The sequence below is a fragment of the Humulus lupulus genome, chromosome 9 (assembly GCF_963169125.1).
Source record: "Humulus lupulus chromosome 9, drHumLupu1.1, whole genome shotgun sequence".
Taxonomy (NCBI): Eukaryota; Viridiplantae; Streptophyta; class Magnoliopsida; order Rosales; family Cannabaceae; genus Humulus; species Humulus lupulus.
The window spans coordinates 134019761-134091849 of record NC_084801.1 but is presented as its reverse complement, the minus strand read 5'-3'; the positions used below and the strand labels follow the sequence as shown (position 1 = coordinate 134091849).

Here is a 72089-nt window from a genome sequence, read left to right as displayed (position 1 = left end):
CTTGAAATCACATGATCTCGAAGGTTTGAGCCAAGCTTGAAGTTATAGTGACAAGGGTTCAATGCTTGTTTAATTTTCCTGGTCTGTTTGTATTAGCATCAGTCAAGCAGGTTCAAGCCTGAATATTGCAAGCTCAGAGGGGACGACCTTGATAAAGATACTTAATGAGATCGAGGGAAGCCGAGCTAGCAAGCTCGTGATGATTTGATGATCTCGAAGACATGTAAGCCAAATGCGTGAGATCGATGGCCAAGTGTGGACGCAAATACTGTTTAAAAAACCCTATATCTAAGGGATTTGTTGTAATCTATTAATAAATCTTGAATCTCATGTGATTTATACACATATTATATATTTAAATGCATTTAATTGTATTTATTTTGAGATTTGAATCACAACTCCCCGAAATGTGGGGGGAGAAATTCTGTAAACTAGTCTATAAATAGATTTGTGAAATTCATTTGTAGACAGACTGAAATTGGCACTGGGAATAATCTGTCGAATCGCTCTCTAAAAAGGCTTTGAGAGAATTCCATAGTTGAATAACATCGACTCGTGGACTAGGCAGCTTTTAACTGCTGAACCACGTAAAACATCGCGTGTAGTGTCTTTATTTTTTGATTTTGTGTTTAGTTCTCTTCATTTCTAAGTTGACGAAAAATGGCATCAATAGTTTGGTGCTTTCATTGAGAGCCATTAAACAAGACGTTAGCCTTTCTAATCAGAAAACCTCCTGAGTAATCAATGGCCGCCGCATACAATCCAAGCACTGGTGGGCGACCATTGCCCCGAATACCAGAGGAGCAAACACCTCGTACCGAAGACTATTCGCGACGACTTGGAAAGTAGCCCATGGCTGACCTAGGCCCTGAAGAAAGAAGTTATTCATCCGATTCTCAGGGGCCACCAGCTCCCAGGCTTGATGAAGATCTGTACTACAATCCTGAAAGGTATGTTCCTATTGTGGAACTTGAAAATCACCAACTGCGAAAGCAGTTGGCAAAGGCGACAAAACACAATGAGCAATTAGCCAGGCGATTGCGAAAGTTCAGGCACCTCCCTAGAGGCCTAGGAGACCTCCCTGTGGGAGCTCGGCCGCCAGGAGGGCAGAACAAGCACCACATCCGAATCACTAGAGGCCTCGAAGAAGTACCTGAACTAAGGCCACTACCAACCCGACTGTAGAATTATCAACAGGAATGGGTAATAACCGAGCCCCTCTAGTGGCTCGAAACCCGAATCCTGAATCTATAAGAAAAAATCTGGAGCTTGTCCAGGAAAACTTTGGGCCATCCAGGCCCAAAAATTGAAGGCATCCACCATCACCAATGAGGCTCCCTTCAACAGTCCAAGAGGTCCCTCGACCTGCACCAGGAAGACTGTAACGACCCAAAATCGTTAATAACGCTTATGGGCCTTGATTAGCATGCCGGGAGGGCATAATTGGTTTATGTGTGACTTAAATGATTAAATGCATAATTATGTGATAAGCATGCTTATATGATTATATGGATGTATGAAATGCATGTTTATGAGTATTACCAAGCATGTGGGCCCTATTTAGCTTATAGGGGAATATATGTAATTTTGGACAGTTGAGGGCATAAATGTGATTATTTATGGTTAATTTTTGAGACCACATTATTATGTGGATATATATGCAGCATATGGCTCAAAACGATCCTAGTGAGCGGTTTAGCAAAATAGTCACGGCGAGGGTTTATACCCGGCTCGAGGGAGCCTGGGCATATTTCTGGGAATTTGAGAGATATATTGGAGATTATTAGACATTGAGGAAAATAATTGGTGATAGATTAGATGATGGGATTTAAGTGGTAAATAATAGGGACACTCGAGGAATTAGCGGGAGTTGGGAGCAAATGACCAAAATACCCTTAGATTGATTAAAAGGTTTAGTTTTTAGTTGGGAGGGTAAAATGGTCTTTTGATTATTAAGAGAGATAACTGATATACTATGCTTCTTTAGACTTTTGTAGAAAGTACTGGAAAGTGTAGAAGTAGTGAAGGAAAAAGAAGGAAAACAGAACACTCAACTTACCCATTTTTCATCCCCTAACGATTTCTTTCTCTCTCACTCTCCTTTGAGAATTTTGAAGCTGAGAACTCAGAGAAAGTCTAAGCTAGGCCTTGGGACTTTGATCCTTGGAGTGGCTAAGGAGTTCAATTGGAATTAGTTTCCAAATTAAGGTAAGGTTTAAGGTTTTGTCTGAATTTGCTAAGCTTTGTGGAGAATGGTTTCCGAGTTTGGTTTAAAATGGAAGTTGAAAGGTTTAAACTTGGGAATTGGAGGAAACAAAGCTGGGAGGAACACTAAGGGCAACCTAGGGTTGGATTCATTCATCAAAGGTAACAATTTCTGATCTTGATTATCTGGGTTTTCTGGTTTTCAGATGAAGTTCTTGAGCTTCAAGCTCAATTTTGGTTTTATGTGTTTGCTGATGCTATTAGCTAAGTTTTTGATGTTGTTAGGTGGTTTTGGGTTAGATATAGTGAGTTATAAGTTTAATTTTGCGTTTAGTTGAGGTTTGGGTTAGATGTTTGGAGTTTTGGCTCAGGGAACTTCGATGGAAAAACCAATAATTTTTGCATGTTCGGGTTGCTGCGCTGTAGCTCTAGGTTGGGAGCGTTACAGCGCTAGGCTGTGTTCCTAGGGGGCTGGGTTTCTGTCTGTAGCGCTCTAGCACCCTCTTGTAGCGCTACCCTGCCTACAGAACTTGGTTTTTGGGAATTCTTTTAGGGTTTTTGCTTTTGGGCTCGGGGGTCGATTCCACCACCTAGTTTGGTGGAATTGGGCTTCTCGAGAGCTTGGGATCGGTCCCGAAGTTGGGTTACAGAATTGAATTTTAATAAGGGTTCTATTTTATGCTTGTGACTAGGTGTACGCTAGGGCTCGGAGCAGGATCGTGCTCGAGGGTCGTCTCTATTAACCAAAGCCCTCGGAATTAAAGGTAAGAAAACTGCACCTGGTTATGTGGCTATGTTGGGACTGAGAGTTCCCTATACTTGTATGCAATGTTGTATGATGGTATTATGCCACGTGAACATGAAATAAACGGCCTAAGAGTGCTAGAATTAATATTGGCGCACAGGACGTGGCTCAGTCATTGGTACCTGAGGTTAATTATATAGTCACTGAGCTCGGCCTAAGCGAGCCAGAGTTAGTGGGATAAAAAGAGGGTGCGGCCTAAGGGCGTTGACCCTGGATATTGTATAGTATGTTTACTATTGTGAATTTAATGATTATGGCATGATAATTACCTGAGTGATAGATTTTTGGTTTGATGTTTGATATCACTGATTATGTGAACAATGTGGTTTGTTGAGTATATGGTTGATGATTTGTGAATTGTTTGATTACTGATTATTGATTATGCTCTGCATTATGGTTTTCTTGCTGGACCCTAGCTCACGGGTGTTACATGGTGTAGGTAAAGGCAAGGGCAAGATGGACCAGTCTTGAGTTGGAGAGTTCTGGGGCAGAATGTACGTGGTCAGCTGCTCGGCCGCAATGGCCGAGGGATGGTACAAGGACAGGAGAACCTAAAGTTCCTATTTTTCCATTAGAGTGGCTTGTGGTTGTATATAAAGTTTGAAATTTTTTAAACTGTCCTTTAAAACCTGTTTTTGGGATCCCATGTACTAAACGTTTATTTAAATGAGAAATTTCCCCTTTATGACTAAAAACCTTTTAACCCTAACTTGATTATGACTTTAGGGTCACGTTTTCAACTATATGACTTGATTAGCAAGTTTTGCACTTTTATAATCACACAGTGTAATAGCCTTGGTTATCTAGGGTGTTATAAAGACCGTCTCGCAGTTGCAGTCGGGATGGAAATGGACAAGCCAGATCTGGATGAGGAAATGAAAGGGAGGCTACCCGAGAGCACAGAACTCCTCAAACTTCGGGAAGCCAAATTTCAAGATCACAATCTGCTGGGTTAGGGAGACCGACAGGGGACCCACCCCGTAATTATCGTGCATCACAGCCAGAAAGGGCTGCAAGCTACGGAAGCAGGAGCTCAGACTACACTCGGTCCGTAAGCACTTATAATACTGAGCCTAGACATACAAGAAATCGGAGGAATCATCCCGATTTGCAGGATCACCTGAACCATAACCGGGAACGAGTTGATCCCCCAAACCCTAATCTTCAAGACCATCTGATTGGTCGTAAGCAATCGGCACATAACCCCATGCCAAGACCAAGGGATGGAATTTTTATTAACGAAAACCAGCCCCATCAACTCTAGGCTCGACCCCCAGTGGATCTGGTCCAGGAAAGGATTGATTAGGTTGAAAGAGCATCCAGGCTCTTGCAAGACTAGTAGAGCAGGGAGAAGGCTGAAGAGTCCGATGAGAAACTCGAGCGTTTTGCCTCGCATATTTCTAGCACTCCATTTCCCCAAGGATTCAGAATACCTCACGTTGCACCATTCGATGGGAACTCAGACCTGTACAGTCATCAGAGCACCTTTAATACCATCATGCGAGCCAGCAATGTTGGCTACGAGCCAGCAAAGTTGGCTACGAGCTCAGGTGTATGCTATTTCCAGCAACTCTTACGGGACCAGCAAAAATCTGGTTTGAAAAGTTTCGGAGACACTATATCTCGTCCTGGGGTCAATTAGCAAGAGAATTTAAAAAGAAATTATAGGCTATGGTTGGCGCCAGGCTTGAAGCTTCGGCCTTTACCAATATCCAACTGCAGCAAGATGAGTCTCTAAAGAGTTACCTTACGAGGTTTAACCTAGAAGTGGCCCGAGCCCAAAATGTCGATGATAGTGGCCACCTGCTAGCCGTTAGTGCTGGTATTTTAAAAAGGAGTCACCTTTGGGAAGAGTTACAAAGAATGCCCATTAGGTCACTAACCGAGTTCAATCGGAGGGCCCAGAGGTTTGTCAATGTAAAAAAAGATGAGGTTAGCACTGAGCCTGACCTCTCAGCCCATAACAACAATGACAAACATTAACTCTGCCTAGATCTCAGCGGCCCCATCAACTTTGAAACCCTCCTGGGATAACCCATCTTAAAGGAAGAAGAACGAAGGGAATAGCCCCAAGGCTGATGGAGGGAAAAAGAAGAAAGAATATAAATATTTCTTAGTTTACACAGTATATACCGAGCTCAACGAGGCTCGAGAAAAAATATTTTTGACCAATGAAAATCAGGTCCCTTTCAGACGACCTGACCCCATGCGGAATCAGAAGGCAAAAAGGGACTCAAATAAATACTGTAGATTCCACATAGATATCGGACACACCACTGATGAATGTTGACAGCTGAAGGACGAGATCGAAGGCTTGATCTCAAGAGGATTTCTCAGACCATATGTTAGAAGCTGAAATTCCAACCAAGCATCAACAAGTTAGAGGGCAATAGCTGCACAACCTGACCAACTTAATAACCCCCGAGTTCAGGAGGATGAGTGATCCCCTTCGATTGATGGAGAGGATGTAGTAACCATCTTGGGGGGAACTCATATTGCAGGTTCGGGCAGGAATACCCAAAAGAGGTATGTAAATGAGCTCAAGATAAGAGACAATTCTCCCTACGAACCCAAACCACGAGATCCAAAATAGCAGAGGGTTGAGACTCATCCCATTACATTTACTAAAGAGGACGCATCACACATCCACTTTCCTCAGAACGACCCTCTGGTCATTACTCTCTAGCTCGCGAACAAGAGTGTACACAAAGTCCTGATTGATAATGGGAGCTCGGTGAATATCCTTTACAAAGCCACTCTAGAAAAGATGGGACTCACGCTTCACAATTAGAAAGCATGTGAAACAACATTGTACGATTTTTCAGGAGAAGAGATTGCCTGCATGGGATCCATTGAACTCCCCGTAACCTTGGGAGACTATCCAATCTCATTAACCAAGATGATGGAGTTTGTAGTGGTGGACCTCCCGTCGGCCTACAATGTACTGCTCGGGAGACCCGCCCTGATTAGGCTGGGGGCAGTATCGTCTGTCAGGCACTTGGCCATCAAGTTCCCGACTTCTAGTGGCATCGTGACGATGAAGGGAGACCAGCTCACAGTAAGGGAGTGCTACAACATTTCCATAAGAAGAAAAAATCAAAGGAGTGTGCAGACACTGGTAGTTGTTCAGGAGACAGATGGGCCTGTCTTGGAGATAGATGAGGAAATCGACCCCAGAGTGGAAGAAATGGACGACCTCGAACCTCTGGAAGAGCTCGAGGAAGTGACACTGGAAGGAACGGATGCCACAAAGGTGGTAAAGGTGGGGAAGAATCTTTCCGAAAAGGCAAAATATCAATTAATCTGCTTCTTAAAAGAAAACCAGGACATGTTCACATGGTTACACACGGACATGGTAGGAATCACTCCAAATGTAATAAGCCATGCATTGAACATTGACAAGAGCTTCCCCCCGAAGCAACAAAAACGAAGGCTCCTGGATGATGATAGAAAGAAAGCCCTCAAAGAAGAAGTCGATAGGTTAAAAGCAAATCAATTTATACGAGACGCCTTTAATCCGGATTGGATCGCCAACCCAGTGTTGGTCCCAAAGCCCAACAGAAAATGGCGAACTTGCATCGACGACTCAGATCTTAGCTTGGATAGATCAGCTCGTAGACGCCACTGCAAGTCATGGCATCATTTCATTCATGGATGCTTATTCAGGATATAACCAGATCGACATGCATGCATCAGATTAGGAACATACGAGCTTCGTAACCGACAAAGGGTTATACAGCTACAATGCCATGCCTTTCGGGCTCAGAAATTCTGGAGCCACATACCAAAGGCTGGTGAACAGGATGTTTGCCAAGCAGATAGGAAATAACATGGAATTTTATGTTGATGACATGTTGTTCAAGTTTAAACATAACGATAACCATGTGGATGTTCTTGCAGAATGTTTTGTTGTCCTTCAGAAATACAACATGAAACTTAACCCACAAAAGTGCTCATTTGGAGTGTCTTCAGGAAAGTTTTTTGGATTCATAGTTAATGCATGGGGAATAGAGGTGAATCTAGACAAGATTAGGGCATTAATTGATACGCCTTCACCTTGAAAGCATAAGGATGTCGAGAGCCTAACTGAAAGAATGGCGACTTTAAGTAGGTTTATCTCGAAATCTACAGATCGATGCCTCTCATTTTTTAATCTTTTGAGAGGGAGTAAAAAATTCAAATGGACAGAGGAGTGCGAGCTCGCGTTTCATAATCTTAAGAAGCACCTTGTCGAGCCACCAATCTTGTCCAAGCCAATCACAGGAGAGATTTTGTATATATACCTCGCTACAACCGAGCACGCAATTAGTGCAGTACTAGTGCGAGAATAGAAAAAAGTACAAAGACCTGTGTATTACGCCAGCAAAAGATTACTGGGGGCAGAATTGAGATATCCATTAATGGAAAAACTGGCTCTAAGCCTAATACATGCATCTCAAAAGCTCCGCCCTTAGTTCCAGGCACACCCTATTTACGTGTTGACCGACCAGCCATTGGGACAAGTTTTGTCCAAGCCAGAAGCATCAAGAATATTGTTAAAGTGGTCTGTCGAGCTCGGGTAATTCAAGATCACATATCACCCAATAATAACTATCAAAGGGTAGGCCTTGACAGATTTCATTGTCGAATGTACTGGGATCTCAGATGACGAAGTTGTAACCCCAGCCCATGAGCTATGGAAACTTTATGTCGATGGATCCTCTAATGAAAATGGATCGTGGGTAGGTATTATCTTAATTACCCCAGTGGGAAACTGATTCCACTTAGCTTTAAGGATCGGCTTCGAAGCATCAAACAACGAGGCCGAATATGAGGCTTTTCTTGCAAGACTTCAAGTAGCCAGAAGCAAAGGCTATACATTGCTATAGTGACTCACAGCTAGTGGTTAACCAATTCTTGGGTGAATATCAGGCTTGTGGCATCAAAATGGCTGCGTACCTAGAGAAAGTGAAAGCTGCACTCGGATAATTTGAATTCTATGTTGTAGATCAGGCCCCCTGAGAACAAAATTCAAATGCAGACGCATTGGCCAGGCTCTCAACAACTAATGAGGCCGATACACTGAATGTGGTCTCAGTGGAGTTTCTTCCGACCCTAAGTATTAACGAGCATGACGAAGAAGACGTATGCATGATTTACTCGCAACCAACCTGAATGACCCCAATAGTTGACTACCACGAAATTGGAAGTCTCCTAGCAGACCGGAACGAGGCTAGAAAGCTGATGTATCATATCCCAAGATGCACTATTATGGAAGGAAGGTTGTATAGAAGAGGATACTCTATGCCATTACTCCTATGTGTCACTCCACTCGAGGAAAATAAAATTTTGGGAGAAATCCATGAAGGATTTTGTGGAGACCACACTGGGGAGCATAGTCTATCCAAAAAGGTGATAAGACAGGGGTATTTCTGGGCCACAGTAAAGGTACACTTGTTCGAATATGTCAAACGATGTGATAAATGTCAACGGTTTGCCTCAGTTCCACGAGCTCCACCTACCAAACTCACCATGATGAGATCCCCATGGCCATTCACAGTATGCGGAATTGACCACATAGGATCATTGCCAACTGGAAAGGGCAGAGTACGATACGCTGTGGTCGCGGTCGACTATTTCAAAAAATGGACCTAAGCGGAACCATTGGACACTATTACCTCGAAGAAAGTCTTAGATTTTGTTGTCAAAAATATCGTCTGTCAATATGGGATGCCCAGAAAAATAGTATCAAACAATAGAACCCAATTCGACAATGACCTGTTTACCCATTTCTGTGAGAAAAATGGGATAATAAAAAGTTTATCCTCCGTGGCCCATCTCTAGTCAAACAACTAGGTCAAAGCGGTGAATAAAACCTTAAAGAGCTCCATAAAGAAAAGGTTGGAGGCGAAAAAATGGACGTGGCCCGAAGAATTGCCTTAAGTCGTGTGGGCTTATAGAACCACAACTCGGACTTCAACGGGACATACTCCCTAGCTCATGGATGCGAGGTCATGTTGCCTATTGAGGTCGAAATCCCGACAATATGGAGCCATGCATACAATCAAGCTTCGAACCAATCCCAACTCGAAGAAAGTATAGACCTTATTGAAGAAAAACAAGATGAAGCACAATTGAAAAATGCTGCATATTAGCAGCAAGCCACTAGATACTTCAACAAGAGGGTTCGAGATAGGAAGTTTGGATTGGGAGACTTGATACTGAGACGTGTTTTTTTAGCTACAGGATATTCGTCTGCTGGGGTACTTGGACCTAGCTGGGAAGGACCTTACTAGATCGAGTCCATCATTTGACCTGGGGTGTACAAACTGGCAAGGATAAATGGAGATTTGATGCCACAAGTTTGGAATGGAGAATATTTGCGACCTTATTATCAATAGTATAGGAACATCAAGCAAGTTTATTTTTCTGCATTTCATCAATAAATTCTATGTTTTGATAAAAAAAAAAGTTGTATTCTCTTTAAATGTTGTATTTTTTTGCAAACCCTCTTAATTTAATAACCTATGATCACACTCACAAGATATTAAGGGGGGCAGAAGTGGTATATTATCATACCATAGCTTGGAAAAAATAAATAACATAAATTAAAATGTCTGGATCATTAACCAAACATGAACGTTTATAAGTACACACACGCGCTAAACCCAACAATAATTTTTTTTAAGTGTATGGATCACTAACCAAACATGAGCTAAATTGGTTTGGAACAAGCCGACCTAAGCGACAGTAAAATAAGTTGGAATTTAAATCAACTGTGAATTAAAGTCGTTCCCAAGGTTAGGAAGTTTTGCCTAATAAGTTTCGACCTCGTAACCTAGAGTTTATACTCGAGGGTGAGAAAAAGGGACTAAAAAAGCAGGATATAACTAAACTATTAAAATTACATGCCAATTAAGTACTTTCGGGTGCATGGTAAAAGTAAGGTTCGGCCTTGACATTAACGAAGTAGAATGTGGATACTTTGAATAAAACTGTGCATGAGTGCATTGAAATTCAAGCTTAAATCCAACATATGTATTAGTACGAATAAACAAATATAAAAGCTAGCCTTTATTATAATATGCTCGAAATATTTTGACCCAGAAATGTAAAGCATAAAATTAAGGCAAAAAGCTTAAAAAAAATCAAATGCATAAAAGAATTGCGAGCTAGAAAACTGTATGCATAAAGATTAAAGTTAATATTTGATAAAAATAAGCTCTAAATCGAGCTATGTATTGTCTCCGCCCTGAGGGCACGTATAAAATAAATAATAGATTAAGTTACAAAAAGTTTAATGGGACGCAGACCATGACCTCGTCTTAACGAGGTAGACGCCTCCCCACCAGTAGCACCTGGTGCCTTCGCCGTCTTCTCCGCCTCGAGCTTGTCGTCCTCTTCCTCAAGCCAAGCTTGCTACTTGTCAACAAACTCGGCCTCTAAGTTGCCCAAGAAGCTGGTATCGAGGTTAGGGTTGTTGACCCAGATTCGATACATCGCCATGTCTACAGCATGATCTTTCTTGGTCTTAAATTCCTCAAGAAGGTGAGCCTTCTCACCTTCGATTATCTCATAGGTTGCCCTCTTTTCCTCCTCCAACTTGGCATTCAGCTCCTGAAGTTCCCTAATTTTGGAGTCTTTTTCCTGGATCTCAAAATTTTTGGCCTCAACTTCTTTCATGGTTACCGCCATAGTTGACTCAAGGTCAGACACCGTCTGGGCAGTCTCCAGGGTAGCCTTCAACTTCAGCTCTAGGTCAGACACCTTTAGAATGGCTGACTCCCCCGCCGCCGCCTCTAGCCTCACTACTTTGACCTCGTTTGCGAGCTTCAGCTAAGCATCCTTGGCCGCTTGAGCATGTGCCCTGCTCATTGCCACCTTGTTGTTCAACTTAAAGTTGTGTTGAACAAAAGAAGCCAATACATGTACACAAGAATAAACACGGGTTATTAAAGGACATTATAAGTCAGTATAGCGCAAAAAGGTTACAACAAAAGTAACTTACCGAGGAAAGGAGCTCGCTGCCTTTGTTAAAGATAGTGTTGGCATTGTGGCAGGAGGTGAGGAACTCCCATTGGGAGGCGTCGAGATTGCTGAGACTTTGGCCTACGCGGGAAAAGGCGTCCGAGCCCAGATTTACTCCATGTTACCCAACAGCATTATCGACCACGTATTCCGGGACGTGGGTGGAGATCATCCATAATCGTTCCCGTGTGGGAGCTCTTTTTTGGGCAGCGGGAGCTCAATTAAAGACTTGAGACGGAGGAGGAGACAGAGGGTTTGAGCAGCGGCGGCCGCCACTGCCCCAACTTAAGTAGCTACCCTCACCTTGGGAACTTCAGTTGTTACCCTGGCCTCAGAAGTAGATGCGGTGGCCGGGGTCGGGCTTTGAGCGGCCGAGGCTGGAGGGACCACCTCGGGTCTTTTGATTACTTTAGAGGGACGCCCGTGTCTTTGAGACTCCCTTTGGCGTTTGTTCGCTTTGGCCATCGAGGGACGGCTAAGTACGTTGTCGAGATCAGAATCCATGACACCTGCAAAATACATAAGTTACACTTTAGTGATCGTGCTAAGATTACTAAAAGGAACAAGACCAAGAATAAAAGAAACCTAACTGGTACACTCAACCGAGCTTGAACTCGGTGACCAGGAAATTCCCCTATCTTCTGAGGACACTGGGGGAGTCCCATCTCTATATGTGGGAGATAGCCTCGAAAGATCTCTATACATGTTTGTTTTATACTGAACGGCAACCCAATCCCAGAACTCGTTCAGACTATACATGGTTTGATATTGACCTAACCAACTATCAAACCTACACACTCTATAATCTACCCATGACCACACATGAGAATTATCCCTAGGTGGAAGAGGATCAGTACATCGGGTTTATGCTCAAGCGTGGAAGGAGACCGCATAGAGGAGCTGAGAACGACTTTACCTCCATCATTCAAGTTCGGTGAGGCTTCATCTTGGGCTTTGTTGCCCAAAGAAGGCTGATCCTGTCGGTGAGCCACTGGGTGCGAGCCTGCAAGCTCAAGGACCTATGCCTATGGGGGAGTCTGTCACTAGGAAGCGGCACGTGGTCCCACCTTAAGTACTTGCGGTAGGTCGAGTCATCCGTAGACTGGCCTTCCTCTAGGAGACCGCAGGCTCGAAGCCGATCCTCGTGGAGAAGGTAGGACAAGGACCTTCGACCATAGGGCAGTTGGAGCAAGACTGTCTTATGCTCCACCAACGTTTCTGATGGGGTGGTGCGGTGATAATTGGCTGCAGGAACAACTAATAAATATTATGAGCTCAGCTAGTTAATAAAAAATAAAAAAGGAGGGGGGTAAGTGTGATAAGGTACTTACGGATACGTTGAAAGGAGTAAAATCAGGATGGAGCGGGACCGTCCGTCTAGAAGAAGGTGAGTTTGAAATTCAGAGGATGGTTCGACATATCTTCAAAGAGATTTTTCTCCTTGGGGTAGCTCGATAGATAATAAAAGTCATCCCTGCCACGAACTCGATATAATTTTCTTTTGAGACAAAAGGGATATAATATCTCTTGAGGTGAAGGCCTTTCCTACTTCAGCTCGTGGTATAACGACCTGGGGGCTGATTGGACCTTGAAGGAATTAGTCTGGACGTAGAATGGAGCATGCCCAAACAATTCCAGAAGTTCCTTAAAATATGATTTCAGATGTAGTATAGCCTCTGCCCTCAATGCTCACGACACCATGTAGCAAGCTTGATTTTGCTATTGGGATTTCCATCTCTCGGGGTGAAGCAGCTCTGTTCGTTTGAAGCCGCAGGCCGACACATCAGGGTGCCAGAAAGTTTGAGTCCATAGAAAGCCAATACCTTGGATATCTAGCTAATAGAAGTGACTGAGCTCCAATAGTGCTCAGCCTTGAAGAATTCATCTCTCGAGGTAGGAATGGAAGCGGTTTGGGAGGTGGAAGGACGGTGTGAAAGGTCTTCAATCAGTGAGAAAGAAAGTGCACCAAGCTCGAAGGCGACGGTGACTCTGAGTTTGGAGTCTAGTGGGATTGGTCTGATTTCAAGGTCCGGATCTGGATAAACCATGACCCAGAGTATTCTTCTCTTTCTTTCCTCGACCTCGTCAATTTGACGTCGAAACCGATCTTGGATGTCTTCTTGTTCGAACTTTTCTCTACGCTCGTGTATCAGGCGCTGGTTTCGTGTGAAAGGTGATTCGGGCTGGGAGTTGACGGGGAGTAAGGAATAGTGAGCTTGGGACCCCACCGAGTCTCAAGGTTGTAGCATCCCAAATTTGCTAATGAGGCTTAGGGCCTTGAGTAGCATGCATGGAGGGCAATAGTTTATTTAATTATGTTATTATGTGAATTTAATGATTATGTGATTAGAAATGTATGTTTAGGTGAATTAAATATGCATGTGGGCCCCATTTGGCTATTAGGGGCATATTTGTAATTTGAACCCATTGAAGGTATGATTTTGAGCTTTGTGCGATGTTTCCGGCATGAGAGATCCTGTCCTGCAGTATTAGCCGAGAGTCACAAATATGGTATTTGATATTTTTGGGATTGGTAATCATTAGTTACTTGAGGTTGGTGTTGCTACTGAAATAATAAGTCAAAGGTGGCATTTTCGCAAAAGGGTGAAAGGACCTAAATTCCCTTATGGGTTAGCCTAAAACTAAGTTAGAGGGAAGGGTAGAGTAGTCTTTTGGGCTTAGAGTTAGAAAACCCATGGCTGAAGGAAATCCTTTCACATTTATCACTCATCTCCATCATCACTTAGTTTCTCAAAAGCTCTAGAGGAAAAGCCAACAACAAGCTTGAGGCAGCTGGATTTTTGAGGAATTGGAAGTGAAGTTCAAGTTGTGGAAGGGGATTAACAACAATCTACACTTAGGAATCTCAGAATTTAAGAGGAGGTAAAGTTTTCACTTCTGTGGTTTAGGTCCTTTATGTTGTTCTTGAGGAATATGATTTTGATTTCTGAATTTGGGTTTTGGGATGAAGTTGTGAGGAGTTTGAGCTGGGGAGTTTGAGTGTTGAAGCTTACAATGGCATTAGAGGCATCCTAGGGTCGAATTCCTCTCTAAAGGTAACGATTTTTGGCCCCTTAATTGTCTTGAGTTTTTTGGTTTTTAGTTAGTGTTCATGAGCTTCAAAGCTCAATTTTGATGTTTGTGTTTGGTGAGGTTTTTTGCTAAGTTTTGATGTTACTATGTTGTTTTGGCTGAGCTATAGTGATTTTTGGGCTCAATTATGTGTTTGGCGGATGATTGGGGAGGATTTTTGGATCTTTGGCTCAGGGAGATTCGAAGAGAGATACCTAGAAAATCGCATTTCTGGTATCAGCGTTGTAGCGGTAGGTTGGGAGCGCTACAGTGCTAGGCTGTGGTTTTCGGGGCTAGAATCTCTGACTCTAGCACTGTAGCACTACACAACTTTCAAAACTTGATTTTTGGGTATTTTTTAGGGTTTTTGTCCAGGGGCTCGGGGGTCGATTCCACCACCCCATTTGGTGGAATTTGAGTTCCCTAAAGCATGGGATTGGTCCCAGGATTGGTTTATGGAATTGAATTATAATGAGGGTGCTATTTATGGTTTTTGACAAGGTGACCGCTTGGGTTTTGAGACAGGATCATACTCGGGGGGCCGTTTCTTGAAAGCTAGTGCTTGTGAAAAAGGTAAGAAAACTGTTGTACCCGTAGAGCAGGGCATGGCCTTATTGTTTGTATTGCAGGGCATGGCCCTATGTGATTGAGTTGCAGAGCGTAGCCTTATTGTTTATATTTAGTATATGTTTAAATATAAGTTTATTTTATGCTATGTAATGCATATTTGTGAATGAACGGCGAAGGCCGGGAACGGGGAAGGCTGGGAACGACGGAGGCTGAGAACGAAAGAAAGCCGAGTACGGGAAGGGGCCAAGAACAACGTTGAGCACATGGAGTGTGAGCCGTTAGGGTGAGACCCTCCTAGGATGCTGGAGTCATCCTCTCGGTGAAGACTGCGAACCCAGGGCCTGGTAAAGCGCCTGAGATGGCATGGCCGCTATATGTTTAGCCATTGGTTGTTTGTTATATAATGTGGATTGTCATATATATGTTATGTGCTCTGTGTTAAGTTTTCTTGCTGGGCTTCAGCTCACGGGTGCTCTATGGTGCAGATAAGGGCAAAGGAAAGGTCGACCGACCATGAGTACGGAGAGTGTGGAGAGACAGGAACATGTTTGGCCTACCTGGCTGCCACGACCATGGGTATTTTTTGGGAAATGCAATGTATAGAATTGAATTTGTCGCCTAGTCGACACTAAATGTATTTTGTGTTGTAAAATATTTTCTAAACAGTATTTTGGGATCCCAAATGTATAATGATTTACAATTTCAATGAATGGATATTTTATACCTAACGTATTTAAACTACTTTTATTTTAGTTTAGTTACACTTTTATCCTAAAACCTTGATTAACAAGCTAATGACACGTTTTTAAACTCACTTGTAACAACTCTAAGGAAGTAGGGCGTTACAGGGGTACTGCGACATCTAACAAGAAAGAAAATGGTGAGGGCTCAGTAAAAGGGAAATCACAAAGAAAGTGTAGTTTTGGCAATCTAAGCTCGAAAGTTTGAGATCACGAATTTACCTCCATCGAGACTGAAGTCTCGAAAGGGTAAGATGAGTTCGAAGGTGAGCCCCAAACTATTGTTGTAACGACCCAAAACCACTAATATGGCTTAAGGGCCTTGATTAGTGTGCCGGGAGGGCATAATTGGTTTATGTGTGAATTTATTAACGTGTGATTATATGATAAACATGCTTGTATGGTTATATGAAAGTAAATGTGATTATATGTTATATTTGTGAGAACCATATTATTATGTGGGTAAATCTGCAGCGTGCAACTCGAGGCGATCCTAGGGAGCTAGTTAGTGGGAAAGTCACAACGGGGCTTAATAATTGACTTGGGGCAAGTCAAGGGGTGTTTCGGGTGTTAGATGATTATTCGGGTTATCAGATTATGGAAATAAATAATTGGAGATATATTTGAGGTTAGGAAGCTTTGGCGGGAATATTGGGGAATTTTACCATTTTGCCCTCGGGGATGTTTTTGGTACCCCGAGTCCCGGGATTAACTTAATTACCCAAGGATAGACTAAGTAAAAAACCTCAGAACATGGTGGAAATAGAGGAACCGACCCTCTTCTCTCTCTCTCCCTTTTTCTTCTTCTTTTTCAAGAAAAACCACTAGAATCTAAGAAACTCAGCTGGAAACTCTGTGATTTGAGCTGATGTTTTGAGGAATTAGCTCAGTTCTAACTAAGGAAACTCAACCAGGATTAAGGTAAGGACTGAATTACACTCTTGATCATTAGAATTTTGTGTTTTGGCTGGGTTTTAAAGTGTTTATGGTTTTGAAATTTAAGGACTGAATTGAAGCTGGACAGCTTGGGTTTTAGCTCAGAAATTGTTAAGGAAGTGGTTCATCAAAGAAGGTAAGCTTCAATTCGTAATTTAGAGTTTAAATTCTGAGTTTGCATGACTGGTTTTAGAGTTCTTGAGCTACTGGGTTTCATAAATCAAAATGGGATTTTAATGAGTTTTTAAGCTAGGTTTTTATTGGATTATGTTGCTAGAATCATGTTAAAAGTCTTGTGATCAATGGGTTTTGAAATTAGGGTGCTTTCAGGTGGCTTTGAGAAAGGTTAGGATGTTAGGAATGGTGGAGTTTCTGGGCACGAAGGGCTGGGCCACGTCCCTGCGAAGCAAGGAAGAGCCAAGGAGGCTTTGTAGTGGGGAAGCGCCGCGACGCCACAGGGCAGGGCCGCGATGCGTGTCAGTCTTCAAGGAGGCCTAGCCTCTGTTTCAGGGGTGGGCCGCGGCATGGGTTTTAGGGGTCGTGGCCCTTAAGGGTATTTTTGATCTTTGGAAGGTTTTAAGTGCGGGAACCTAACCTAGGGTGCTCGGGATCGATTCCACCACCGTGTTTGGTGGAATTCGATGTCCCCAAAGCTAGAACTCCATCAAAAAATGTTTACGCGATTATTAATAGTACTCCCTATCTTGGTTATGACTAGGTATTAAGCTAGGGCTCGGGAAGTGAATCGTGCTCGAGAGGCGTCGCTCGTAATCAGTAAACTTAGAAATTAAAGGTAAGAGAATTGCACCTGGTTGTGGATTCATAATGGGACTAAGGGTTCCCTGCCTTGTATGCTTTATAAAGAATGATATTATGCCATGTAAATAGTAGACAAACGACCTAAGAGTGTCCGAGTTTATATTAGCGCATAGGGCGCGGCTTGGCCACTGGTAGTTGAGGACAACTTATTATGCACTGAGCTCAGCTTAAGTGGGCCGGAGTCAGTGGGGTAAACAGAGGGTGCGACCTAAGGGTGTCGACCCTATTTATTGTGTAATCTGGTTGTTGTGGTTGATTGTTGAATATGACGTGCTGAAATGGCTAGTTGTTAGCTTGTGAATTCATGTTTATGCCAGTGAGTTATATGTTTATTAGGGATTGCTAAATGTTTAAACATGCTTAAACGGTTTATGAATATTATCAGTACTTGTGTTGTGATATTACGTTTTCTTACTGAGCCTTGGCTCTCGAGTGCTTCGTGGTGCAGGTAAAGGCAAGGGCAAGCTTAATTAGCCCTGATTTAGAGAGCTCTGGGAGTAGAATGTACATGAACAGCTACTCAGCTGCCACGGTTGAGGGGAGACAGGGACAGGAGAACCATAAACATTTGTTTTGCCTTTAGAATGGCTAGTGGTTGTCTGTACACTGGAAATTTTGTAAACAGACTTTTAAATGCTATTTCTTGTGGGATCCCATGTGTAAGAATGTTTAGTTATATGAAATGTATCCTTTTGAGACCAAAACCTTTTAACTCTAGCACATTAATGGTTTATGTGACATGTTTTTTACTAAATGACTTGATTAGTGTAGACGCTCAAGATTCCGTACTTGTGAAAGGTCCAAAGCACCCATTAAAGTCCCCTAAACCTAAATACAAGCCTCGCAAGGGGTGTCTCGTGAGGACCTGGTGCCCAGCGGCCATGCCTCACTGGAGGCATCTCGCGAAGGCTGCGTGCCACAACTCGGCGTGCCTAGATGCTCCGTCTTGCGAGGGGCGTCTTGCGAGGGCCTCGCGCCCCTCTAGCCATGCCTCGATGGAGGCATCTCGCGAAGGCTGCGTGCCACCACTCGGCTTGCTCAAGTGCTCTGCCTCGCGCCCAGTAGCCACGTCTCGTTGGAGGCGTCTCACGAAGGCTGTGTGCCACCACTCGGCGTGCCCAGGTGTTCTGCCTTGCAAGAGGCATCTCGCAAGGGCCTCGCGCCCAGCAGCCACGCCTTGCTACAGGCATTTCACGAAGCCTTGCATCATGCCTCCTCTTGGTGAACTCGACCCTACCAGGCCTCATCCGCACCACTAGGGGTCACCTCCCAAAATTGGCCTCACTAGAGGGGTCTTATTTCACCCCTTAAGATTAGCGCCACCTACTGGGCACCACTCTAACCGTAAGTCCAACAAGAGGTAAGATCATGGATCTCTCTAACACACCTATAATGGCGAATTGGAGGGGCCTCATAGCAATTCAAACCAAGTCAAAAGAAGTACGGACACTAAGCCCATGCCAGATAAGTAGTGGTCGTACAAGTGAAGTACTTGTTATTGTCCACACCAAACAATCTCTGGCACTCGTACTCAATAAATAGTGGAGGCATCCCCACAGACTCTGACCATGTACTGGAGCCGACACCACTACCCCTGAGACCACCCTCCTGACAGTGTACTCATGTACCAACTAGTCCCCTGGACCACAATGTATCAGGGGCCATTAGAGCCCACTATATAAGGAACCCCACTTCCACTTGGAAGGGGGTTTGGAAAAAACACTGTAGCACCACACCATAAAAAATACAAGTTCATTTCACCATTTTCTTTCTGCAACTATTCTTTGAGTTTCTGACTAGATCTTTGAAGTTTTTCATTGCTAAGCTCTATATTTAAAATTTTCTAACTTAACTTGGTTGACGAGTTCTCACCGTCAACAATTAGCAAGTCCTGCACCGTTATAAGTACATAGTGTAGCGGTCTTGGCTATCCAGGGCGTTACAATTGTAGAGTTCAGACTTCGAATGTGTACCCACACGAGAGGGTGGGGAAGTGGATATCAGTTTTAAGAATCCTATATTTTCAGGGATAAAGCTGATGGTTACCCAAAAAGGTGGTATTTTTGGGATTTGTGCAGTTAAAACCCTAAATCTAAATCCCTATTTCTTGGCTTACACGAAACACTATTTCTAATCAAAATATCCCCATTTTTACATATGTACACTAGAAATTTTGGGGTCTAAAACAGTAACTACAACAACATCATTCGAATCAAAAGTTTGCCTAAGCATCGACATAAAAGCCTAATTAAAACTGGTAAAAAGCAGTAAATGTTTTCTCAGACAGAAAGAAGAAAAAAAATACACATACCAAAGGAAAGGATTAAGAATGTGAACTTACACAAAGTTGTTCGTGGGAATGATGAAATCGTTGACTGGAATGTTGGTAGAGGAAGGACTTCACAGAATTGAGTGTGTTGGAGGTATATTGTTTCCGTGGTTTGGAAAACATGCAAATAAATCTCTAGTTTTTCTTTTTTCTTTCTCTTTTGCGAGTTTTTTTTCCGGGAAGAGACTAAAGGTAAAATGAGGAAGGCGAAGTGGGCATATTATAGACCCCAGGGGATGTCAAGGATCGGACTAATCTGGGTCGTTGGTTTGATTTGGAGTCTGATCCGATGGCTGGGGTGTAAATATTGTAATGGCAGAAAAAATGATATACGAAAAGACATGGGCAAATGTTAAAGGTACTCAAGTACTCTGACTGCACAATCCTTGGCTGACGTTTGTCCACACTCGAGTGTGGTAGGTGGCCCAGTTTTCATGTTACACCCAAATTTTGAGAATAGAAATTTTGATCTCGAAAGTCAGGCTCGTAAAGTGTAAGCTCGAAATAAGCAAATTAGTCATGAGATCAGCATTAATGAGAATCGAGTTTGACAGTCTCATTCAATATTAAAACGACAACGTCGTAGGTGGTAAGCTCGGAACCACATGATCTCGAAGGTTCGAGCCAAGCTCGAAATTACAGTGACAGGGGTTCAACGCTTGTTTAATTTTCCTGGTCTGTTTGTATTAGCACCAGTCAAGAAGGTTCAAGCCTGAATATTGCAAGCTCAGAGGGGACGACCTCGATAAAGATACTTAATGAGACTGAGGGAAGCTGAGCTGTCAAGCTCGTGATGATTTGCTGTTCTCGAAGATATGTAAGTCGAATGTGTGAGATCGATGGCCAAGTGTGGACACGGTTATTTGTTTAAAAATCCCTATATCTAAGGGATTTGTTGTAATCTGTTAATAAATCCTGAATTTCAAGGGATTTATACGCGTATTATATATTTATATGCATTTAATTGTATTTATTTTGATATTTGAATCATAACTCCCCGAAATGTGAGGGGAGATATTCTGTAAACCAGTCTATAAATAGATTGGAGAAATTCATTTGTAGACAGACTGAAATTGGCACTAGGAATACTCTGCCAAATCGCTCCCTAAAAAGGCTTTGAGAGAATTCCATAGTTGAATAACATCGACTCATGAACTAGGTAGATTTTAACTGCTGAACCACTTAAAAAATCACTTGTAGTCTCTTTAGTTTTTTGATTTTGTGTTTAGTTCTCTTCATTTCTAAGTTGACAAAAAACGACGTCAACAACTTACCAATTTTATTTTCTCCCACTCAAATAAAATAATTAATTTCAATTTTTTTTATTTACTTATATACATATATTTTGAAATTATATATTTTAATTAATAAACATATTTTTTTGAAAATTTAATAATTAATTCCAAATTAATTATTCAACATCAATAATAATATAATTGCATATTTGACCCGAAGAATAAAATTCTTCTAAAATTTCTAAATTACAGTTTTACCCTTGTATCAACTCTTACCTTAATATGATGTTGATAGAGCCACCTTGGGGACCTATGGACCTATAATATCAAGCTCCAATAAATATTAGATTAGTAATCAAAGCTCTTTGATTAAATAATCACATTTATTAATCTCATGATTACTCCACTATAAATATGAGATTGAACTCTTGATAATTATAGACATATATTTACAGAGTACTTTCTTAAAGAATAAAGTGTCCATTGATAAAATCATTACATACAACGTAATCCTTTATTAATGGTTCATAATTAAAAGGGAATAAAATTATTGTTTTACCCTTTTAACTATATCTTGTTCCTAGTATACTATTGACTTTACTAGTGAAGGTTGTGTTGTTAGGAACGAGTTTCCTAATACGCAGCGGAAAGGTGGTGTGGTTGGCCCAGTGTACAAAAAAATTTTTGTAACATATTTAAACTACCTTTAAATATGCGGATCCATTAATATACATACATTAATCATAAGCAAGATAGTGATAGAAATCATACCTCTTGAAGCCTATCAAGTGTCCTTGCTATCTTTTCGTATATAGAACGATCTTCCTATCCAAGCCGCTCCCACGTACTCACACCAAGATCTTCCAAAGCGTTCTCTACACCTCAAGAAATGTGTGGGCACTTAGAGAATGAAGGATAGTTTATTTGTGATTCTTCTTGATGTACTCAACTCATGAGATCAAGAGAATAGGCCTGAGAATTGGTTCTTTATTTTCAGGGAGAGAGAAAACTATCGTTCTATTTTTCACAGAGCGAATGTTCTTAGTTGTCTTATTTGAATAATTTTCTGATCAGTCATACTTATCAGAAAAAATTCAAAATTTTAAAAATTAAAACTGTAACCATTTTACAATTTAATTTTAATTAATTAATTATTCTATTAATGGAAAAATACGAAAAACCAATTTTTTGAATTATCCATTAATTAATTAATTAAACAAATAAAATTGAAAATCCCATCCCTGAAAAAATACTGCTCTACACGCCACACACAGTCTATGGACTGTGTGTGAACGTGTAGCTTCCTAATTTCTAGGGATATTAGTTTTTCAAATTTTATTTAATTATTTATTCAAATTTCTTTGTCAGATAAGATCTAACAACCTGATAGCTAATTCAAATTTGAATTCAAATTAACTATCTTTTTAATTAATTATCAAATATAATTAATTATTTGAATAAATATCAATCTTTTAAATTCAAATCCAATTTGAACTTATCAGATTATTTTCTCCCACTCAAATAAAGATATTTAATTAATTCTACAAATTAATTAAACCCAAAATTTTCGAAAATAAATATTTAATTAATCATAATTTCGAAAATTACAATTAATTAATTATTTAATTAAATTTCGAAATTTAATTTAATTATTTAATATAATTTCGAAAATTATATATAATAATTAAATATTAATTAATTTTGTTAACTACAACTAATTTGTAATTAATTAATTAATCACTATTATCATATAATTGCATATTTGGCCTGAAGAACAAATTTCTTCCTAAATATGTCTTTAAACTATTTTCCCTTCATATCAACTCTTACCTTGAACAGTGTTGATAGAGCCGCTATGGGGACCTATGGACCTATAATTCCAAGCTCCAATAAATTTGAGATTATTAATTAAACTTTTTAATTAAATAATCTTAATTTATTATTCTCATGATTATTCCACTATAAATATGAGACTGCACTCTTGTAATTATAGACATTTCATTTACTGAGTACTTTATAATCATAAAGCGTCCATTGATATAATCATTGCATACAACTTGACCCTCTAATAATGGTTCATAATTAATCGGGAATAAAATTACCGTTTTACCCTTTTAATTATCTCTTGTTTCCTTAAGTACCATTGACTCTACTAGTGAAGGTTAATTCATAACTAAATTATGAATTTGAGCTCAATAACCTTTCAGTCCCAAAAGTCAACCCTTAAGAGAACCATCATTCAATCTCTTGCGAGAAGGTATAGATTCCATATCTGTATACTATGTCCCCAACCATCTATATTAATGAGTTCCCAAAACAAAAGTTTTTAGCCTGATCATTCTGACAGACCCTAACAAGTGAATCAAAGAACTCATATAACATAAACAGGAGTTCATAGTAACCTCAGGATTAAGATCTATTTGTATATGATCATCAGTTGATATATTTAATTAATACTTCGAAACGGTATTTAACTAAGTATTAATAAACATATTTGGTCCAGTTCTATATATTCTCTAATATATAAAGCACCTCCACTAAAGTGTCCTACCACACTAGTGATCCGGATCTAGATCACATGTATTCATAATACTAGTGGACCGTACTTGCAGTAATTAATCTAAAGATTCCATAACTTTATTTTACTGCGAACTATTCAAGTTCATTTATCTCAAACAGAATCCTCTCGTACTAATACGTGTTTGAGATTACATTCATGAACTTAGGAATTTTCCTGATATTTACATAATATTATCATAGAATAATATAGTCCATAAAATATATGCATAACAAATTCAATTTATTTATTTATTTCATAAAAACAATGTCCACTACATATGCTTTCAGGGCACATTTCCAACAATCTCCCACTTGCCCTAAAGCAAATGATGCATCTCTCTCATTCCCATATTTCTTACATGCTCCTTAAAAGATTTTATGGATAAAGTCTTTGTGAAAGGATCTGCAAGATTATGCTCTGAAGCTATCTTCATAACTGCAACATCTCCTCGATGAACTATCTCTCTTAGCAAGTGATACTTCCTCTCGATGTGCTTTCCCCTCTTGTGACTCCGTGGTTCCTTTGAGTTAGCTACTGCCCCACTGTTGTCACAGTATAGGACTAGTGGCTTATCCACATCTGGTACAACTTCCAGATCGGAATAGAACTTTTTGAGCCACACAGCCTCCTTAGCTGATTCACAAGCTGCTATATACTCGACTTCCATGGTGGAGTCTGCAATGCTGGTTTGTTTAATACTTCGCCAGACTACCGCTCCTCCTCCAAGAGTAAACACTGATCCAGAAGTCGATTTCCGACTATCTCTGTCTGATTGAAAATTAGAATCAGTGTAACCAGTGGGGTTCAGGTCTCCACCTGAATAAACAAGCATATAATCTCTAGTATTTCTAAGATACTTGAGAATATTCTTTACTGCAGTCCAATGACTCAATCCAGGATTGGATTGATAACGGCTGACTATCCCTACTGCATAACAAATGTCAGGTCTTGTACACAACATGGCGTACATTAGACTGCTTACTGCTGAGGCATAGGGATATTGTCTCATGTCTTCCTCTTCCTGAGGTGTTTTGGGACACTGCTCTTTGGAAAGGAATACTCCAGAACGGGTTGGCATATTACTCCAGAAAGGAATACTCAAGTTTATTATCTTAATCTCGATCCCCTCATACCAATATGAGGTTAAGACCACATAGATAAACTTTAGAATTTTATGATATTTACTTAATATTATCAAGATAATATCGAACATAGTGTATATGTATAATAATTCAATTCAATTATTTATTTCATTTAAAACATTTGTCAACAAAAATTGCTTTAAGGGCACTATTCCCAACAATCTCCCACTTGCCCTAAAGCAAATTGAGGCATATCTCTCAATGTGTCAATCACATTATCCTGAACGAATTGGTCCAAAAAAGTCTTTGTTAATAGTTTTGTAAGAAACAGTTTTGAAGCTATCTTCAAGATCATTGCATAAATTATGTAAAATTGTCTTGAATTAAATGATACTTCATTTCATGCGCTTTACCCTATCACGATTTCTAGTTCTTCTAGAATAGTTATATATCCATTGCTTTCGCAATGAGATACTAGTAGTTTATTCAAGTCTTAAACCCTTTCCAAAATGGCAAAGAATTCAACTGTAATGTCTCAAAATTTTACTTAGTTAGATAGTAGGAGTAGTTAGTATTTGTTTGTAGTATGTTAGTTTCTGTGGATTTTGGTTCAAGTCGGGACTTAGTTGGAAACTCATAGCAACAATTATGGATTTCATAAGTTTTACCTACAGTTTAGAAATATTAATTATAACATAAGGTTTGATTAATATTGCTAGTCCTAGAAATATTATTTATTATAACCTAAAGTTTAGATAGAATTATTAAGAATGTGACACTTGTCATAATCATGTTTGTTAAGGATTTGAGTATTTTTGATGAAAAGTTTAAATAAAAGAAAGACCTAGAAGCTCTAGAACCTTCCAGCAGCTGTTAGGATCATGTTTTGACTCAGTCAAAGTTGTTTAATCAATTTAGAATATGCTGAAAAAGTGCAAATATGTGTTTGATATATCAACGTATGTCGATATATCACAGTTTTAGGGGTTGATATATCACCTACGCGAGATACGGCAAACACGTCGACTTCGCACAAATAAACAAACGGGGCTCGGGATATTGGTCTAGGTGATATATCGCCCCTGGCACACATTTTTGAATGCTTGAGGATTTTAAATTTGAAAACAACCTTTACCACTTGGACCTGCCTTTGAACTATTTTGATCGAGTTCTTGGCATCTGTTGAACGAAAATTCAAATCTATTTCTTTTTATATTCATTTATTTATTAAAATTAAAAAGGGTTAGTTTCACTCCTTTAACTCTATAAATAGGACCTAGTACTCAGCCACTTCACTCATCATTCAAGCATTGTTCAGAGCCTCCAAGCTGCTAAAGTTACTATAGAGAGAAACACTTGGGTTTTGGGATAAAAGCTTTTCCAATCTAAGATTCTTGAAACACTTGGGAAGTAAGATATAGTGTTATTTCGATCTCGAGGTATAGATCAAGTCATAGTTATTCAAGGTATTCTTATCCTTATGTTCAGTTCTTCATAGTTCTTTAGTTTTCTTTTATTTTCTTTTAGATCCTAACTCTTGTTTATGTTTCTTGATTAGGTGTTTAAGTTTCTTGAAACTTAAAGTTCTTTTCGGTAAGTTTCTTCTTTGACTACGTACACAGCAGATCAGTACGCAGACATTTATGTCCGATTGTACCATACAGATTTTAGAAGATATGTTGCGTGCTTGTGTACTAGATTTCGGAGGACTGTGGAGTAAGTATTTGCCACTTATAGAGTTCTCCTACAACAATAGCTACCAGTCAACGATCGAGATGGCACCTTATGAGTTACTTTATGGAAGGATGTGTCGATCACCACTACATTGGGATGAGGTAGGAGAAAGGTAACTTCTTGGCCCCGAATCTGTTAGAGAGGCTCAGGATGCAGTGGCACTAATTATCAAGCGTATGCTCGCTGCTTAGAGCCAACAGAAAATTTATACGGATGCCAAGCGGTGAGATGTGGAATTTAAAGTTGGAGATCAAGTCTTCTTAAAGATATCTCTTATGAAAGGTGTGAAGCGGTTTGGGAAGAAAGGAATACTTAGTCCCCGATTTATAGGTGGGAACTGTTGCATATAGATTAGCCCTACCGCCATCTCTAGCAGATAGCCACAATGTATTTCACATCTCGATGCTACGTAGATATGTGTCAGACCAATCTCACGTCCTCATGTACGATACGACAACACTCCAGAAAGACTTGAGTTACGAGGAACGACCGATTAGCATCCTAGATAGAGGGATTAAGGAATTACAGTCTAAAAGTATTCCTATACTCAAGATCCTATGGAGTAATAGTTTAGAATGGGAGGCAACATGGGAGTTGGAGGAAGACATGTTAGCACGGTATCCAGAATTATTTGGTAAGTAAATTTCAGGGACAAAATTCTTTTAAGTAGTGGAGAATTGTAATGTCTCAAAATTTTACTTAGTTAGATAGTAGTAGTAGTTAGTATTTGTTTGTAGTATGTTAGTTTCCGTGGATTTTGGTTCAAGCCGGGACTTAGTTGGAAACTCATAGCAACAGTTATGGATTTTATAAGTTTAACCTATAGTTTAGAAATATTAATTATAACATAAGGTTTGATTAATAGTACTGGTCCTAGAAATATTATTTATTATAACCTAAGGTTTAGATAGAATTATTAAGAATGTGACACTTTTCACAATCATGTTTATTAAGGATTTAAGTATTTTTGATGAATAGTTGTAATGACCCAACTATTTCTAAGACCTTGGACCATTAAAACTACTAGACATAGCTACTAGTTTAAATAAAACATACATAAGAGATAATCATAACTTTATTGAAAACCCAAAAGAGTATTGTATCAATAGAAAATAACATAAAAGTATAAAATAAAATGATAGAGTATGGGATCCCATTGTTTACAAAACATAAAAAACATAATTTTAAACACTAATTTGTGGAATTACATTTAAAAGACTAAAAATAACTTCATCCTCGATCAACACGTAGTCCATTGAATCCCTTCATCCTTAACACACAAGCCAAGCTACCAAGAATCCTTCTGCCTCCATAATCATTTTCCTGCATCACACTAACAATAAGGGAGTGAGCCTAATGCCCAGCAAGGAAAATCTACTAATCAATCATATAACATAAAACATAAACATAAGACTATATCAAAAACATATACTATAAAACATATATCACAACTCTAACCCATGTACATGGTAAACATTGGGGTTTGCTAGCTAAGCAACTATAAGCCGTAGATAATATAAAAACATTGGGGTTTGCTAGCTAAGCAACTATGAGCCTCAAAATACATTGAGGTTTGCTAGCTAAGCAACTATAAGCCCTATATAACATACTCATATATATCATAACATAACATAACATAACATATTATAACATAAACATATCATAATATATAAGCATATAAAAACTATCATATTTTCCTTACCAACACCGGGATATTTGAGAACAAGGACGGGATTTGGAACACTCCTAAAACCAACAATAAGAATGGTAAGTATTTCTAAAGAAAAGAGATGAAAAGAAGAGAACTAAAACCACCAAGAAGAAACTTACTGAAAAGAAACCTTAAGTTCAAAGAACTTAAACACCTAACCACAAAACCAAAAATAGAAGTTAGGATCTGAAAGAAAATTAAGGAAAACCAAAGAATCAAATAGAATAGAACTTATGAATAGTATTACCTTGGATGTACTAGAACCGATCTACAGTTCAATATTGAAAACACACTATATCTCATTACCCAAGTATTTATAAAGCTGAAGATAGTAAAGCTTTTATCCCAAAACCCAAGTGTATCTCTCAATAGTAATCCTAGTAGCTTGAAGGCTCTGAACACAGCTTGAAGAATGAAGAAAAATGGCTGAGTATTAGGTCCTATTTATAGAGTTCAAGGGATGAAAAAAATCTCCTTTTAGCTTGAATAAAATAATGAATATTAAATGAAAAATATTTGAATATTTGGTCAATCAGATGCTTAAGACTTGGTCAAAAATGTTAAAAGGCAAGTCAAGAGGTTAAGCGATGAATCAAGCTCGGATTCCTTGGAGTTTGAAAAACTACTCCTTGGGCCGATATATCGCCTGACCCTATATCCCGAGTGTTCATGGTTTCGTTTGTGCGAAGTCAACGTGTTTTTCGTATCTCCCGTGCTGCGATATATCGCCCCCACAGTTGCAATATATTGACATAGGTAGATATTTTAAACGCATTTTTGCACGAATTTAGGATAATTAGAGTTATTAATCAGGTTTGACTGAGTAATACGTGATTCCAGTAGGTTCTTGAAGGTTCTAGAGATTCTAGATACTTGTATTATTTAATTATCCATTTAAAATGCTTAAATCCTCAAATAAACAAGATTGTGACAAGTGTCATGCTCTTAATGGCTTTATCTAAACCTTAGGTTATAATTAAAATGTTTCTATGACCAAAAATATTAATCAAAACTTATGTTATAATTAATATTTCTAAACTATAGGTTAAACTTATAATATCCATAACTATTGCTACGAGTGTCCTACTAAGTCCCGGTTTGAACGAAAATCCACGAAATCTAAAACTACAAACTACTACAAACTATCTAGCTAGTTAAGTAAATATTTTGGAACATTACAATAGTTTAAATAAAAGAAAGATCTAGAAGCTCTAGAACCTTCCAACAACTATTAGGATCAAGTTTTGACTCAGTCAAAGCTGTTTAATCAATTCAAAATATGCTGAAAAAGTGCAAATACGTGTTTCATATATCAACGTATGTCGATATATCGTACCTATAGGGGCCGATATATCACTTATGGGAGATACAAAAAACACGTCGACTTCGCACAAATGAATGAACGGGGCTCAGGATATATGTCTAGGAGATATATCACCCAGGGTAGGCGATATATTGGGCCTGGCACACATTTTTGAATGCTTGAGGATTTTAAATTTGAAAACAGCCTTAACCACATGGACCCTCCTTTGAACGATTTTGACTGAGTTCTGGGCATCTGTTGAACCAAAATTCAAATCTTTTTCATTTTATATTCATTTATTTATTCAAATTAAAAAGGGATAGTTTCACTCCTTGAACTCTATAAATAGGACCTAGTACTCAGGCATTTCACTCATCATTCAAGCATTGTTCAGAGCCTCCAAGCTGCTAAGGTTACTATAGAGAGAAACACTTGGGTTTTGGGATAAAAGCTTTTCCAATCTTAGCTTCTCTAAACACTTGGGAAGTAAGATATAGTGTTATTTTGATATCTAGGTATAGATCAAGTCATAATTATTCAAGGTATTCTTATCCTCATGTTCAGTTCTTCATAGTTCTTTAGTTTTCTTTTATTTTCTTTCAGATCCTAACTCTTGTTGATGATTCTTGATTAGGTGTTTAAGTTTCTTGAAACTTATGGTTATTTTTGGTAAGTTTCTTCTTTGATGATTTAGTTCTCTTTTTCATCCCTTTTCTTTAGAAACTCATGGTTTTATTGTTGGTTTTAGGAGTGTTCCAAATCTCGTTCTTGTCTCCATATCCCAGTTTTTGGTAAGGAAAATCGGTTAGATTATATTTGTTTATATGTTTATGTTACGATATGTTTTATGCTATGATATGTATATGTATAAATATGTTTTGTAGTCACTTGGGCATATGACTTGCTTAGATAGCAAGCCCCAAGAATTTTTATCATTATCGTAGTTTAGAGTTATGATTTACCCTACCTCGATTAGTAGACAGATGACCTAGATAGGTTATCATATAATACCTTGTGATCTAACCTACCTCGATTAGTAGACTGAGGACATAGATGGTTTTATCACAAACCACGTTAATGAGTTAATGGCCATTAATGTTGTGGTCCTAATGATATACGTTTTTATAGTCATATGTTTTATAGTATATGTTTATGATATAGTCTTATGTTTATGATTTATGATATATGTTGTTAGTAGATTTTCCTTGCTGGGCATTATGCTCATTCCTTTTTTTTTAGAATGATGCAGGAAAATGAACATGGAAGGCGGGAAAGATTTGTGGCAGCTTGGCATGTGTGTTGAGGATGAATGGATTGCTGGAAGATCGAGGATGACGTTGTTTAAAGTCTTTTAAATTATGTTTTTAGGTATTTCTGCACTTAGTATTTAAACAATTAATTTAAAGTTTATATTTTATGTTTTATAACAATGGGTACCCACACTTTACTTTGTATTTTGCACAATATTTTGTGTTTTAAATAAATTTATGTTATTTCTTATATATGTATTCAAATTAGTACTTATGTTTTGTAGTTTTTAATGGTCCAAAGTCTAGAATTAGTCGGGGCATTACATCAACTATATCAAATAGCCTATTTAACTGCTTGTAAATATTACATTTAAGCTTTTATGGTGAAACATACAAACATGAAATGTCCAATACATTTCTAGTTTAATGTGTCTCCTCCACAATTATGGAAACTGATCTGATATAAATCTTTGAAGATTCCTATCTGGTTTAATATCAGTTTTATCCTTTGGGATTTTAGGTCACTACCTAAATAAACAAATATATAATCTCCATTATATTCAGGATACTCAAAAATTAATTCCTTATAATTATTCAATGACTTGATCCATCATTGGTTTGACAACTGCTGACTATTCCCATAGTTTAACAAATGTTAATTCGAAGACATAAAATTCGATACATTAAACAATCCATCACTGAGTTGTAAGAATACTGTCTCATGTCCTTCTTTTCTAGTAAAAGAATAAATGATCATTATTATTTAGATAATACATCCTCCTGACCGGGAAGGCAAAAATCGTTTCTTGTATTTTTTTTAAACTAAAGTATTTAAGCTTCTTATCTATATAAGTCGCTTGTGAGAGTGCCAAAAGATTGTTCTTTCAATCTCTATAGATTTGAATGTATAGAACATTCTTGGCTTCTCTAAATCTATTATTTAGAAATGTTGACCTAACCATTTATTTTCTATTGATATTTTCACTACATCATTCCTAATGATCAAAACGTTATCAATATTAAGAATAAGAAGAACAATATAATCTTTCTGGTCGAGATCTTTGATAACTTCATTTTAGTGTCATTTTATAATGTGTTTTTGTGGTAATCTTGAGTCTTTATGTGTGTTTTGTGCAAGATTACACTTTTGTTTGTCTTTGTTGTAGGTTGGTGCAGTGAATCACGAGATAAATGTAAAAAGAAGTGAAAATGGTGGAAAAGCGATGCTTTTGGCGGTTGTTGGACTCAAAATGATGCTAAGGACGATTAAAAGTCAGTTTTGGATGGAGAGACAGATTGAAAGAAGTAGTTTGAGAAAATATGGAATTAGAGTCGTGACTTGGGCTTATAAGTCGCGACTCAAGGCGAAGTCAGAGACGCATGGTTGCTAGAGGAAATTAGTGTTGTGACTTGGACTTACAAGTCATGGCTCAAGAGGAAATCAGAGGCTCATCAAAGGGGGAAAAAGGACATGGGCCGCGACTTGATGATGTTTGATTCGCGGCGCCTGGAGACTTAAAAGGAATCGAAATGGCTTAAAAATAGACATGGGTCGCGACCAAAACAAGGCCAAGTCGCAGCCTACATGTGAAAAACACTCCTATTGTAGTTTGTTTTACTATAAATTCGTATTTAGGGTTTAATTAAGTTATTAGGTCAGTTTTTAATGATGTTTTTAGAGACTAATTTTGATTCTTAGGCTAGTGATTATGCATTCTTATATTTTTCTTTCTTCTTTAAGCTTGTGAATCTTGTGTTTTTGAATTATTATTTTGTTGATTTAGTCATGTCTGATATGAACTAAACAATTTTATCTAGGGTTTAATGTAATCACTTGAATTTTTATCTAATTTAATTATGATGTGCTATTGATTTTTCTTCTCTATTCTAATTTATATAATGTGTGTTTAATGCTAGTAAATACTTGATCAATATTTGCTTGATTTTATGATTTTGATTCAAAATTTGAAAGATGAGAATTGAATATGCTATCAGTATATAGACATAGGTTGCATATTGGACGAAAGTACCTGTATGACTTGTGTAGTAATTAGGTTTCCATGCTTAATGCCTTCTATATGTTTAAGTTTATCACAGAGATGTAGAAAACCTGCACATAGGTTGAGACCTTATATCTTATAAAAATAATAGGAATTGAATTATGTTAACATGCTATTAGAATAGGAAGAAAGAAATTTAGAATTGATTAATAAAATTAGTAGAGTGACAAGTTGATGAAATTAACACCCTATGTCTTTTTAATAGTGATTTAAATCTTTTAATTAGTGATTCTTGTTCTTAGTTTTATTTTATAATTTTAAAATTAAATTCATCTAAATTTTGATTGCCAAATACAAATTAAAAGAACAATTAGTGGTACTTGGAAGACAGTCTTCGTGGGAACGATACTCTACTTATCGTATATATTACTTGAATCGATTACGTGCACTTGCATATATATATTTTCGCGATCAATCTTCAAACGATTTTGTCATGTCAGCCATTCAGTAAAGACTACTTAGACATCCATTTAAATCACTCTCATAATCCATGCATAAAGCAATGGATAAGAGTATGTAAACATATTTAAGCTTAGTTACAGTAGAAGGTATTTATTCGAGTAATAAATTATTCTTTCTGTTTATTGCCTTAGGATATTAACCTTACTTTAAAAAGTCTGTACTTTCCTCTATTCTCCTCTTCATCTTGAATATCTTGTTTCGAACTGAAGTTTAATGAACTTTAGTTGGATGTTCAAGAATCCAGATATCATAGAATTCCAAATTCTATTTCTAGATTCATAGTGTTTCAACGATTGTTTTCTGTAAAAACCTTTTCATTACATACTAGTATGTGAATGAAATATAGTTAGATTGTATTACACACAACCAACTAAGCTTTATATTTGTAACAGAGTAGTTACTAACTAACGCTCCCACTACAATGATATTCTTTGGTTTTATCATTGTTAATTATTAGTAACTTGCTTACTTGACTTTTAGTCATTATATATTGTACAATTTAACTAGAAAAATATAGTGATTATAATAATCATGCTTCATTAAAGTAGCATTTAAGAGATACAAACACTTTTGTAATCTTTTATGATTATTAAATTGTTTCACTAAACCACTTCATGGAAAATTTTCAATTTATTATATAACCACTTGTGAATCCCAACTTTTAAGTCTTTGATGTTGTACAATCAAACATGTACAGAGTATAACAAGTGTTAAAATTATAGAAATAATAAAGACGATAATGATCACTCATTATCATTTAATCTTATCTAATATGATTATATTCCATTTCTAAAATACTAATTTTGCTTAGCATTCTAGTTGTATGTGAGTTGGGTTTGAATTCCAAGTTCACATGCAATTTACTTGAATTCCAAATTCGAGTTTAGACTTCCTTTTGATCAGATCAAACAAGTCTTTAAGTGACTTTACTTTCAATAAAAAATAAACATATCTTAAATAAGTATCAATCAATATTGACTTACAATTTATTATCTCTTTTAGCTTTGAACATTAAAATGTTCAAAATACATCTCTATGTATTAGCTAAACGATTATGTGATTTTTTAGCCTTTATTAGAGAAAGGTCTTTTGGTTAACTTTAATTAATAGACTATATAAACAGGGAGAGAACCAATGAATGGTTCCAATAAAAGATTGTCTTTTATTTGTTTTATGTGTCTAATTAATTACAAGCCAATCTCAAAAGATAATTCACATATATGTTTCACTTAATTGTGGTTGGAATAATGTCTTATTTATTAAATCTATGATTTTCACAATAATGAATAAATCATAATTATCTTTTATACTCATTGATGAAATAGGTGGAACAAATATATTTAAAAAATAACAACTGAATTTATTATTCAGAAGAAATATCAAATTTGTTCACTTATCAAATAAATGAATCTAAAATATAGTTTGTAGAAAGAATTCTAGAACTAATTTAAAGAAAGAACTTATTAGTTTCTTTCATAATAAAAATCAACTATTTCAAAATGACAAAATTTTAAATTGTTTTTAAAATAAACAAAATAAATTTCTAAACTAATCTTTTCTTTATTCAATCGTCTTCATCGTTTATTCTTCGCTTTGGTTTCAATGCAATTATCCTTCTTCTCAAAAGATTTCTGCATCCCTGAAGACAAGAACAAATGAAAACTAATATTTGTGGCGTAATTTTGAATCGACCATTCAAAGTATTAAAGAAGAGTTTTTGAGTAAATCGAATTTACCTCGTATTTCAAAAATTGAGCATGTGCCATGGCATCATTTTTTATCAAGACCCACATCTCGCATGCAGTTTCAATAACAATATATCTTTTTTAGTGTCACCATGCATGGTCGATAACATGCATTGATGTGCGAGGTGATTCAATCTCATCCATTCACCATATTTTTCATGTTCATCAAAGATGGATGAAAAGCTTGGAACCTCTGGAGGTAGATCATAGATCGCTCCGTACACGTTTTGTGTTCCAAAGACAATGTGAATCCCTTCATACCATATTCTTATGCGGTTAAGACTAAATGAAATCCGTTCCAAGAGTTTATCAATGAGGTGTGTGTGAATTCCCAAGTTTTTGAGTACTTGAAGAGGATTAACCATTGTTGTTGGACATAAATAAATATAATATAATGAATTAAAACATATAATAAATACGAGATATTATTTGGAAAAGTAAACATGATGCATGAATGCAACATATAAAAACACATAAAAATTATATACTAATCCATGATAAATTAATTTGAAAATTAATGGACTAGCCTTGGGGTAGGTCAAACTAATCCAAATTAATTTTGAGACAAATCTCAATTTCATATGTGAAAACTTAAAAAAGCCTTTTTCTCTTTTGACTTATGAACTACCGCTGGTTTGGTAAAGATGCACTAGTCGTGCTCGAAAGCCTAGATACACCTTCAGAGTATAACCCATTATTTTCAATTAATAACTTAACTCAAGAGTGTGCCTTAGGGTCAGTCAAACTTGAAATACCTCACTAATTATATTCTTATAAGAGAAGTCAACCTTGAGATAAAATAAATATATTCGAAAGCCTTTCCTTAGGGTGGCCGCAAACGGAGGCGACACGAGGCCTTTCCTATGCCTGTCGGTGTTCAACCAATAATGGAGACCATGAGACTTATTGTCATAACTCCCTCTCCCACTCACTATCTTAGAAAAATGTGTTTTTTCACAAAATTAATATTTGTAAATTTAGTTGTAAAACTAAATTTAATTATTTTTACCAAATGAAATTCTAACAATTACTAATCCAATTAAGCAAAAAATAAAAATAGTGCCCTTAATTCTAATTTTAATTTTGTTTTAATTAAGAGAATATCATTTTTATTTTAATAATACATTTTTCATAACAAATTAAACAACTTTAATTTTTATTTACCATCTTAACTAATTATGTCTAAATTTATTATTATATGAATGATCATATATTTACATATAATAAAATAAAAGACGTTTCTAATAGCACATTTCTACACAAATGTAATGCATACTAATTGCATAATGTGTGGGTATATGAATGGCATGTTATAATGCATGGAAAAATATTAAACACTTTAATCACATTCAAACATTTATAATAAGTAAATAAAATCGGGTTGGTAACTTTTGGGTATTTCTACAAAAATTACAACACTTGCAAAAAAGACATGAAAATGTAATCTAGACTATGTAACGCCTGATGAAGAGCACCTTGAGATGTAGTCTTGTTGAGCCAATGCCACCCTTTTTCCATATCCATTTTGAATTATACAACTTTTTAATTATTTTAAACAAAATTTTAAAATAATTAAACTTTGGGTTTTAACATCCAAATAGTTTCTAAGGCCCAATTTGAATTTGGGTAATTTAATTCAAAAATAAAATCTAACAATTTAATTTTAATAAATTAAAATTCATAATAATTTTAATGTTTGATATTTTAATTAAAATAATTTTAATTATGGAAGAGAATAATTAAAACATTTTTAATTAAGGAAAATAATCAATATTATTTCAATTAAAGAAATTTCCAAATTAAAACTATTTTAATTAAATTCCATATTTTTAATTAAATTAATAATTAAAACAATTATGGTAACAACACATTAGGGTTTCTATGATACAAACCCTAGGTGTGTACCAATGTGGGGCAGCGGCAGGGAAGTCTAGTGGTGGAGGCTGCATGGCTCGGGGTTGAGGTTGCAGGTGCGCACAGCTGGGCGCAGGGGCACGCGGGAAGGCACGGGCTGGCAGGGGCGCGCTGGGCAGGCACAATGTGGGGTGCGGCTGGGCACATGCGGGCACGATTGGGCACAGGCGTGAGTAGTTACAGGGGCACGACTCGGGGCTTGGGGCTCGGGCCATCTTAGAATTTCATCTAGAAATTTAAAAGAAAAAAAATACAAAATTCCTATGCCTCCAAAATGACTTACATTTTTCGTCTAGAATTTTTAAGAACAATTCCTAAACCCAGAAACACCATTATAAACAACCCTTAAGAATCTATCATCATCAATATAAACATCCATCCATTCAAACATATATCATATAATATAAAAATGCACGTAGTCCAACAAAGCAATTAATAATATGCAGAGATTAATGACCTGCTCTGGTACCAATTGTTGGAAAAACAAGCAGAGTGCACAATGAAAAATGGCGTGGTGGGCCCGTGATAACTCTAGGAATTAGAGTTATTTTAATGCATTTTAAACTTATATTTTTATCAAGAAAAGAGTGGTTTAGGGTGTTTGTAGTGTATTTATTTTAGTTTTGTCAAATATTAAATATAATAAGATAATATTAAATATTAGTATAATGCTGGAAAAATATATCCTAAATTGTGAAATTTTTCCTTGGCTGGTGGTTGGTAGAATTTTGGACATTTTTAAAAGGATTTGAAGCTTGAAGTGAATCAAGAAATTGGGATGCTGCAGCATTGAAGCAGCATTACGTTCTGCTAGTCAAATACTTCAAAGGCCCACGTGGGAAAGTAATTGACCAACGTAGTTTTTGGGATTTATGTGATTTGGGATGAGCAGTAACTAAAATGGTTTTGGGCCCTTAAAATCTTTTGGTCCATTGGGCTTTAAATGAAAGGAAGAAAAAACATGGAAATAAATAAAATAAAATAAAAAGAGGCCCACGTGGGAATTTTTCGGAAGAAAAGGGGAATTGACCTAACCTATCATTATTATCAATTGCCCATTTTTTGAGATACACGTATAGGAGAAGCAAGGGAAAACCAGCAGCCACCATTGAAGAAAGTGGAGAATATAGAAAAATAAAGAGAAGGATTCAAGAGAGGAGGACCATTCTGGGAAAATCCTTTTGGCTTGATTCTCTTACTCTTCTACTTAATATTTTATTTTATTTTTCTTGTATTTTCTAAACTATAATTTATTTTGTTAAGGGTGTTTTTGAGATATTGATTATGAGCTAAACTTTTCATAGCTAGAATAATTATTGAGCCCTAATGTGTGAATTGGTACTTTGTTGGTGATGTTTAATGCAATTTGAGGTTTACAGATTCAAGTATTTTTCATGTTTAGTGCTCGCCATTGCTTGATCACCTTTAGTGAGTAATTGAATTAATTGAGGCTGCTAAAAAGGGTTATAATTAATGGACATAAGACTTGAATGGTGCAAGATTAATTTCTTTTGATTTTAATTTTTTAACAATATTGACATATATTGTTACCTTGCATAATCTTTTGGAATATGTGCTTGGGAATGTATTCTTGTACTTAGATTGGCATAGACATATGTTAGTTTGATTAGAGAATTGATACCATAGTGATTTCGACGGAAGCCTATGAACTCAATTGGAAAAATGGAGGATTATGAAACCGTAGCTTTGACAGAAGATTGTAGTGCAATTATTCAAAATAACCTTCCTCAAAAGTTAAGAGATCCGGATAGTTTCACTATACCTCGCACCATTGGGAACTTTCATTGTGAGAGGGCTTTATGTGATTTGGGTGCAAGTATTAATTTAATGACATTGTCTATATTTAGTAGGCTTGGTTTGGGAGAAGCTAGATCGACTACTATTACTCTTCAATTGGTCGATCGTTCATTAACACACTCCCAAGGTATTATGATAACTGCATTTTAGGGTCATTATAGAAAATGTTTTTGTGGTAATCTTGAGTGTTTTTGTGTGTTTTGTGCAAGATCACGCGTTTTTTTGTCTTTGTTGTAGGTTAGTATGAAGAATCACGAGGAAAATGCTAAAAGAAGCTAAATGGTGGAAAAGCGAGGCTTTTGGCGGTTATTGGACTAAAAACGATACCAAGGTTGATTAGAAGAGGGTTTTTGAGGAAGAGATAAGGTGAAGGATCAGATCTGAGAAAAATTTAATTAAAGTCGCGACTTGAGTGGAAGTCAGAGATGTATATGTTACTGGAAAGAATTAGTGTTGCGACTTGGGCTTATAAGTCGCGACTCAAGAGGAAACAGAGGCTAAGCTCAGGAGTAAAAGCAGACACGGGCCGCGACTTGCTTAAGCTGAGTTGCGGCGCCTGAAGCCTTTATACGAGAAGAAAAGTGTCAGAAATAGATATGAGCCGCGACCTAGACAATGCCAAGTCGCGGCCCGCACAATAGTAGTTTTAATTACGTTTTTTAGAGACTAATAGTAGTTCTTAGGTTTCATATTTTTATTTCTTCTTCAATTTTATGAATTATTTTGTTGACTTAGTCATGTCTGATATGAACTAAACAATTTTTATCTAGGGTTTAATGTAGTCACTTGGATTTCTATCTAATTGAATTATGGTATTCTTTTGATTTTTCTTCTCTATTCTAATCTATATAATGTGTGTTTAATGCTAGAAAATACTTGATCACTATTTGCTTGATTTAATGGTTTTGATTCAAAATTCGAAAGATGAGAATTGAATATGCTATCATTATATAGACATAGGTTACATATTGGACGAAAATACTTGTATGACTTGTGTAGTAATTAAGGTTTCTATACTTAATGCCTTCTATATGTTTAAGTTTATCACATATATGTAGAAAACTTGCATATAGGCTGAGATCTTATATCTTGAAATAGAATAAGAATCGATTTATGTTAACTTGCTATTAGAATAGAAAGAAAGAAATCTAGAATTGATTAATACAATTAGTAGAATGAAAAGTTGATGAAATTAACACCCTAGGTCTTTTTCATGGTGATTTAAATCTTTTATTTAGTTGTTTTCTTGTTTAAAGTATTTTCTTTTTTAAAATTACATTTAAAAGTCAAACTCTTAGTTGCCAAATAGAAATTTAAAGAACAATTATTTGTACTTGGAAGGTAGTCTTCATGGGAATGATACTTTATTTATCATCTATATTACTTGAATCGATTGGGTGCACTTGCGTATCATTTTTCCACGATCAAGTTTTTGGCGCTGTTGCCGGGGACTTAAATTCCAATATCACAGTTAATTGTTACTTGTTCTAATTTGGTTGTTTTATTTCATTTTTGTTTAACTTTTATTCGGATCAAGGTTATATTGTGTTTTAGGAGTAATTGGTATATGCGAGGAAATAGACAAAAGAAGATTATACCAATAGATCTGGAAATTAAAAAAACGTGCAGACAGAACTGAAAAATAAAGAAAAGGTTTGAATTCAACATGGCTGAAAATGTGAATAATGGTGTGAACGATAATGCAAATATGGGTAATGCAGCTGAGGTAGATCCACCACTAAGGAATTATGTACTCCCTACTGTTACAGGGATACATTCAAGTATTCAACCTCCTACTGTAGAGGTGAATAATTTTGAAATAAAGCCCTCAATTATTCAGATTGTACAAAAAACTGTGTTCAATTTCGAGGGTTACCAAATGAGGATCCAAATCTACATATCACAAATTTTTTGGAGTTATGTGCTACATTTAAGATGAATGGGGTTAGTAATGATGCTGTAATATTGGGACTCTTTCCATTTTCACTAAGGGATAGAGCTAAGAGTTGGTTGAATTCATTACAAGCCAATTCTATACTTACTTGGGAAGATTTGGCTCAGAAGTTTCTTGGCAGATATTTGCCTCCTTCTAAGTCAACCAGAATAAAAGGAAAGATTAACAATTTCCATCAACTGGATGGAGAGTCTTTGTATGATGCATGGGAATGATTTAAGGAATTACAAAGAAAATGCCCACATCATGCCACATCATGCAATAGAGAAGTGGTTGTTAGTACAAACTTTTTATAATGGTTTGGGGGGAAATACAAGGACAGTTATAGATGCAACACCTGGAGGAGCATTTATGAGAAAAAGTGCTAATGAGGTATATGATTTGTTGGAAGAGATGGCTATGAATAATTATAACCGGCCTACTGAGCGAGAGAATAAGAAAGTAGCGGGAGTCTTAGAAGTTAATCCAATTGCACTCTTAACAACCTCTCAAGTAGCATCTCTAACCAAATAACTACAACAAACTAATCTCGCAGCATAAGAAATGCAAGTACAGAATGTCACGAGTTGTGAGATTTGTGGAGGACCTCATTCTTATGAATAATGCTCGAGCACAGCTAGTTGCTCAATTGATGTGAATAATATGCCCTTGGAACAGGCAAAGGTTATAGGTAATGTTTCAAGACCTGCACCCAACACTTTCTCAAATTCCTATACACCTACTTGGAAAAATCATCCTAATCTATCTTGGAAAAATAATCAAGGGTTACAACAAAACCTACGCCCATCTCATCCCCCACCATATCCATCAGCACAACCTGAAATAAAGCCCGACGTACTGAACCAGTTCATGACTGAAACCAGGGCATCCATCACAAGTTTGGAGACACAAATAGGTCAATTGGCTCAATTGTTTTCTAGTAGACAACAAGGAAATTTTCCTAGTTCCACAGAGGTAAATCCTAAAGAACAGTGTAATGCAATATCCTTGAGGAGTGGGACTAAGTATGAAGGACCTACAGTAGATGACAAGAAGAAGAAGACAACAGATAAGCAAGTTATAAGCCCAATTCAAGAGGAGGCTATGAAGACCTTCCAAAACCAGAAAAACCAAAATACTCTGAGCCTATGCCAAAAATACCATTTCCTCAATGGTTTTGAAAGGCTAATCTTGACAAACAATTTTATAAATTTTTGGATATCTTTAGAAAACTACACATTAACATTCCTTTTGCAGAGGCTTTTTATGACAGAAATTTTGTCAAGGAAGCGAAAATTAGAGGATTATGAGACGGTTGCATTAACTGAAGAGTGCAGTGAAATATTGCAGAAGAAACTACCTCCAAAGCTTAAAGATCCTTGTAGTTTCAATATCCCATGTTCTATAGGGGTTTATTAGAAACAAAGGCATTATGTGATTTAGGGGCTAGTGTGAATTTGATGCCTCTATCAATCATTCAGAAGCTAAATTTTGGAGAAGCTCAGCCAACTACAGTGTCTTTGCAGATGGTAGATAGGACAGTTAATCATCCTCATGGAGTGATTGAGGATGTATTGGTAAAAGTGGGTAAATTCATATTTCCTGCAGACTTTATTATTTTAGATATGGAGGAAGATGAAAATATTCCAATAATACTTGGAAGACCATACTTGGCAACTGGTAGGGCTTTAATTGATGTACAAAAGGGTGAGTTAAAGCTGCGAGTGAAAAAAGAGGGAGTAATATTTAAAGTTTTTGCAACTATGGAAATTCCAACTTGTTGTAGAGTTGACGTGGTAAACCAAGAAGGTAATAAGATGGAAGCCTCTAAGAAAAGCTCCATAATTAAAACCGGAATGAGAAAAGGGCGTAACCGGTTAAAAAAATACTTTAATGAAAGGATTTGAATGTTATATAAGCAAGAGAAAGTTTCGATAATTTCTAATTACAAGAAGAAAGGGCCAACTCATGATACTGTGGCTCTAAAAGATGTGAGGGGGGGACTTGATCCGAGTTGAATATAAAAGAAAAGAAGCGTCCGACTAAATGATGTTAACGACAGTGCTATCAGAGGCATTCCTATGTTTTATTGAAGTTTTTGTTTTGAGTTTTAATTAGTGGACAATTTTTATTTAATTTTATTTTGGATTTTATAAAGTTTAGTTATTTTTAATTTATTTTTATTTTAGTATAATGGTTGTAAAAATCCTGAAAATCATGAAAACAAATGAATTTTTCAATTAGTCATTGGGCCAAGTCGCGACTTAAATGAGCAAGTCACAACATTACACAAGTCAAAGAGCATTAAAAAAATGAAGAGGAGGGGGTTCGCGACTTGCCCACGCTGAGTCGCGACCCTAGGCTGAAACAAAGAGCAATTTTTGTGGAATTTAGGGGCGGGCCGCGACTTGAGAAGCTGAGTCGCGACGCTTGGATGGGCGTTTGTTGAAAAATTTAGAGGCGGGTCGCGACTTGCCCAACCTAGGTCGCGACGCGCCTGTATCAGGCAGAATAAAGAAGGCTTTATGTCGTTTTTTTTTTCCAGAAACCTTCTCATTTTGTTTCAAATTCTCTCAACTCATAACAATATTTCTTACTAAAACCTCTACATTTTTCTCTCTGTTCCCTCTATTTCAAATATTCTTCATCTAATTTTCTCATCTCTACTTCATAGTTCTTATTGATTTCATTCATTATTATTGCTAACCCTAATTTGTGTTCTATTGATGTTTGGTAAGAGATTGAAGGAGGATCAAAGGGACATATTTTTCACCTTGCAAGGATTGTAAGTTTTTCTTGATTAAAGCTTTCAATTGAGTTACATTTATATTAAGAGATTGCCTTAGGGTTTTTGGATTGTTTGTGGTTTATTGGGTGATAATTTTGGGAGATTTTAGTAAGGAATGTTCATAATTTTAGGGGAAGTGCTGCAGAAATTTTTGTGGTTACTTTTTTGAAAAATTGTGAGGGTATGGGACCAAGAAAACAACCTAATAGGGCAGCTACTTCAGAGAATACTAATCACCCTTCCTCATCCCGTTCCCAACCATCTCAACCCTAGCCAAATCCGCCAGCACCTCAGCCTATTTTAGAATATGATCCCGCACGTTTTATTAATAAGGATGCCCATGATTTGTATCAAAGGTTATCCCAAAGGCCAGTTATTCAAGAGCGGGGTATGGACATTAAAGACGAATTATACCCTAATGACACCTATCATATTATTAGGAATGAAATTTTGGGTCGAGGTTGGCAATTATTTGTGGATGAGAAGAAGCCAAAAGCCAATTGCTCCTTGGTTTATGAATTTTATGCTAATTTTCCTGGGGCTGTAAATAGAAAGGTGTTTGTTAGGGGTATTACAGTTGAATGTACTACTGAGAATATTGATGATTTATTTAATGTACCTACATTAACTCAGGAAGAGGATGAATATTATAAGTTGGCATATTATAGTGAGGTAAATGGGACTGAGGTTGCTGAGACCTTAGGAATTCCTGGTGCTTCATTTGTTATACAGAATGGGGAGCCCAAACATTTAAAAAGATACCAAATGAATGTCGTAGCTAAAGCTTGGAATCTTTTCGTGAGTACAAGGCTTATGCCAAATACCCATCTGTCTGAAGTGGATACTGATAGGTGTCTCTTGGTATATGCCATTACGACAGGGCTGTATATTGACATTGGGTGAGTTATTCGCCAGAGCATTAGGGATTTAGGTCGCATGACTACTATCACTGGGTTGGGACCTGGCTCCATGATTACTGATCTATGTGACATTTGTGAGGTGCCGAAATATCCTAGTGATATTTTTAGGAGGGCTATGGGGGTTATTTCTTGGGCTATAGTAAGTAAATTTAATGCCCCAACTTTAGATCCACCTATACTGGTACCCATAAATGTAAGAGTTGGTAGGGAAGGAGAAGTAGCTGAGGAGCCCATACCAGCCAATGATCCAATAGAGGGAGTAAGGGCAGATGAGGAGGAAAGAACAGAAGCATGCCCTCGATATTTAGCAATTGAGGCTCCACCGGATCCGCATTTGGCTAGACTAGATTACATCATTAGGCAAAACCAGCACACACATAATTTTTTGGGCGAGCTTCATGATTTCCATAGAGCTCAAGTTGATAGGCAGAATGAGCTGGTTTGCAGATGGTCGAACCAAGAAGCGGACCGGTAGTACTTCCCTTATCCACCGCCTTGGCATCTATTTCCAAATGCACCACCATTCTGAGATGAATCATGCCAGGTAAGTTTCCTTTCCTTTACTTATTTTTAAACATTGGGGACAATGTTTTGTTTAAGTTTGAGGGAGGGAGTTTATTTTTTTGTTAATATTGTTTTGTGTGTTTTATTATGTTAGTGTTTAGAGTGTGTCTAGTTTTGTATCAACATGAATGAAAATTAACAACAATTGCCAATGAGAATAAAATGAATGTTACGAGTATAATTCAAAGAAAATGAAATCTGAAAAAATCTGTGTGCTTGATTAAACACTCCATTTGTACATTTTAGTTTAGATAAAATTTGTTGAATATTTTTTCATTATGTTAAATTTATGTTTTTGATATTGATTATGCTTGCTGAAATTGGTTAGTGGAATGATTAATGGGAAGTGAAAATTATTTTTAACAATTCTAGAACTTGCTTACTAGTTATTTGTGGTAAAATAACATATCATGTATGTTTAGGAATATGATTTAGGCCATCATTTGGATCGTTTGAGCTTTTCTTACCAACCTTAAATTATTTAATCCTTTGGTTACCCTTTTTGAGCCTAATTTTGTATCCTTTTTGTTCTAAAGCCATCATTTAAGCCTATTACTTGCCATTGGTTATATCCGTCCCTAATATACTATGAGCATATGATTGAGAAATGGTGATGGGGAGTGATGTGTAATGGGGTTTAATGGTGATTTGAGTGGGTTTAGAAAGTGAAAGAAAAAAAATATAGAGAGAGAATATATATATATAAGAAAAAAATGATGAAAGATATTTCAATACACTCCCAATATGAGTACATTAGAAAAATAAAGTTTGGGGGAGTGTAGTTATTATTGAAATATATATATATATATATCTCTAAAGAAAAAAAAATAAGAAAAGGGATTATTGGATTATATTCTTATGGAAGTGAGGTTGGTTAGTTTTGGTCATGTGCTTATAGTAAAGTGAGCTTAAAATTACTTTTTCATCTACCTTTACCTAAGCCATCGTTACAAGCCTATAAAAGTCCTATTGATTCTTATGCATAACATGATTTATATTAGTGGAAAAGAGAAGTAAGTAAGCCTATGGAATTATTTGGTTTGAATGGATCGATTGGAAATAAATTTGGTGAGCATAATTGATTTCAAATTTATTTATTTAAAAGTCATGAGTTAATAATCCGAAATGTTAGTAGACTAAGGTGTGTTGACAGAGAGTTTTGATCAAAATTCTAGATTGAAAACCTGTTGAGTAGTTCTAGATCAACATTCATGATTTTGAGGCATAATTTTTGTTGTTGGTATAAGTTCATGCTGTTAGAGTCTAAGTTTGTTTTTAAGTCCTTTGTTCGGGGGCGAACAAAGAGTAAGTTTGGAGGAGTTTGATAACTTCATTTTAGGGTCATTTTAGATAGTGTTTTGTGGTAATCTTGAGTGTGTTTTGTGCAAGATTACGCATTTGTTTGTCTTTGTTGTAGGTTGGTGTGAAGAATCACGAGGAAAATGCAAAAAGAAGCTAAATGGTGGAAAAGTGAGGCTTTCGGCGGTTATTGGACTAAAAATGATACCAAGGTTGATTAGAAGAGGGCTTTTGAGGAGGAGATAAGATGAAGGATCAGATCTGAGAAAAATTTAATTAAAGTCGCGACTTGGCCCTTAGAGTCGCGACTTGAGTGGAAGTCAGAGATGTATATGTTGCTAGAAAGAATTAGTGTCGCGACTTGGGCTTACATGTCGCGACTCAAGAGGAAACAAAGGCTAAGTTCAAGAGTAAAGGTAGACATGGGCCGCGACTTGCTTAAGCTAAGTCGCGGTGCCTGAAGCCTTTATACGAGAAGAAAAGGGCCAGAAATAGATACGGGCCGCGGCCCAGACAATGCCAAGTCGCGGCCCGCACAAGGAAAATCTCAAGATTTTATATTTTTTTACTATAAATTCGTGTTTTAGGTTTAATTAGGTAATGAGGTCAGTTTTTAATTACATTTTTTTGAGACTAATAGTAGTTCGAAGGTTTCATATTATTATTTCTTCTTCAAGTTTATGAATTATTTTGTTGATTTAGTCATGTCTGATATGAACTAAACAATTTTTATCTAGGGTTTAATGTAGTCACTTGAATTTATATCTAATTGAATTATGACATTCTTTTGATTTTTCTTCTCTATTCTAATCTATATAATGTGTGTTTAATGCTAGTAAATACTTGATCACTATTTTCTTGGTTTAATGATTTTGATTCAAAATTCAAAAGATGAGAATTGAATATGCTATCATTATATAGACATAGGTTACATATTGGACGAAAGTACCTGTATGACTTGTGTAGTAATTAAAGTTTCTATACTTAATGCCTTCTATATGTTTAAGTTTATCACAGATATGTAGAAAACTTGCATATAAGCTGAGATCTTATATCTTGAAAAAGAATGGGAATCGATTTATGTTAACCTGCTATTAGAATCGAAAGAAAGAAATCTATAATGGATTAATACAATTAGTAGAATGAAAAGTTGATGAAATTAACACCCTAGGTCTTTTTCATAGTGATTTAAATCTTTTATTTAGTTGTTTTCTTGTTAAGGTATTTTCTTATTTAAAAGTCAAATTCTTAGTTGCCAAATAGAAATTTAAAGAACAATTAGTGGTACTTGGAAGATAGTCTTCATGGGAACGATACTCTATTTATCATCTATATTACTTGAATCGATTGCATGCACTTGCGTATCATATTTTCAAGATCATATTATTGAAGACGTTCTTGTCAAAGTGGACAAATTCATCTTTTCCACATATTTTATTGTGCTTGATATGGAGGAAGATGAAGATGTTCAAATTATTTTGGGGAGACCATTTTTAGCCCCTGGTCTAGCCTGGATAGATGTTCAAAAAGGAGAGTTGATGCTAAGAGTGCAGGGTGAGGAGGTTGTATTTCATGTGTTCAAGGCTTTGAAGTATCCTAGACCGAACGATAGCTGCTTTAGTGTGAATGTAATTAAGGAAAGTTTGTCAAAGGGAAAATTCAACAAAGATTCGCTTGAGATGAGTCTTTTAAACCTAACTTGTTTATGTCTTTAGACTCACGTTTTTACTTAAATGACTTGGTTAGCAAGTCTTGCACTATTTTAAACACACAGTGTAACGGTCTTGGTTATCCAGGGAATTACATCACTCTCGTAGAGGAGAATTTGGCTGAAATCGAGTACAAATCCATAGAGCGCGCCCTCTATGGAGTGTGGAGGCAACATCCCAACTTCGATTTCTCCTCATTTTGTGAGCACGCCGTTGCCAGGGTGGTTGAGTGGAATGCTCGCGGCGGGAGGCCTTGAGATTTTGCTTCTGCAACACTATCATTTAATTTGATTTGGCTGTATGCTCATTTGATCCTATCATTTTTTTTTATTTTGTTGGAACTTTTTTAAGTCTTGCTCTATTATCGCAACTCCTTTTTTCTGTATATATATATGCGATTATTTTCTTTTGTTCCTCTATGTTAGAGGTTCTTTTGAGCCCGCAAAAAGGGGTTCGATATGTCTTTTTTTATATACTTTTTTATTTATCATGCTTGAGGTCCTTTGGAGCCCACACAAAGGGGTTCGATAGGTCTCTCTTTGGTGCACCTTGATTGTATTGATAAGGATATGTTGACCTTTTGGGTTCTAGCCATCCTTTTATATACTTTTGAGCGCGCTTATTATTTCTTGCGAGAAGCGTCCTTCTCGTCATTATGCATAGTACTATTTTTGCAAGGGTCTCTTTTAGGATCCTTTTTTGCTAGACGGCTTGGTGGCTGCTCTAGGCTTATCGGTGGATGCTCTTCCAGAGGCCTTTCCTCTCGTGGAGGTATCCGCCTTTACTAGGAGGCTCTTCCTTAGGCCTTTCCTCTGGTGGAGGTTTCAGCCTTTATTAGGAGGCTCTTCCTATAGGAGCTTTTGACCCTCTTGAGGTTAACAAGGGTAGCTAATACTTATGAACTCGAGAGATGCCTTGCAAGGTTTTCCTCCTTATTTTTTTTTTATAAGGATCTCTTTTAAGACCCTTTCTGGCTGTGTACTCTACCCCCAAGTGGTTGGCGAGATTTATCCCATCGGGCACTTTGATCATTTTTCTTATGCACTTTGATAATTCCAATTGGTGATTGGTACACAAGAGTTAGATACGTGCTCACGTAAATGAGAAGTGTGACATGCCAATAAGAAATATATTCATTAAAAATAAGGAGAATACATAGATATTTGTGGTGGAAATGTTCATACTACCTATCGGGGCATCTAAGTTACCCCTCAATTCATAGCTGTTGGGGGGCTAACTATGGTAACCCTTTCGATTTATCATACTAAAAGTGGAGCTTTACCCGATGTTCCATCTCAGGCGCGTATGCACAACCATCGCTTCTGATCTCCTCAATAACTTTGGGGTTCAACTCTCTCGGGTTTGTGCTCCCATGAACTACCATCACCATAAGTTTTGGTGGTGTCATGGCTGTGCAAAGGGACGTGTTATAACATTCCCTCGCTTCTTTCTGTTCCCCTTTCACATTTGCTACACCCCCAAGAGTTGGGAATTTTATGGTCAAGTGGTATACCGAGGTTATCGCCTTCAATTCTCTCAGGTAGGGTCTCCCTAATACCGCGTTGAAGGCCGAGGAACAGCTTACTACGACAAAGTTTGTCATTATAGTGGTCTGTTTGGGAGGCTCTCCCATGGTGAAGGCTAATTAGATTGAGCCCAGGGGTTGTATCGAATCTCCTATAAACCCATACAGGGAGGTGTTACAGGGCTTTAGGTTCCTGATACGTAGTCCCATCTTCTCTAAGGCCGGGCGATATAGGATGTTTATGGAGCTTCCATTGTCCACCAGGACCCGATGTACCCTCATGTTAGCAAGCTGAATAGTCAACACCAAGGGGTCATTGTGAGGGAAATGCACACCCCGCACGTCTTCTTCGTTGAATGTTATCAAATCGTTCTCCCCCTTAAAGCTCTTTGGGGGGCATTGTTCCAAACTTAAGATGCGTGGAGGCAGACTTTGCCTGGCTTCCCTGGTATACTTATCTCACGAGGTCCTTGATTCGCCTCTGAACCCTAACCCTTCAAAGATGGTCCTAACTTCTCCTTTCACCTCTAGGGCTTCATCTCGTGCCCGAGGTGAGGGTACTCCTTCTTCCAGTCTTTGGTTTTCTTTGCAGACGTATCTACCCAAGTGTCCCCTACATATAAGCTCTTCGATTTCCATCTTCACATGAGTGCACTTTGCAGTTGTGTGCCCAATGTCTTTATGATACTGATAGTACTTTCCAGGATCTCTTTTTTACTGATCCCTTTTCATTGGTGGGGGTCTCCGGAAGGGGACTTGATTCTTGTTTGCCACGAAGATATGTTCCCTAGTATGTGTTAGGTCTGTGTAAAAAGTGTGGGACGTTCGCTTGGGGCAACCTCCATGCATGTACTTTCTCTGGTGGTCATCTCTTGGCCCCTCGTACACTATTTTCTTCTTCTCATCATTCGAACCTTCGGGGGTTGAATGCTTGACAAGTGATTCCTTCAGGTTCTCATGGCCGTCTTCGACACAAATGTACTTTTCGGCTCGTTCGTAGAAATCGTCTAAGTCAGTGTCCTCCATGTTTAGCATGTTATCCCACAACTTACTACCCAGGCGCACCCCGGCTGTAATGGCAATTCTTATCTCCCCACGGGTTAGGCTTCCAACTTTGGCTGCCTCCATATTGAACCTATGGATGTAGCTCTTTAGGCTCTCTTATTTTCCTTGTTTCACATTAGCGAGGCTTGTGCCTGGTATGGTGTAATCATGCACATCGTGATGTTGCTGGAGAAATTCGTCAAAAAATTGTTGCCAAGACCTAATGGACCTTAGTCGGAGTCTCTTAAACCATTTGTACGCAGGTTTAGAGTGACAGCGAAGCAGTGGCATCTCGCCCTGCTACTAATTCCTCTTAATTTCATCAGGTCGTTGAAGGCATCCCAATGGTATTTGGGATCCATATTTCTTCATAAGGGGTCGTGTGAGGCTCTTTGAAGTTGGTTGGGAGCCGGACAACTTGGATTTCCTTTATGAAGGGTGACTCGTAATTGAACTCGTCACCAACGGCTTGCCCAACGGATGCGGTGATTATCTTGGTCCAGAGGTTCCTCATTTTTGTGTCTAGGCCTCGTCTCCTTTTGTTCAAGGAGTCTCTTAGAGTGGAAGGGTTGGATTTTCCCTTCCCTTTGTCTTCTTGGGGAGCTACAGGAGGTGTAGTCCTCTCATATGTCCTTGGAGGTGCATTTCTTGCGAGAGCGGGCGCCGGCCTTTGACGGTCCTCATCAGGTGGGGCAGTGGGGGATGAGGCTTCCTTTCCACCCTTAGAAACCCCTAGCTCCTTTGGTGTACCCACATCATCGGGTGGTGGGGGATTCCTCATGGAGGCCTTCAGCTAATCTCCGTCGAGGTCAACCTCCACCTCTCGTGGTTCTCTCAGTCGCTTAAAGCGTCTTGGCATATCTTTGTGCTGGAGTTAATGGAAGAACAGTGGCTTGGCACTTATCCTTCCCACACATGGCTCTAAACTGTTGACGGTGAGAACTCGTTAATGATGTTAAGTCAGAAAAATCAAAGTGTCGAGCTTATAAATGAAGAACTTCAAGAACCTAACAAGAAACTTAGAAAATAGTTGTAGAAAGAAATGTGGAAAAGAACTTGTATTTCTCTTAGTTCAAAGCTACAATGTTTTTCCAACCCCCTTCAATGATGAAGTGAGGTTCCCATTATAGTGGGCTCTAATGGCCCTTAATACATGGTGGTCTCAGGGGACCAGATTGTTCACAAGTACATTGTCAAGGGAGTGGTACCAGACGTAGTGGTACAGGTGGTTGTGGTGTCGGCTCTGATATATGGTCAGAGATTTGCAGGTAGTGCCTCCACCATTGGTACTAACATGCATTGTCACTACCTGTCTAATATGGATGTCAGAGTCATGCCTTTGTGCTTCTCCAGGTTGTACAACTTGTTCATGTATGCGTACCTTGTACCTGAGTGTTGCTCTCATATATCCAAGGTACACCCTTGCTCCAAGCCCCTCTATATTTTGCTAAGTATAAGACGGCTTGAAGCCTTGAGTGAGATATGTAAATGGGAACTGCACCCCGCTGGTGACACCATGCTTAGAAAATAGAGAAAGGCCTCATCAGCGGGGCATATGTTAGTATCATGGCGAGGCACGTGAGACGGTCCTGGGCTTCGTGTCTTGAGGAGCATGGCGAGGCGCGCGAGACGGTCCTGAGGTGCATGGCAAGGTGTGCACACAAGGCGCTGGCCAAGGCGGTGTGCGCAAGGGGGCCCACGCAAGGCACTGAGCGAGTTGGCATGCGAGGCGGCCCAAGCGAGGCATTGGGCGAGTTGGTACGCGCGAGGCGGCCCTTGCGAGGTGCTGGGTGAGGCGCGAATGCAAGGTTCTAGGCGAGGTGGTGCGCACGAGGAAGCTCGCCCGAGGCGCCTTGGAGTGGCCATGTCTTGCGAGACTCCTAAGGGCGAGGTGACCAATTGTTAGAAAGGCATATCTGCCTCCTTGGGACCCTCAGTGCGAGACGTTCTGTTAATTTTGAGGGGTGATTTTGCCTGTGTTTGTGCATGAAGCGGGGCTCTATAAGCGGGGTGCATGCCTTACGAGGCCCTTGGCACAGGGTGCAAGGCCGGCCTTGGTTACTCACCTTCCAGCCCTTTACCCCGAGGTTCACGAATCAAGGTCTTGTGCGACTAAGACTCCAATATCCACACCTTTCATGATATAAGGATACTTAAGAAGGATTTCACATCGGGAGACAAAGTGCTATTATTTAATTATCTATTGAAGCTTTTTTGGTAAATTGAAGTCGAGATGGTCGGGACCATACACAGTTGTTGTCTCATTGCCTTATAGAGCGGTGCAAATTCATAGTGAGAAGACGAGACACTTTAAGGTGAATGGTCAGAGATTGATGCACTATTTGGAAGGCTCAGTGGAAATGTGCAAGTCTATGATGATCTTGGAACCCCTCTGAATCGGGTGTTCATAGTTCGGCTAAAATACGTTAAAGACAACACTCATAGGAGGCATTCGTATGTATATTTTTTATTTTATGTTATTTGTTTTTGTTTTTGTTTGGAACAATGTTTTTAGATATTTTGTTTTAGTTGTTTTTAGTTTTAATTTGGAATAATTGTGTTGTAACTCGTAATCTATGAAAAACGTGAAACAAATTAAAGTTTAGGTGGTTATAGTGCCCCATCTCTACATTACAAGTGCAACGGTGCTTCAAGCAAAGACTTCTGGGGTCATTTTTCGAAGATATAGAGCTAACAATATGGCGCTACAATGCTACTCTCAAAAAGTTTTGGAGTTTTTGAATAGAACATTGTGCTATAGCGCTAGAAAATGGCACTATGGCGCAACTTGAGGCTTATATTTCAAAATTCCCAGAACAAGGTAGCGCTACAATACTACACACATAGCGCTACAGTGCTCTAAGCCATTTGAAAATTTAAAAGTGAGGGTCTCGATTTTTTTTCCGCAAATCACATTCTCCTTTTCTCCAATTTCGTTTTTCCTTTTTCTCTACCCAAACCGCCGCCTACCACCCTAGATCCTACACTAAAGCCTCCTCGAAGGTATTACAACATATTTATTCTTCACACTTTCTCTCATCTAAACCCCATTACCTATAAATCCACTCTTTTGCACAAAAACAACATCCCAATCAAAGTTTTGAACCCTAAAAAAAGAAATTTCAAATTTCTTGAGGAAAGTTGTAATTTTCAAGTGTCTTTGCACAATCACGCAGATGGAAGGCAATCTCAAGGGCTAGTAAGTGTTTTCACTCCATTTTGTCTCACGATTATATCAAGTTTGGGGGTGGGTATAAATTTTTCTTGTCTTTGGGTAGAAATTGGTTTTTGTTGCTGTGCTACATTGTGTTTGGGTATATTGTGCTGCAATATTGGGTTTATAATTGATTTAGAAGAAGGAAAGTGTATAAATTAATGGGAGCTGCTGTAGATTATTATTATTTTTTTGGAATTTTGTGGTGTTGGGTGATTTGGTACTATGGCCCCTAAGCAAACTCAAGACAAGGGTAAGGCAACAAAGGTGAAAGAGGCCAAGAGTAAGGATGGGAAGTCTAAGGACAAAAGAAAAGGAAATATTTCTAAATCTCAACAAAGGGAGGAAACACCGGAGCTGGAGTATGACGAAACAAGGTTTATTGATTATTTGGCTCAAGAACGGTATGAGAGGTTTGGAGGAAAGAATGTGATTTCAAAACGAGAGGTGGAATATCAAAACGAGCCCTTTGAGCATCCAATTTTTGAGTTGGCTAGAGCCAATTTGGCGGCTAGGAAGTGGGATAGATTTGTTACTAACCTGGACCACACAAATGTATCCTTGGTTTATGAGTTTTATGCAAATCTGAAGGCTAAACACAACGATAAGAGGTGTTTATTGTGCCATACATCAGAGAGAGATGAGGAATATTCAAATTTTTTGAAAGGAAACATAGATTATGTTGCGGTGGCTGAAAAATTATGTTTTGAGGGAGCTCCTTGGACTCTATCTAGTTCCCTGCCTAAGAGTATTTCTTCGTGTCAGTTGAACACAAAGGAAATGTTCAGAGCTTTCTTTGTTTGTGCCAGGTTTATGCCATTGAGTCATGTGTCTGACATGACCAAGGATAGAGCACTTTTGATGTATGCCTTTATGACCGGTATGACCGTGAACATCAGGCTGTGGGTTATGGAGAATATTGAGTATATATAACAAGGCCATACCACTAGGGGGTTGGGCAATGGATCTGTGATCACCATGTTGTGTTACACATATGGAGTGCCCGAGTATGTGACAGAAATTTATTAATCCCTACAGCAGCCTTTATCTATTGCCTTAATGAAAGATTATCCGGAGCTTGTTCTCTATGTGCCGCAGACAAGTAAGAAAGGAAAACGTCGTGCTGAAACTGAGGTGGATGAGATTGAAGAACTGTTGTTGCTGGGGGGTCGCATTGACCCTCATATGCAGCATGCCCATGATAGGTTGGACTATCTTGTTCAACAAAATCAATACATGGTTTAGTAGTATCAGATGATGCATCAGTAATGGGACAGCAGTATGAATACGAGGTGGACCATGTTAATAGTTTAAATACTTTGATGCATCGATGGTCCTTGAATGATGTGGACCATAAATATTTTGCTCCACCATCGCTATAACATCCTCCTAATCAGGGACTGTTACGCTGTGTAGTTTAAATGGTGCTTAACTTGCTAAACGAGTCATTTAGGTTTAAATAATGTAATTAAAACTAACCACAACTTTAGGTATTGAAAGGTTTTATTACAATACTTGGGATCCCATCGTAGTTTAAAACTGTTACAAACACAAACATGAATACAAAACCCGACCTAGGCGAAAAAATCAGGGTCAAACCCTAGTTCCAATTGATGGCCTCGATCGTGGTGGACGAGCGGGCCACATATGTACACTCTGCCCCTGAAGCTCTCCAACTCATGGCTGGTCCAGCTTTTCCTTTCCTTTACCTGCACCATTTAGCACCCGCGAGCCAAAGCTCACCAAGAAAACATAGACGTGCTTGTAATCAGTACATTATCAGATCATAGAATAATAACTAGCATGGCAACACTAATAACCTTATTCATTCATGCAATTAACTCATGTAAGTGATTATAGGTTCACACTAGGGCTTTAGTGCCCATCTCTCACGTAACCAACCTTTGTGCTGGACAAGCGGGTCTGATGCTTCACATTCTAGATGTCCCTATTGGCGTTCAAGCATGTATCTAGCTTCCGGGTTGACTTAACCTTATCAGCCAGCGTTCAACACGCTATTACTGCCCTCGACTTCTAAGTCGAGCCGTTAAGCTCTCAACTCATAAGCCGAGTCCTTTAACCTTTAACTAATAAGTTAAGTCTTTCAATCTTCAACTGATGAGTCATGCCTTAACCATCAACTTATAAGTCGAGTCTTACCCTTCGACTAATAAGTCGAGTCTTAACCTTTGACTGATAAGTTGTGTCTTTGCATTCGACTGATAAGTTAAGTCTCAAACTTCGACTGAGAAGGTCGAGTCATACCCTTCGACTCATAAGTCAAGTCTTAACCTTCAACTGATAAGTCGAGTCTTAACCTTTGACTGATAAGTTGAGTCCCAACATCTAACTAATAAGTCGAGTCCTTTAAAACCAACTGTACCCTTGGCTATTAAGCCAGGCCCTTATCAGATAACATAGACAGACCTTCAACTTATAAGCTGAGCATCCCCAATCAGACATACAACTCAATAGTTATTGCATAACACAGATAAACACAAAATATTCAATATGTTTAATAAAACATTCTCAACATAACATTAATTCTGTATTGTAATCGGGCCGAGCTCTAATACGCAGATCGAGTGCAATTTTCTTACCTCAAGTCCAAGTGTAGTGTATATTAAGAACGACACTTGAGCACGATCTCAGTTCCGAGCCCCTAGCGATAACCTAGTCACAACCATAATATAGGATCCCGTCAATAACAAACTAATAAAGGCTTCCGTATCGAGTTTTAACCATCGGGACGATGATTTCTACTAAACCCGGTAGTAGGATCGACCCCGAACCCTTAGGGTTGAGTTCCCGCACTCAAAAATCCTACCGGGGCTCAAAACCCCTTAAGTGTTGCGGCCCCAAGCACCTGAGCCACGACCGGCCCAAGTCAGAGGCCCCAGCCTCCTGTCTCACTGAACACGCGCCGCGGCCCAAACTTACAGGCGCTGGCGTGACCTCACATCAGAACCCTTCCCTGGATCCTGGGTTCAAGAGGGCCGTGACACCCTAAGAAAAGGGTCGCGACCCGACCCTACGAACCCAGAATTCTCTAGTTTTTCTTCAACCAAACCCAATCAAAACCACCCTAAATAAATTCTAAAACCACAATTCAATTCCTATAACAGATTAAACATCTTCCTAGGAACAAAACCAAACTTAAAACTTGATTGAAAACCCATTGAAACTTAAAATCCAACACTTGAGCCACACGCTCAAGAACACCAAAAATGTAACGACCTACTTCTTTAGAGACGTTACTAGTGAGTTTAAAATGTGCAATTAACTTGCTAATCGAGGGTTTAGGTTAAAAGTGTGGCTAAACTGTAAAAAAAGTCATTTAATTTGAAAATGTAGTCATTCATTGAAATTATAAAGCGTTATACATTTGGGATCCCAAAATACTGTTTAAAAAATACTTTACATGTCAAAATACATTTAAGGTCGACTAGGCAACAAATTCAAGTCTATACATTGCATTTCCCCAAAATAAATCTGGCTGTGACAGCCAGGTAGGCTGAACATGTACACGTCGCTTCACGCTAACTGTACTCATAGTTGGTCGAACTTTCCCCTACTTTCCTTACCTGTACCATAGAGCACCTGTAAGCCAAATCCCAGCAAGAAAACTCAACACAACTAATCAACATATGCATATCTATTAATCAACATATAACAAAGCAGCCAACACTCTAAACATATAGCGACCATGCCATCACATGCGCTTTACCAGCCCCTTGGTTCATGGTCTACACAGTGAGGATGACCCATGCAACTATGAAGGGTCTCACCTTAGTGACCTGCACTCTGCGTGCTCAATGCTGCTCCATCCGTCTGAGGATGATAAGTAGTATTTGAATCATATCCTCAAGTATCTGAATCATCCTCTGAGGATGATAAGCGGTACTAAACCGCAATTGCATGCCCATAGCTTTCTCCACGCTCTCCCAAAACATGGAGGTGAAGGTGGGGTCCCTGTCAGATACTATTGACCTCGGTGCCCCATGAAGTCGTACAATTTCCTTCACATACAACTGAACATACTTCTCAACTGTATAAGCTGTCCTAACAGGAAAAAAGTGGGCGGACTTGGTATACCTATCCACAATCACCCATACATAATCATGTTGTTCCACGGTCTTCGAAAATCCAACCACGAAGTCCATGGTGCTATCCTCCCATTTCATCTCTGGAATTCCTAGAGGTTGCAATAACTTTGCTGGCCTCTGATGTTCAGCCTTTACCCGCTGACAAGTCAAACACTTGGCCACATAGTCCACCATGTCCCTCTTCATTCCTGACCACCAGTACAAGGTCCTCAGATCTTGGTACATCTTTGTTGTACCCGGGTAGAAAGAATAGGGACTGGTATGAGACTCATCTAGTATCTCTCCCTGAATACAAGAATCCAACGGAACACAAACCTGACCTTTATACTTCAATAGTCCCAGCCGCAAGATAGAGAAGTCCTTAGCCGCTCCAGCTAAGACGTTCTCTCTGTGATCTACTAACTGGGGATCCTCCCCTGTGCCTCCTTGATCCTCTCAAGGAGCGTAGACAGAAGAGAAATGTTGGCTAACCGACCAACAACCAACTCTATACCCACTCTAGTCATCTCCTCGACTAACTTATCAGATATCTGCCTCGAACTGAATAAATGTCCTGGGCCCTTTCGACTCAATGCATCGGCCAATACTTTGGCCTTTCCAAGATGGTATAGGATATCACAATCATAATCCTTTACCAGTTCCAGCCACCGTCTCTGGCACATATTCAGATCCCTCTGAGTAAAAAAGTACTTCAAACTCTTATGCTCGGTGTGTATATTTTACACTTCTCGCCATATAAATAATGTCTCCAAACCTTAAGTGCAAATACCACCGCCGCCAATTCTAGATCATGTGTGGGATATCTCTGCTCATACTCCTTTAGTTGTCTTGATGCATAGGCTATCACCTTTCTGACTTGCATCAGTACACATCCCAAACCCTGTCTGGAAGCATCACAATAAACCACAAACTTCTCATTGTTTGATGGCAGACTTAATGCTGGAGTGGTGATCAGTCGCCGCTTCAATTCCTTGAAACTATTCTCGCACCTGTCTGTTCACACATACTTAGTCTTCTTTCGTGTTAACTCGGTCAATGGTGTGGCTATCCTTGAGAATCCCTCAACGAACCGCCGGTAGTACCCTGCCAATCCTAGAAAGCTCCTAACTTCTGGTACACTACTCGGTCTAGGCCAATCTCTCACTGCCTCAATCTTTCTTGGGTCAACTAGAATCCCATCCTTACTGACAATATGGCCCAGAAATGTGACTTGCGGTAGCCAAAACTCGCACTTGCTCAACTTTGCATATACCCTATGCTCTCTCAACCGCTCTAATACTAGGCGTAAATGCTGCTCGTGCTTTGTCTTTGACTGAAAGTACACCAATATGTCATCAATAAACACGATCACAAACTTGTCCAAATAGTCCGTCAAGACCTTATTCATCAAATCTATGAAAGCTGATGGGGCATTGGTTAATCCAAAGGACATAACCAGGAATTCATAGTGTCCATTTCTCGTGCGGAAATCAGTCTTTGGTATGTCCTCCTCTTTAATCCTTAACTGGTAGTAACCAGACTGAAGGTCAATCTTAGAAAATACTATCTTCCCCTGTAGCTAGTCAAACAAGTCATCGATCCTAGGTAATGGGTACTTGTTCTTAATATTCAACTTGTTTAGTCCCTGTAGTCAATACACATCCTAAGAGATCTATCCTTCTTCTTTACGAACAATACTGGAGCACCCCATGGCGAGAAACTCAATCAGATGAACCCCAAATCTAGTAACTTCTGCAAGTAAATCTTCAATTCCTTTAACTTTGCCGGAGCCATTCTATAAGATGACCTAGAAATTGGCTCCGTCCCTAGCGCCAACTCTATAACAAACTTAATCTCCTGCTATGGCGGCAACCCTGGCACATCTGCGAGGATCAAATCTGGAAACTCACATACCAGTCTGATCTCTTTTGGTCCAACCGACACAACTCTAGAGGTATCAACAATATTTGCTAGGAATCCTATGCAACCATCATGCATCAGCTCTCTAGCCTTTAGTGCCGAAATCATAGGTACTCGCGGTCCACTCACTATCCCCACAAATACAAAGGATACCTCCTCTTCCGGTTCCAAAGTCAACGTCCTGCGCTTGTAGTCAATTGTCGCCCCATACTTCGATAGCCAATCCATCCCTAGGATCATATCGAAGTTATCCATTGCTAACTCAATCAGATCAACATACAACTCCCTACTGTCTATCTCTACTGGCAATGCTCTAACCCATCTCCTAGAGACTACCAGTTCTCCAGTTGGCAAAAAAGTTTGAAATCCCCTAGCATACAAATCGCTAGGTCTGCACAGCTGATCTATCACTCTAGCAGACACAAATGAATGAGTAGCCCCTGAATCAATCAATGCAGGAAAAGAAGAACCAGCACTAGAAATCTGACCTGTCACGACCAAGGGGCTAGCCTCAGCCTCAGTCTGGATCAAAGTGAATACCCTTGTAGGAGCAAGATTGTCGCTCTACTTCGGCTCCTCTTTCCTGACTTGTGGGCAGTTCTTCTTCAAATGGTTGATACTCCCATAGATAAAGCAGGCTCTGATCCTACAACCCCCTTGATGTCATCATTTGCATCGAGGACACACTGGGAAACACGTCCAGTTATCAACCCCACCCTGACGGCCACTGAAAACACCCTGTACCCTCTAGTTATCAACCCCGAGCTAGGAAGAATGAAAGAGTCTAGGGCCTTTCTATTTTGTTCATTGGGGCCACTACCTCGACTAGATCCGGCCAAAGGAGGTACCGTCCTCCTAGCATTGTGCCTAGTAGCACCTTCTCTCCATATATGATCCTCGACCCCTTCAGATGTAAGGGCCTTGTCCACTACCTGTGCGTAAGTGGTAGTCCCCGGATCCAAGGTTATCTTAACGTCACGGACGATAATGACATTCAATCCCCGCACAAACCGATCCCTTCATGCCATATCAGTCGACACTAAATCCAATGCGAACTTCGCCAACGGTCAAATCTCAAGGCATACTCAATAAGGGTCATCCGGTTCTGAATCAGGTTGGTAAACTCATCAACCTTCGCAACTCGGATAGCAACAATGTAGTACTTCTCATTGAAAATGTTTCTAAATTCTTCCCATGTCATAGCTGTAACATTTCTTCTCTGAGGCATTACATCCCACCAGATGCAGGCATCCTCTTTAAACATGTAGTTGGCACAAGCTACCCTCTCGTTCCCTTCCACCATCATGAAGTCCAGAATGGAAGAAATCATGTTCATCCACTACTCTGCCCGCAGTGGGTCTTCTCCTCCCTCGAAGGTGAGAGGATGATGCTTCCTGAACCTCTCATACAAAGGTTCTGACCTATTATCCATAATAGGTGAACTGGCACTAGCACCAGTTGAACCTGCAACCCAATTCCCTGAGGAGGGGCCTATTGAATCAGTTGTCGAAGCTCTTCTTATGTTTGGTGAAGTCTAGCTTCCACTCGGCAAATAATTGTTTCCAATTCTGTGGGGCAGGTGGAGGGTCTTGACCCTGGTTGTCATCCTCGACCCTATTGCCGTGGAGTCTGATTGATTGTTGAGGCATCTCAACAATATGCCTGCAATCAACGACGCCGCTCATCAGGCATGATAAAAACATCCAAAACCACCTCCCAATACCTAACAACCAACCACAAACAACAGTCCACAAAACACAGATAGCACACAACAATCAAGGGGTAATGCCCTAACATCATGCATATGTTAACACATTCATCATGCTCTATATAACATAATCAGAAAAACAGGAAACTTAAACACGTAATCAAGCATATAATTCAATCATTACCAACCAACCCTGAGTCAAGCTTGTCACTGGCAATGAGCGTACAAGTTCGGTCAATCTATAGGAACCATAAACCTTCGCTCGCTCTGATACCAAGTTGTAAAGCTCTACTTTCTTAGAGACGTTACTAAGTGAGTTTAAAACGGGCAATTAACTCGCTAATCGAGGATTTAGGTTAACAATGTGGCTAAAATGTAATAAAAGTCATTTAATTTGAAAATGTAGTCATTCATTGAAATTATAAAGTGTTATACATTTGGGATTCCAAAATACTGTTTAGAAAACACTTTACATCTCAAAATACATTTAAGGTCGACTAGGCGACAAATTTAAGTCTATACATTACATTTTCCCAAAATAACCCTGGCTGTGATTGCCAGGTAGGCCAAACATGTACACGTCGCTTTAAGCTCTCCGTACTCATGGTTGGTAGACCTTTCCCTTGCCCTTACCTGCACCATAGAGCACCCATGAGCCGAAACCCTGCAAGAAAATTCAACACAACTAATCAACATATGCATATCAAAGCAGCCAACATGCCAAACATAAAGCGGCCATGCCATCCCAGGCGCTTTACCGGGCCCTGGGTTCGTGGTCTACACCGTGAGGATGACTCATGCATTTGTGATAGGTCTCACCCTAGAGACTTGCACTCTGCATGCTCAACGCCCCTCCCGGCCCTTGCCGTACTCGGCCTTGCACTCCACGTGCTTAACGCCATTCCTGGCCCCTTGCCGTACCCAGCTTCTTGCCGTTCATTCACTAGTATGAAACACATAGCATATAATCAAGAAATACTTAAACAAATACAAAACATAAATAATAGGGCTACGCCCTACAATTGAATCACATAGGGTCGTGCCCTACAATACAAACTATAGGGCCACGACCTACTCTACGGGTACAACCGTTTTCTTACTTGTGTCCCGAGCTTCTTGAGCACCAAAATCCTGAACACAGTCCTCTAACCCGAGCCTCGCTGAAAACCTAGTCACAACACATAAGCAACGCTCTTGTTACTAACCAATTCATAATTGTACCTCAGAACCAATCCTGTGCTCTCAGGACCTCCCGTTTCCCCACACAAGGTGGTGAAAGCATCCCCCAAGCCCCCTGGGCCAAGGCCCCAAAAACTCAAAATCCAACACCCTAAAATTGCCTAGCACTGACACAGCCCTACAGGGGCAACGAGGCCCAGCATGGGCTCCTTATCTAGACTCATCCCAGTGTCACGACACAGAAGAACAGGGCTGCGTCGCTCATACACGAACCCAGAAAATTGGGTTTTTCCCACTATTTTTCCCGAGCCAAAACTTACCCAAATCATTACCCAAGTACACCCAAGTTCCAATTCAACACAAAACTCCAAATAAACAGTATAGCAACTCATAAACACTAGAAACACACCCAAACTTCCATCTTAGCTCAAAATCACGTAGTGGTTTAAAATTCCACTGAAACTTAAACCACGCCAGAAAATTCACTTGAGAAATCAATGAAATTCTTACCGTAAGTAGAAAATTCGACCCAAAGCTTCTTTCAAATCCATTTCCAAGCTTAAATTACCAAAGTCCTAAGTTTAACATTTCCAAAACTTCATCCCAACAACCCACAAAACAAAACACAAATCAACTCCCAACCAAAACACTTCCCAGCAGAATTCAACAAAGATTTGAATTAAAAACTTACCCTTGATCCTAACTAAGCCTTTGAACTCTGGAATTTATGGCCTAAGATCCTTCAAAAATCCAACATCATGGAGAGAGAGAGAGAACCGAATGGGAGAGAGCTGAGAGAGATTTGGTTCTTTTCCTTCCTTTCTCTGTTTTGTCTAAGTGTTTCTAAAGTCCCCAACTTCCAAATTGTATACATCCTTTTGCCAAAATGACTAAATTGCCCCCTTAAGTTAGTATAAATCCTCAAATACCACCAAGGGTAATTTAGTCATTTGCCAAATCCCGCTAAGTCCTCGAGTACTCCTACAAATCGCCGTTAATCCCGGCATACTCAAATCATTACTAAATTACTACATGTTACTCAATAAATCCCAAACTCATATTATATACCCAACATACCCCGAGGCTCCTCCCGAATCGGGTATTCGACCCCATTGTGACTTTCTAGCTAAACTGCTCCCTAGGACTGTCTCGGATTGTGCATCATAGATATATTACCAGTCACTCAGGGTGTCAATCACAATATTCATAAATATAGCATTTATGCCCTTAACGGGCTGAAATTAAAAATATGCCCCTAACAACCAAATGGGGCCCACATGCATATTTAATTCACCTAAACATGCATTTCTACTCACATAATCATCAAATTCACATATTAATATAATAAATAAATTATTGCCCTCCAAGCACGCTAATCAAGGCCCTAAGCCTTATTAGTAAATTTGGGACGCTACAAAAAACTTTAACAAAATTCGATCAAAACCAAGGTTAGAACTTTACATCAGCTGTGATTTAAGTCCCCTAGCTATTGCTAATCTGATGCTAGGGCTAAGCCTCCAATCTCCCATGCTTCAGCCAACAATTCCTTAGCTTCCTTCAATTAACTCACTTAGAGAAATTAGAGAGAATGAGAGAGAGAGAGAGAGAGAGAGAGAGAGAGAGAGAGAGAGAGCTGATTAGTGTTGCTGAGTGTTTATTTCCCGAGGCTTGGGGTACCAAAAACGTCCTCGAGGGAAAAATTGTCGAAATCCTCGGTATTCCCACCTAATCTCACTAACTCCTCATATGTCCTCAATTATTCATTCCCGTTACCCGATAACCTGATAATGTGCTAGATACCCATATTACCCCTTGACTCACCCCGAGTTGGGTATAGGTCTCGTTGTGACTTTCCTGCTAACCTGCTCCCTAGGATCTTCTCGTGTCGAGTAACCCAAATAAACCCACATAATAATGTGATCTCACACATATATGCACATATATATACAATTCTACCCAGAATGGGCCAAATTGCGAAAATTGCCCTTCTAATAGGAAACGGGACCACATGCATATTTAATAAACCTAAACATGCATATCTAGTCATATTATCATATAACTCACATAACTACATAATTACACCAAAATATATTTCGTATAAGCATATAATTCCATAAATTGCCATCCTGCCCCCCTAATCAAGGCCCTAAGCCTTATTAGGTAATTTGGGATGTTACAACCGCAATATCCACCTTATCCTTCACAGTATCCACCACCCCGCCTCCACCATTTGCTGGGTTTCTGCCTTAGCAGCCGTCACCGTCTCAACCATTTGAGGAACCTTTGTCCCAGCCCACAGCCGCCATACTGATGTGAACGCTTAGGTAAGTATTTTTTTCTCTTCCTTATGCACTTTAACATTGGGGACAATGTTAATTTTTAAGTTTGGGGGAGATATTTATTTTTAGTTTTATGTTATTTGATGTGTTTTTCAGTTTGGTTTGCTAAGTTAGTTTGTATTGAGTCATGTTTTAGAGTGTAAACTAAGTTGATGAGAATTGCCATTTTGATGTGATTGACTGTTATGCTATATAATCCAAAGGAAAAGTTGATGTGCTTCTTAAAAAATCTGTTTGCTTGGTTAGAATACTTTGTTTTTTCACTGTGATTTGTTGACATTAGAGATCTATTGCTCATGATTGGCAAATGATATAATTGAGTTATTTTATGCATGTCGAATTTGGATTGTGGATCGAAAAAGATCAAAAAAAATTCTAGAACTTGTTTGCTTACTATTTGAGATAAAATTTGAAATAATGCACGTTTAGGAAAAGGAGATAGGCAATTTTTTTGACTAGTTGTGCCTTTCAAGCTAACCCTATTACATTTTATTCTTTGTTAGCCCTTTGGAGCCTTATAACCATTTTCTTGTTAGCACATTTTTTGAGTCTAGCTGTGAATTTGATTACCATTTATTCTTTTGACCCATACCATTAGCATGAAAACTATTATGTGTGGGGAATGAATGTGTAATGGGATGTTATGTATCATGTGTTATTCAGAAAATTGTTTGTGATTGAGAAAAGTTAAAAGAAAAAAATGTGCATAATGACTACACTCCCAAACAGTTATCTATTGAAAAAATCTAAGTTTGGGAGAGTTTAATATTAGAAAAAAAAGAAAAAAAAATTAAGAATGAGTTGGTTTGTATAAATTTCCCAATCATTGAAGAGAAAAAAAGGGTAACAAGGGATGAGTGATTTGAAATTGTTGGGAAAGTTTGTTTAGTTTGAATGCTTGTGGTATGATTAAGCCTAAAATGTTTTTAAATCTATCGGTACCTAAGCCTTCTACTACAACCTTTGTAAAGTCCTATTGATTCCTATTTGTGCATTTGTTTATATTAATGGAGAATAGTAAGTAATGCAGGCATATTGATTACCTTGGTTATGTAACGACCCAAAAATGCTAATAGTGTTTAGGCCTTGATTAGCGTGTCGGGAGGGCATAATTGGATATGTATGCGATAATGTTATTTAAATGCGTGACTATGTTGCATGCATGATATATAAGATGATGTGAATACATTATATGCATGTTTATGAGTATTAAATATGCATGTGGACCCTTTTTTGTTTATAAGGGCATATCTGTAATTTTGGCCCGTTAGGGCATAAATGCGATTATGCATGGCTCGAGGCGATCTTAGTGAGCGAATTAGCAAAATAGACACTGCGGGGTTTAATACCTTGCTCGGGATGAGCTTAGGATAATTTTTGGAAGTTTAATGTATATTTAGGGTCTATTGAGTAACGGATAAGTGTTTGGTAATTAAATGGACGTGATGAGATTAGTGGGGAATTAGTAGGATGACTTGAGGGATTAGCGTGAATCGGGAAATGACTATTTTACCCCTAGAGGCAATTAGAAGGTTGGGAAAGCTTAAGGGCAATTTGGTCTTTTAAAGTTAAAGATAAACTCAGTGGAAATCCTAGACAGAACCTGAATACTCTCAAAAATTCCCTCAACTCTCACTCTCTCTCATCATACATGTTCTTTGCTTCCTCTCTCTAGAACTAGGGGAAAACTTGGAAGCTTGAAGAAAAGACAAGGAATTGAGTTGAGTTTGGACTAGGAAAACTTGAGGAATTGAGGCTAGAAGTAGATAGAGTTAGTTGGGGAACTCAGGCCACAAACTGAGGTAAGTTCCCAATTGAAATTGTTAAATTATGTTGAAATAATGTTAGAGTTTAGAGTTTGAATGAATTCTAGATGGTGATTGGTTATGGGTACTTGATGGGTGTAAGGGAATTGTTATAAACTGGATATGATGTTTAGGTTATAAGGATATGAATTCTGGGCTTAAATATGAGTTTGGTTGATGATTAGGGTTCAATTTTGAGGTTTAGGCTCAAGAAAAACGCAGGAAAAGGCTAGTTTTCTGAAGTTTGGGGGCTCGGGCCGCGACCCTGTTCTTTAGGCGTCGCGCCCCATTTGCTCGAGGAGGTTGGAGGGCCTCTGTGTTGTCTAGGTGTGTCACAGAGTAACATATAGAGCGCTGCGGCCCGTGTGCTTTAGCAAAGAGGCATCACTCACATAAATGCGAGTCCTTAAAGAATTTGTTTTAGGACTCGTGGAGCGAGTCCTAAAATCTATGTGTGTCCTAAAAGTTTGAGTTTTTTTTTAAACAAACACCTCCTGGACTTTTTAGGACTCGCATTGCGAGTCCTAAAAACATATGTGTATCATAAAATTTTGAATTTTAAAAAACTGGGATTTTTTAGGACTCGCGTTGCGAGTCCTAAAAACTATGTATATCTTAAAAGTTTGAGTTTTTTTTAAACAAAACACCTCTTGGACTTTTTAGGACTTGCGAAGAATGTTTTTAGGACTCGCATTGCGAGTCCTAAAAACTTATGTGTATCATAAAATTTTGAATTTTAAAAAATTTCGAATTCCCTCCCATTTTTTTAACAAAATTTTTATTATTATATATTAAAAAAAAAGCAAAAAAATCACACAGCCCATTTTCACTCTCTCTCCTCAGTTCCCTCTCTCTCTCTCTCCCCAAAGTTCCTTCTCTCTTTCCCTCTCTCCCGAACTGCCAACGCCGAACGCCGCCGTCCCCTCTCCAGCCACCGCCACGCGCTGGACCAGTGGTAGCGCCGCCCCCCGAAACCCCCTACTCCTAGAGATGGCGACCTCACGCGTGGCCTAAGGCCCTCAATGGAGCACTTGAAGTTCGGTCGTTCATGGGTTTCTCCCAAACTTTCCGAGCATATTCTGGCCAACTCGAGCCACCACAAGCTGAACCACCACCACCACCATACTCCTTCCGTCTTGGGCTTAAAAACCCAATAGTTTGTTTTCCGAACCACCACCTTTTAATGGTGGCGCCGCCACCGTCGCCGGAGCCCCGCCACCGTCGCCGGAGCGCCGGATTCCAAACCCACCAATCAATTTTTTAAAAATAAAAAATAAAATTTTTCAGGACTCGCAATGCTAGTCCTAAAAAAACATTCTTTTAGGACTCGCAACGTGAGTCCTAAAAAACCCCAGTTTTTTAAGGCTCTCAAATAGAGGACTCGCGCCCCGCGAGTCCTAAAAAGCCTTTTTTGTAGTAGTGCATTTAGCATCTGACTTAAGCGCGCCGCGCCCTTCAGGGGTTGGGCAGTGGGTCAAAGGCAAATTAAGGTTGTTTGAGGGTTTTAAGCTCGCGGAGGCTTGGGGATTCAAACCTAAGCTCTCGGAACAAATTCTACTACACGGTTTAGTAGAATTCGAGGTCCCGGAGGCTAGTACTTGTTTCCTAAACTTTTAGTTGGATTAGAGATTGATAGTTACCCATTGTTATTGTGACTAGGATTATCGTTAAGGCTCAAGACTGAGGATCGTGCTCGGGACCACTCTTTATTTATTACTCAGGATTCGAGGTAAGAAAACTGCACCCTTATGGTTGTGAACGGGACTAAGGTTCCCATAATTGAATTCGTGTACTATGTGATTGTACGACTGTTATGTTATATGATAATAAATGGCCTAAGGATGTCGGGGTTGATGATAAGTGTACTGAACGCAGCTCGGCCTAAGCGAGCCGGGGTCAGCTAGATAAATAGAGGGCTCCGCCTAAGCGTGCCAACCCTGAACATTTGTGTAACTGGCTAAAATATGAACTTGAAATTATAGGTTTACCATTGGTTCTTTTAATGCTCATACACTATTATATAATTGAATTAGCTGAGTTAAGATTAATTGAATATTGCTGTTGCTATATGTGCTTGTTGGTTATGGTATTCTTGCTGGGCCTTGGCTCACCAGTGCTACATGGTGCACATAAAGGCAAAGGGAAGTTGGACAAACCACGAGTTGAATAGCTCTAGGGGTGATGTAACGCCCTACTTCCTTAGAGCCGTTACTAAGTGAGTTTAAAACGTGCATTTAACTCGCTAATCGAGTTAAAGTCAAAAGTGTAATTAAATCATAAACAGAGTTATAAACTTTGGAAATAATTTCATTTACTGAAAATCATAAAGTGTTTGACATTTAGGATCCCAAAATACCGTTTAGAAATATTTACAACATATAAGTACAAACAAAGTCGACTAGACGACAAAATCTAGGTTTTAGTACAACCATCTCCCAAAATCCACTGGCCGTGGCAGCCAGGCAGGCCAAACATGTACGCGCTGCTTCACGCTCTCCGTACACATGGTTGGTCGACTTTCCCCTTGCCCTTACCTGCACCACAGAGAACCCGTGAGCCGAATCCCAGCAAGAAAACCCTCACAAGCAGAACACATATGCATAACAACACTTAGCATATAAACAGACAATCAATAACCATAGAACATACGACCATGCCGTCCCAGACGCTTTACCAGGCCCTGGGTTCGCGGTCCACACCGTGAGGATATCCCAGGTATCCTTTAGGGTCTGGCCCTGGAATCTCACACTCCACGTGCTCAACGCTGCTCTCGGCCCCTTGCCGCAATCGGCCTTGCACTCCATGTGCCCAACGCTGTTCCCAGACCCTGCCGACCTCGGCCTGCGCTGTTCCCGGCTCTTACCGAACATTTACACAAATTGCATTAATAGCATAATCAAACATATATTGAACATTAACAAATTCAATCAAAGGGCTACGCCCTGCAATACAAACATATTGGGCTCTATCCTACATTCAAGCTCTATGGGAACAGTGGTTTTGCTTCTCATGAGATTGGGTGAGGGAATCAGAAAAGGGCTCATAAACCGGGCTATAGGGCTTTTGGGCACACGGAAAAGGGGAAGTGGATGGAATAGAAATTCTCTCTAGGGTTCTACGGATGAGAAAGGCAAAGTTATAATTGTTGGTTGGCACCATATTACGAAAAGTAGATGTTGAGGTGGTTGGGGTATTCAAAGCGCAAGAAGATGCAAGATAGCCACGCTTGGAAAGTTGGACTGGGCATTGAACGTAAGGAAAGGCTTTGGGTGATTTTGTTGATGGTGAATTTCCTTTGGTTAGACCTTTGGCTGGATCGAATCCTTTTCGGGCGAGCCGCCCGAAAACCTTACGTGCTATCGTAAAACGATCAATTTCGTAATATAAGAAAGAAAGTCGCCTAGTTCGGTCTGGTACAAGGCTATCCGAGTTCACAGGTGTCATTGTTTATCCCCCTTATTCATTAAGATTGGGTTGATGTTTAGTGTACTTGAGTACAAGATCGAAAGGAATGCCATTTTTCTTTCTCCCATGCTTTCCGTTGGTCAACAACCAACCACAACTCACTATAATTCTTCACTAATCCTACAGGCTTTACAGAGTTAAGCTGTCTGGCTGCGTCCCGAGCTTTCTGAGCACCGATATCCCGAGCACAGTCCCCTAACCTGAGCCTCGCCAAAACCCTAGTCACAATGCATTAATAATATTCATCCATCAAGTTCTAATCCAATAATTAGTTTTAAACCATAATTATAATTTCCGGGGCATTGAATTCTATCAATCCGGGTGATAAAATCCATCCCGAGCCTTAACTAGTGAATTCCCGAGCCTAAAATCTCTTAAAAACCCAAAAGTACCTTAAGCATCGCGGCCCTAGGCACTCATGCCATGACCCCCAGCTCAATTTGAGGCCTTGCCTCACAATTGCCCACACGCGCCGCGACCTTTGCTGAAGGGCGCTGTGGTGCGCCTCCAATTTCTTGACACCTCAAGTTCAAAGGGGCTGCGACTCCACAAGAACAGAGCTGCAACCCCACCCCTCGAACCCATAAAAACTCAGCATTTCCACCTCAAAAACCAGTCCAATTTCCCCCAAAATCAAGCCTACAATCCAGATTAACTATTACAAAGATTCTAACACAATCTCAGCATCAAAACCTAACAAAGACCAGCCCCAAAACTCAGCCAAGCAATCAAGAACAAATCCATAGTTAGCTAACATGCAAACTCTAATATTCAACCTTAAAACCAGCTGCAAATTGACACACTTCAAAATATTAGGAGCTTCCCTTGATGAGTTATGTTTCTGTGTAGATTCTCTAGGTTCCAAGCTTAAATCTCCCAAAAATCCCAGCTCCACTTCTTAGTCTCTAGCTTGATTCACCAAGAGTTTTCCCAAAGCTTCAAATGGAGAGAAAGACTTCCAAAGAGAGGTGAACGAAAGAGTCGGTTTCTGAGAGTTCTAAATAATTCTAAGTTTTGTTTTATTCAACTTAAGTCTACAAGGTTACCTCAAGGCTCGGGGTACCAAAAACGTCCCAGAGGGCAAAATGGTAAATTTCCCTAATATTCCCTCGTAGACATTCTAACCTCTAATATATCTCCAAATATTTATTTCCGTAACCCGATAACCCCTTAAAAACATCTAATACCCAAAATACCCCTCGACTCACCCTGAGTCAGATTCTCAACCCTGTTGTGACTTTCTGGCTAACGACTCCCCAGGACTGTCTCGGATCGTGCTACATAGACAAATCACATACATATCATATCATATTTATCACATTTATGCCCTCAACGGGCTAAAATCATAAACATACCCCTAATATCCAAACGGGGTTCACTTGCATCTTTAATTCAACTAAACATGCATCTCTATCACATATTCATATAAATTCACATATTACGTCCATAATTCACCTATTGCCCTCCAGGCACGGTAATCAAGGCCCTAAGCCTTATTAGCAAATTTGGGTCGTTACAACTATCCCATCCTGACAGAAATTTCGTCCTCGAAATTACCTGAACAATTCGGGATACCGCTCCCTCATCTCTGATTCAAGTTTTCACGTCGCCTCCTCAACCTTGCTGTTCCTCCACAGCACTTTCACCAAGGCGATGGTCTTGCTCTGCAAGAATTTATCCTTCCGGTCAAGAACCTGAACTGGTTTCTCCTCATAGGACAAATCTTGATCCAGCTCCAAGTTCTCATAACTCAGAACGTTCGTCGTATCGGACACATACTTACAAAGCATGGACACATGGAAAACATCATGAACCCCTGATAAAGCTGGAGGCATCGCTAGTTTGTAAGCTACCTCTCCAACCCGTTCCAGAATCTCGATGGGGCCAAAAAACCTAGGGCTTAGCTTGCCCCGAACACCAAACAGTTTCACTCCCCTCAAAGGTGAAACCCTAAGAAACACATTATCACCAGCCTGAAATTCCACGCTCCTGCGTTTCAGGTCTGAATAACTCTTCTGACGACTCTGGGAGGCGAGCATTCGCACTCTAATCTTCTCAATCGCCTCATTTATCCTCTGAACCATCTTTGTACCTAGATACCTCCTCTCACCTGTCTCATCCCAATGGATAGGTGATCTACACTTTCTTCCGCAAAGCATTTCATACGGAGCCACTCTGACGGTCGCCTGGTAGCTATTGTTGTACGAGAATTCGATCAGAGGGAGATACTTACTC

At 38.9% G+C, this 72089-nt stretch overlaps 1 non-coding gene across 1 annotated transcript; it reads right to left on the bottom strand.

Moving 5' to 3' along the window:
* Window positions 1-40457: 40457 nt before the first annotated feature.
* LOC133802759 (small nucleolar RNA R71) lies at window positions 40458-40564 on the bottom strand. Its single transcript, XR_009877506.1, has one exon. It is a non-coding gene; the product is annotated as a small nucleolar RNA R71 (small nucleolar RNA).
* Window positions 40565-72089: the final 31525 nt, after the last annotated feature.